The sequence below is a fragment of the Neovison vison genome, chromosome 8 (assembly GCF_020171115.1).
Source record: "Neovison vison isolate M4711 chromosome 8, ASM_NN_V1, whole genome shotgun sequence".
Lineage (NCBI taxonomy): Eukaryota > Metazoa > Chordata > Mammalia > Carnivora > Mustelidae > Neogale > Neogale vison.
The window spans coordinates 130,506,948-130,579,036 of NC_058098.1; the positions used below are offsets into that span (position 1 = coordinate 130,506,948).

The 72,089-nt window shown below is 40.7% G+C and overlaps 2 protein-coding genes and 1 non-coding gene across 9 annotated transcripts; all 3 read left to right on the forward strand.

Moving 5' to 3' along the window:
- Positions 1 to 2,569: 2,569 nt before the first annotated feature.
- On the forward strand, positions 2,570 to 24,393 carry NT5C1B (5'-nucleotidase, cytosolic IB). Of its 7 annotated transcripts, XM_044262033.1 has the most exons (11): positions 2,570 to 2,602; positions 4,396 to 4,485; positions 4,794 to 4,976; positions 5,579 to 5,716; positions 7,159 to 7,164; positions 7,562 to 8,029; positions 8,366 to 8,533; positions 9,681 to 9,810; positions 12,603 to 12,725; positions 13,153 to 13,337; positions 24,061 to 24,393. In XM_044262033.1, exons 1-11 carry the CDS (start codon positions 2,570 to 2,572, stop codon positions 24,391 to 24,393), a joined length of 1,857 nt encoding a protein of 618 aa, XP_044117968.1. The 7 variants fall into 7 exon arrangements, with proteins under 7 accessions (XP_044117968.1, XP_044117966.1, XP_044117967.1 ...); XM_044262031.1 differs by lacking the exon at positions 7,159 to 7,164 and having other exon boundaries at positions 4,794 to 5,027; XM_044262032.1 differs by lacking the exon at positions 7,159 to 7,164.
- LOC122916640 lies at positions 9,182 to 9,283 on the forward strand. The gene has a single exon (XR_006386266.1). It is a non-coding gene; the product is annotated as a U6 spliceosomal RNA (small nuclear RNA).
- A 3,094-nt stretch (positions 24,394 to 27,487) lies between the features above and the next one.
- Positions 27,488 to 32,311, forward strand: RDH14 (retinol dehydrogenase 14). The gene is made up of 2 exons (XM_044262039.1): positions 27,488 to 27,928; positions 31,242 to 32,311. The coding sequence occupies exons 1-2, from the start codon at positions 27,536 to 27,538 to the stop codon at positions 31,857 to 31,859; spliced, it is 1,011 nt and encodes a 336-aa protein (XP_044117974.1). The 5' UTR covers positions 27,488 to 27,535; the 3' UTR covers positions 31,860 to 32,311.
- Positions 32,312 to 72,089: the final 39,778 nt, after the last annotated feature.

The window sequence follows — 72,089 nt, forward strand, 5'->3', positions numbered from 1 at the left end:
TAGAGCTCTTTTCTTAAAACAAAAATTTTATCCACAACTAAAACTGACAGTGAAAATTTCATTATAAAAACCAATTTTGGGTGATCTGGGAAGGGTGCACGACAATGTCAGAACTTTGCACTGTCTTGGCTTTATTACTGAGGTTGAACTCATAGAGTTCAAATCCAAAACAAACAGAAGATATGTTTCTGTGACGGCTAATTTTATGTAACAACTGGACTGGGCTAAGGGATGCTCAGATAGCTGGTTAAACATTATTTGGAGTGTATATGTAAGGATGTCTCTGGAAGAGATTAGCATCTGAATCAGTAAACTGAATAAAGAAGATCCACAAACATCATCCAATCCAGTGAGAGTTCAAACAGAGCAAAAAAGGTGGAGAAAGAGTGAATTCTCCCTCTCATATTGAGATTAAACACCCATCTTCTCCTCCGGCCCTCTGAGGTCACAGCTCCTGATACTCAAACCTTTTACCCTGAGGCTTAAACCAGTGGTTCCTCAGGATTTCAGGCCTTTGAACTTGGATTGGGAGTTCACCATTGGCTCTCCTAGTTTTCAGGGCCTTCAGATTCAGACTGACTCATATCACTGGTCTTTCCGGTTATCCAGCTGGCTAATGGCATACTGCATGACTTTTCAGCCTTCACAACCACATGAATCAGTTTCTATAATAAATGACTTCTTATATGTCTGTATATCTCCTATTAGCTCTGTTTCTCTAGAGAACTCTAACACAGCTGCCTACATGCTATGTGTAGTTTTCAGTGCTCAACAACAAAGTTAATCAGAAGATAATAAAGGAAAACAAATCAGGAAATCTAAAAAAAATACAAATTATTATTTAATATCAACCTCAGCACTCATAGCAAAATGATACATTTAAATTTCAGTACATAAAATAATTCAAAATACTAATGAGGCTCATATTCTATCCTAGACTGTGTATCATGGGAAAAGACCAATAATCAAGGAACTTATTGAATATATGGACTTTGATTTACATGGAAAAGTCATGGAGAGGACCAAAAGCAAAAGCCAATATTGGCGGTAGGCTAGAAGGACTAGTCAAAAACCAAAAACTCTTTCATTCCCTCATATCTGCAAAATCTTTTTCCTGTGTTTTATAGAACACAAATCTCAGAGCTCTCCTCTTCCTAACTGCTATTTTAACTATCCCTCCTAGCCTGCCCTCCTTGCTCTTGTCTCCAACAGTAGGTCTAGAGAGTTTAGGATATGGGAAGAATCACCAAACTAACATTTGATTGATTATACATGTTTAGGAATAGTAAGTATTTTTAAACTTCTGTTCCTACAAACAGATTGCATTGGGGATTAGAGATTTCTATTTGAACTCTCTAGTATAGCTACAGCAGAATTATGAATAAAACAGTGAAGCAAATATTCATTAATCACTTATAAATACCAGGCACAGTCTTAAGTACTTCATACTAGCTCAACTATCACAACTACAATTTGATGTTGATACCATCATTTTCTCCACATTGTAAATATGGAAATTGAGGTTTAGGAAGATTAAACACACTTGTTCAAGATTGCAGTGAGATACTGGCAAGGGATAGGATACAGGGGGAGAGTGGAGAAAGAATTCAAACCCAGGTCCTCTAAACTTGAGGCTGCATGTTTCACTTTCTGGAAGACCCTTTGGAGAACTTTGTTTAAAGCTGTCAAGAACTTTTGATTTCCAAACAAAGTTATGAACTCCAATTAAGAGAGGTAGAAATCTGCCTTAGTTCATGATGGTCTGACCAACTCAGGCTCGTATGTGAGTCTCTTATCTAAAGCTTGGGTGAAGATAAAATCAGAGCCATAAAATGCATTGCATTAGTAGACCCTGTAAACCAGGGTTGGGGGCTGGATTTTACATATCTTCTGTGTGCATACAAGAGGGACAAATGTGTGTTTAAAAGTTCAAGCATGGGGCAAATGGCAAGAAAGACAGTACAGCTATCATTCTACTACACTGTGTCTGGACATAGGGAAAATGCTTTGAAATGTGACATAGAAATGGCCTTGGCACTGTGAAAGAAATACCCAACACAAAAGCTAAAAACAAGTCTAAACTTCATGTCTAGAACGAAATCTCAGCTGTCAAAAATAGTCTGCAGATTGCAGGAAGTTCTCCAAAATCTATTGGGATGAACAATAATAAATGATTGGGTCCACAAATGAGTTTACCATTCATTTTGGCACTGCCAGAAAATGTACAGCCACAGTGGGGTTTATATGATGAGTAATATAGTAATGTTTAAAAAGAAAGAAGCAGTAATACTCATATTGCTTCATATTAAACATTTTAAAATTATTTAGACATCATTTCCTAAAAACTTTAAGAATGGTTATGAGAGGATGTACTCAACTATGAAGAAATACTATTGCTTTTTTTTATAGTCACATATTCAGAGTCAGTTTGTTACTATGGAATCACATATGATGTCATAAATTTGACATTCTAAATGCAAACCTAGGCAGAGTAACCGAAACATCAGGAAATGGAGCTGGGGAGAGGAAAACCTGCATAACAACGAAAGAAATTCAGGACTTAAAAGAAATGAGTCAAACATCCCTGAAACAGAAAAAGAAGGTGAGTGAATTGAATGTCCTAGAATCTTGCCAACGAGCTAAAGAAATGTAGACGTCAACAAATGTAGATATCATTACCTCTGGGAATGTTCTGTAACAATTAAATCACTTCAGATAATGACTATATCTGGAGTAAAGGGAAGGAAAATAAAGAATATAAAGAATGGAAAAAAGTGAGATTAAAGCATTCAGAATCAGTCTATCTAATAATATAGCATTTATTAAGCATGTGCTCATATGTTAGTGGCAAGAGGAGAAAACACTGGTGCTATCTTTGAAGAATGCACAGCCTAGTAGGGAAGAGAATACATAAACAAAGTACAATTCAGTGCTCAGTAAAAGTATGTACAAAAGACACAGGCAACACAAAGGAATGTTTAACTCTGGGAACTTCTCCCAGGTCATGCTGAGCTGGGTTTTGAAGAAGATTAAAGAGGAGGTTACAAGGAAATAGGGTGATATGTAGACAAATACAAGTCATTTAGCACAAGCGAACATACAGATAAATGTGTACCATGGTGGGCAAGTTGGAGGTAGACAGGATACACCATGAGACTCTTGGTCTGTAAAGCCAAGTGAATGAAGAGTGTATCTAGAAATGAAGCATAACTATATTTATGTTTTATAAATAGCACTTTAAACAGACGGAGTGGATGGATCTAGAAGTTGGGAGGATTTGAAGTTATGAAATCTAATTAAAAGTCTATAATATTAGGAATGCAGGCCCATAACGTTCTGAGATCTGGAACAAGACAATGATAATAAGGACAGAGAAAAGGGATTATTTTTAAATATCTTTTGCAGTTATAAGTGACAGGATTTTATGGTGATGATGTGGGGAGTGGCTGGAAGGATTTTAGGATCTAGTTCTAGGACCACATAGCTCTGCCATTCTCTGCAGTCATAGACTCAATCATCCAACTTACACTAATGCAAAGAGTATTACGCACAGACTGGTCCTGACCACATTGGTCTAAGCTAGAAGCTGAACTCTTAAAACAGAGAAATAACACTAATCTTGATCACAATATACCTACCAAATTAGCATGAAGCAATACAAATAATGCTCCAATACGATGGTATTTCCTACAATTGGAAAGGAACATATTTGAATAGTGTCCATGACACAAATCATCTCTCTGGGCTCTCCCACATAGTCTTCCCTATCAGTTTGTTCACAAGAGACCTCCTTTCACTCTAGCTGGTATGAATAATTAGAGAATATGTAGAGAAGGCAGAACTGTCAAGAGATCTGCATCGGATTAAGAACCTTGATTTTAAAAATCAAGCTACTATTGGTGAGGCTTAGATTTACAGAAGATTGGAGTTAGGGTTTATTAAGAAAACAAACAAGTTTCAATTCAACATGGCCGAAGGAAAAGTTCCCTAAGTAGCAACATTCAGAGTATTAGAGAAAATAAAAGTTATTCTGTGGGGGAAATTTCACATTTAAATCAAAGTCCTGCTGAGCTCTGGAAAATTCTCTTGTAGCATTTTGCCTGCTATCTTTTTTTTTAAGTGATAAATGCCTCATGCCTCAAATCTACAAACCAAAATATTTCTATATTAAAAAATGTTTATATAGTTCTTTGATATGTGTTATTTTTATTAACATCTGTTAGAACAGAAAGAAAATGTCTAAAATTTATATATATATATGATATGTATATCATATATATTAATTATATTGGAAAAGAGGCAAATTCTAATTTTTATTCATCCTTTTATTCCCAAACTCAAGGTTTCTAATGCTCCTGAGATTAATTAATAAACATTCTTTGTTTCCATATTAAGAATGAGACTGGATCGAGGAACTCAAAAGACAGCTTAGACACAGAGAAAAGAAAAGATTCTGAGAAATCAGGAGTTCGTCTGAGCACTCAGGTGAGCTGACCTCTTTAGAGTTGGTTAGAGAATTAAAGAGAAGAAAAGCACAGTAGAAAATTTAAGGGGGCAGGAATGTTCTGGGAGGGAAGACTGAGCTGCCAAGATTTCTATTAAGGGATACCTAATGTCCTCATGGAGAGGTTAAGGACAAACTAGGAGAAGCTAGTCCCTGCCTTCCCCACCAGTAGACATCACCATCGCCATCTTCTCTGTTCAGCCTATGGGAGGAGACTGGTCTTTGTTCAGATCAGGGAGGGAAGGGGAGTCTGGCCATCGCATTGACCATTTTCTGCACAATCTTTCAGATGAGGCGTGCAGTCAATCCGAATCACTTGCTGAGATGTTGCCCCATGCGAGGTCACTCGTCGTGTAGACGCTGCCTTTGTGCAGCTGAGGGAACAGTACCTCTTGGCCCCTGCCGCACAATACGTATTTATATTCACATGTGCCTGTTGTGGGAGCAGGGCCGGCAGATCACCATGATCAGGGTGAGCAGAGATCAAACTACTGATTTTGGAGGGGAGCCACAGGCAATCTGGGTGAGGGGAAGGATATGGGGAATAGAAATTTCCACTTGCCTCTCCATAGTGTCTTCCAGTTTGACTCCTCCCAAAGGAAATGCTAGAGTATTCTACTTCCCCTTGGGCAGCTGATTGAGAGCCCTGATTCAGCCTCGTTTAGATGTTAGCTGCCCTCATCTTTGTAGTCAAAAATGATAAATATGTCTTCTTAGCTTCAGCTAAAAGGCTTAGACTTAAGGGAAGAAGTGGGGAAAAGGTCAGAAAAATGGTCAACGCTACCATGGTCCATATATGAGTCACAGATGAAAAAAATATGAGACATCAGGTTTGTTTCTTAGTTTTGGATTCTCCTCCAGGTGGATCTCCACTTTTTTCTCATCATGAAATTTAGGATTGGGCCAGAGCTAGAATAGTACATAAGGGTCAACACTGAATTAAGGTCATATAGGACAGGGACCTTCTCATTGGGCTCTGCTATGTTTAGCTTGAAATGGTGGTTCTGTAAGCACATGTGCAGCAGGAGTGGGTAGTGGAGTATTACACCCCTGGGTCTCTTCTTTCCTCCAAAGGGATCACAGGAATTATCATTGCCAAAGACTGATTCCCGGGGGTACGTTGTGCGAAATCAGTGGTCCCGAACTTCACGGAGTCCATCCACCAGAGCTCCATCAGTAGAAGAACCCAGAAGCAAGAACACCAGTCTTAAGGTAGAGATGGGAGATGAAATGAAGAAGAATGTGATATAATAATGATGATGATAATGATAATGATAATAATAATAGCTTTCTTTGTGCCAGGACCTATTCTATGTGCTTCACATGTTTTAGCTAACTCAGTGATCATTAAAACAAACAAATAAACCCATAAGTCCCATTCTACAGTTGAGAAAATTGAAACACAGAGTAACTTGCCTAAGATCTCACATTAATAACACTAATTGAGGTAGATTAAAACCCAGGGTCACTAAGTCTATAAGCTGTGCACTAGCTTAATGATTAAGCCCTCTGACTTCTCCGTCTTTCCTTCATTCATTCAATGATTATTTGCTGAGTAATCAAGACTTACAAGGTGGGATGGGCCAATGTTTACAGCAGCAATGTCCACAATAGCCCAACTGTGGAAAGAGCCCAGATGTCCATTGACAGATGAATGGATAAAAAAGATGTGGCATTTATATACAACGGAATACTACTCAGCCATCAAAAAAATCTTGCTATTTGCAACGATGTGGATGGAACTGGAGGGTATTATGCTAAGCAAAATAAGTAAATCAGAAAGATATAATTATCATATGATCTCACTCATGTGGAATTTAAGAAACAAAATGAAGAATCATAGGAGAAGGGAGAGAAAAAATAAAACAAGATGAGATATGAGAGGGAGGAAAAACCACAGGAGACTCTTAATTATAGGAAACAAACTGAGGGTTCTGGAGGCAGGGAGGAGGCTGGGAGGATGGGGTCACTGGATGATGGAGATTAAGGAGGGCACATGATGTAATGAGCACTGGGTGTTATAAGCAACTGATGAATCACTGAACTCTACCTCTGAAACTAATAATATACTACATGTTAATTGGATTTAAACTGAAAAAAAAAATGAAGAAGGGGTGGAAAAAATCAACGAAGTAGATAAATTGTGAAAAGTATTGGATTGTGTGGTGCTTTGGTCCCTTAACTAGGCCTGGCCCCAGGAGGAGAAAATGCTATTTCTGAGATTAAGTTTTTGGATGCAGAGAGAGAGTGACACAGACCTCACCACTGGGAGAACATGTGTCTCTGTGAAAAATGGCTCAATAGTCTAACCAGGAATATGCCTTCTGAGACACGTGAAACAATCATAAAAAGTGAAATAATATATAGATGCCTAATAATTTATTGCGCACTTTAGTAAAGGTTTTTTTTTTTTGTAGAATCCTTCCTTTTTATTTAGGAATATGATTCCTAAATAAAAGGGTTCCATTGGCAAACAGAGTTCTAAAGGCAATGGGAAGATACTCGGCTTTCCAGTCTACCAACCTTCCCAGCAATCACTGCATTAATTATAGGGCAAATGTATAAAGAGATGCCTCCAGGTGTTTTGTAGAATCTGCTGGTAAGAACATCTGGTCTTAGTTGCTCATAGAGTTAACTGGAGGTCACAGATGAAGGTAGAGGTGAGCAAGAACATCCTACCTGGAGGTCTCTGACTGAGCAAGTTTAAGGGAAGCAAGCAACAGAACTTTGCAAACTACAGACCAGATGCCTAAGGGCAGGGAAGAAGACCTGTGCCCTATCCACTCCAGAAAAAAAGAAAAAAAAAAAAGTGTTAGTTGCTGATGGGGAAGGTGGGGGAAAATAAAAGCAGTCTATCTCTGTGTCTGTATAAGAGACATACCCAATAACTGAAACATCTGAGTCCCTTTAAGCCCTACTGAAAGGAGCTAGGATGAACCAGGATCCTACTAACGGCTAAGAATGGAACAGAGGGAAGGGGGGACGCTTCTTGACTCCTGCTGGGCAGAGATGGGGACAGGTGAACATCTAACTCAGACTCCTACTTTATTGCTCCAGCTCCCCAGTAGCTCCACAACCTCCCGGACTTCATCCACCTCCCCCAGCCAGCAAGAGTCCCTGAAGCAGCTGTCAGAGGAGCCCTCGCCGCCCACACCACCTTTGCCTTCCACTCCACCTATGCCTCTGGACTCGCATCCTCCCACCCCGCCGGAGCCCTTTAGCTCCTCCAGGCGCAGCACCAAGATGCACGAGAATCCTGAAGCCTGGGCACATGGCATCGTGCGAGAAATCCGGGACTCCCGGGACGCGATGCCGCAGAGAGATTACCCACGCACACCCCCCACCGAATGGAAGGCCTATACCCAGCGCAGATCAACCTACTCTTCCCAGCTAGATCAGGACTGTCTGTCAGAACTGCCCCGGCAGCATCACCAACGTGAGGAAGAGGAGGACGAGGACGAAGCCTACTGGGCCTCGGTGAAAACTCTGTATGAGAAGATCCCCAGCTGCTCCCGCCCCCGACCGGTGAGCAAGTCCCACAGACCTGGTGCTGGAAATCTGCCTCCCCATCCCCCCCATCCCCCCACCCCCACCCCCAAACCCATTCTAGCCTGCAAACCTGAGTCTCTCTTAGCCTCCCTTCTCTCTAACGTGCAGGCAAGTCCTCCGCTGGCCCTGCATCTCCCCTACTCCTGCAGCCTCAGTTGGGAGGGAATCCTAACTCTTGACTGTCTCCAGCATCCCAGTGCTCCATGTGGGGCCTAGCTGTTTTCTTCCCACCCTGTTCTGGCATCAGCCCCTCTTCTGATCCCTTCGGATCAGTGTGACTGACTCTCCTCCCATTGGCGGCCCTTTCTGCAGCCCAAACCCAAGAATGCCATCACCATCGCTGTGTCATCCAGGGCGCTTTTCAACATGGTGGACGGGAGAAAAATCTACGAGGAGGAGGGTCTAGAAAAGTACATGGAATATCAACTCAACAACGAAAATGTCATCCTGACCCCAGGACCCGCCTTCCGCTTTGTTAAGGTACCCTGAAAAACTGTGTTTGGAATGTCAGGACCCTGGATGGAGAGGGAAGGACCCAGGCAGACCCTTGGGATCTCACCCAGTGTCCTTTATAATTCCTGGCACCCTGTTGTAATTCTTGCCCTTTTCACGTTGACCCCAGGTCAGTTTATGCTTCCCACAGAGGCTCCAAGACTGGTGAGGAAGGGCCTCCAGTTCTAGATTTGGGTTGAGAAGGCCTTCAATAGAGTTCTAATCATGACACCTGTTAGAAACACCTTTGTTCCCTTCCTAGGAGTGGTACCAGAATAAGCTTACAATCCCAGTAGTAGAAACAAAATGCCTCATTAAAATGAAATGAAATTCACTTTAGCTGTTTTTTTTTTCCCCAAACATAACATATTAAGAAAAATCAAGATGATCTTGGTTGGCACTTGGTTGGGAGGGGGGATTTTAATAGAAAAAGTAAGGTTCTCTGAACTTACGCTGAAATGTATAGCACTTATAACGCTGATCCTCTACATAACTTAGGGAAATGTTATACAATAACATCATAACTAGGTAGAAAAAATGACATCTACAAGCTGTGAATAGAAAGTACTTATGGGGCATGATAGAAGCATCAGGGGAAACCACTAACTAAAGATTCAAGGTTAAAAAATAGACAAAGTACGTTGGTAGCACATATCATAAAATTGGAACAATACAGAGATGATTGGTATGGCTCCTGTGCAAGGATAGCATGCTATTAATAAAGCATTCTATATTCTATATTTTCACAATAAATGATAATCTCAAGATGATCAAGAAAAGAAAAGCAGATTTTAGAAATCAAAGAAAGAAAAAAAATTGGCAAAGCTTGGAAAAGTTAGCTTGATCCTTCTCTCTACCTACCCCAGAGAGAGAATTCTAGAAAATCAAATGTTGTTAACAATTTTTTCAACAAACATTAGCTATCTATTCAGCAAATATTAATGAGGTTCTGTATATGAGTCTGAAAATAGAGAAACGAATGGCATAACCGTGCCTTAAAGGAGCCATAATCTCTCAGTGAAGAGTCTCCAGAGTTTGAATTTGACACCAGTGATATCCTTTCTCTCCAGACCCCAGACTCCAATAGCCACCTTGCCTGGCCCTCTTTACATGCACTCATGTTTGTAACCTGCAGGCACTGCAGCATGTCAATGCTAGACTCCGTGAGCTGTATCCTAGTGAACAGGACTTATTTGATATTGTACTGATGACTAATAACCATGCCCAAGTGGGAGTGCGGCTTATAAACAGCGTCAATCACTATGGTAAGTAAAATAAATACCATGTGGAAGAACAGCTTGCTGCTCTGGGAGAGAGAAGCCATGTTATTTTGCTAACTGTGGCCTCACTAATGCAGTGTCTTTGATACTGACACCCCCTTCTGCGTGAGGAATGTTTATTTGCCTATGTCAGAGAAAGAGAGGCCATGTTCATTTTTAATTTTAGCACAGAGTTGGGCCCAAAGCCCTGGACTTAACTTGTCAAGTGTGAATTTCAAAGTCTTAATCCCAGCTCCTGCAATATATTTCTCTGCTTTATGTTCTTCACTTCTGAACTTGACTTCAAGGAGCTATCAACCCAGAGGCATTCTCTGTGTGATCAAACTTCTTGCTCACCACAGATCTGTGTTTAAGGTTTGTGGGTTTTCACCTTCCCTTTCCACTCTTACAATCTGATTCTCCCTGACTGCTCTCCCCACACATCAAATCCATACCCATGTCAGCAAAATTATCTTTGTTCCTTTACGTGGAAATTTTGACTGACTCTAGTCCCCTCCTAGCATTTCCATCAGTGTGTTGGATTCTTGAAGAAAAAATCCCCAGTTTCCTGGTATGGAATTATATGACTTGTTATTTGGGAATCTATAGACTATTTTATAAGTGACCTATCCAGGTTTATGGGTACATCAAGTCAAAATAAGATTGAACTTTGGCATATTTAAATTCAAGGTTTAAAGTAGGCATGTTTATGAATAATTAAGACATAAGGCTGATGTCTGAGGGGTCCCTGGGTGGCTCAGTCAGTTAGGCTGAGGTCATGGCTCAGGTCATGATCCCAGGGTCCTGGGGTCCCTGCTAAACAGGGAGCCTGCTTCTCCATCTCCCTCTTCCACTCTCCCTGCTTGTGCTTTCTCACTCTCTCTCTGTTTCAAATAAATAATTAAAATCTTTTAAAATTAAAAAAAAGGGCTGATGTCTGAGATACATTTTAAAAAATACTTGGCTTTCAAAAATGCAGCTTTCATATTGTTATGACATGGAAAGGAACACAGATAAAATGTTTAGCATAGATGAGTATCATAATCACTCAGTAAATAGCAACTATTACTTTTTACAACACACAATCTTACACAGTTTAGTAGGTGACTTAGGTCTATCTATCCCTCACCAAACTGAGCCCAACAAGGCTAGTAGCATAAAGAAGCATAGTTATCTACCCATCAATTCTGCTAATAAGTTGACTGAGCTCCATCTTCTCATGCAGCCTTATTCATGAAACACCAACAGCCTTTCTCACCTGGAAAAGGTAGTTAGTTGTTTCCCTTCTCTAGGTGTTGAAGGCAATTTGTATCTCCCTCTTCTCTGGCTGTTACATTATCATTCTCTGTTTTACATGCCCAGCTGCTCAGTGAACTATGATCTCCTTAAGATGGGGGAAGATGTTTTAATTGTTTCTGAAGTCCCCAATGCCACCAAATAATTTCTGCTCATATATTAATATTAATTTATATTACTTAAGGGTTTGCAGAATATACTTTTGCCACTTATGCCCAATGTTAACTTAAGTGAAAAACTGAGAGTATTTCATTAACATCATAGCAAACCCTTCCGTCTCAATTGTCAACGGACCATATCCACTCTGTGGGTCCATACAGATGAAAAACAACTGACTAGACTCAACATTCTATATCATGTGAAGCTACCCAGTTTATTATGGCTCTAAAAAACTTTGAATGGGTATATACTATCTTATAGGCATAATGTTATACTTTATTTAACTGTTCTCAAATCATTAAACAGCGTTCTGCTTTTATAAATTATCCTGAACTGGGAGACCTTTACACATAAATCTTTATCAGAGTTTCAGATTATTCCCTTAGAATAAAACTAACAGGTCAAAGGGTAAAAGCCAATTACATTTCTTAATACATATCACCAAATTACTTTCTAGGTAGTTTGTACCAATTTATATTTTCTTCTAAAGTGAAAATGGGTACCTATTTTATAAAACTTTAACCAATATCTAGCATTTGTTTTTTAATTGTTGTTGATTTGAAAGACATTTAATGGTATTTTAATATTTAGTCTCCTAAATAATTACATTTAAAATGTCAAGTCAAGGGACACATGGGTGGCTGGGTCAGTTAAGCAGCCGGCTCTTGGTTTTGGCTCAGGTCATGATCTCGGAGTCCTGGGATCAAGCCCTGATTCAAACTAGGAGTCTGCCTCAGGAGTCTCTCTCTCCCTTTCCCTCCACCAACCTGATTCGTGTCTGCTTTCTCCCTCTTTTGAATAAATAAATCTTTAAAAATAAATAATAAGTACAATTTCAAATCAAGGAAAATAAAAATTTCAGACCTATTGATGTTTTTAGAAAACAGTTTAAATCCTAGCACTGCTTGTCATTACCATTATATTGTTCCTGAAGAAATACAGAGATGGTACTTAAAATAGAGGCACACATGAACTATCTCTTTCAATAAGTAAATAGCCTATGGTTGAAGAAAAAGAACTCTGTCTAGTTTACACAAGAGTCAATGTGAGTCAGTAGGCGTAGACAAGTTGTTATGTCTCAATTTCCTTTTCTGTAATGATGATAATAATTTCCATCATACAATTGTTGTGAGACCAAATTGGCATGGTCTACATGGACATACTTTATTAAAAAACAGCTTTTTTATATATAATATAGCAATTTTTCAATATTAGCGTTACAAAGCTAATTCTAAAACCTCATTAAGCACTCAATTATTTCTAAGACAACTCTGATTTACATTTACATTTAAGCATATTGTCTTGAATCTCTGACATAAAAAATCTTTCTTGCCCAATAATAGGCTTATTAATTGACCGCTTCTGTCTGACTGGTGGAAAAAGCCCCATTGGCTATTTGAAGGCATATCTTACCAACTTGTATCTTTCTGCAGATTCTGAAAAAGTACAAGAAGCAATACAAGAAGGTATTCATTTGGTTTTATCTCTCAACTTAATAAAGAGGTTTGCACTAGTGTGACTTTCATTGGGCTTCATATATGATTATGTGGCTTATGTCCTTGTTAAATTTTCTGCTAAGGTGTTTCCACATGTAGCAGCCCCTAAATCTGTCTTTTAGAGCTTTGACTTTATTGGAGGTGGACATTCTCAGCGATTGTCCTACACTCTATTTTACACTTCCTCATCTATTATAGAAATGGAGGCAATGTGTAAACAACTATTTTGAGATGTGTGGTTATAAATAGCAATAGAGTCACCAGGTTAGCTAGAAAAAAAAAATATATATATATATCAAGGTCTGGGAGGATCTTTTTTTATTTTTTTAATCATTAAAATGGTGGAAGAAACTGATGCCCCTGAGAAGAGTATTAATAAATCTCCATGGTCTGCCAGGCATTGCCTCTGCAACAATGTTTGATGGAGCCAAAGACATGGCTTACTGTGACACACAGCTCCGTGTGGCCTTTGATGGGGACGCCGTACTCTTCTCTGATGAATCTGAACATATTGCCAAGGAGCACGGGCTGGACAAATTCTTTCAACATGAAACACTATTTGAGAATAAGCCTCTTGCTCAGGTAGGTCCAGTGAGTTCAATTTAATTTTTATCTACTTATTTTCCAACATATATATATATATATTAATTATTTTAGACAAGCCAATCTTCATTTCTTATCCTTTATAGTTTGCTCCCTTTCTTATCCTTCATACTTTTCTTCATGAACTCTTCATTTTGAAACATCTACTGCCCACTTGGGATTTTTGTTTGTTTGTTTGTTTTGTTTTGTTTCAGCATTCTTTTATCTATCCTTTTTGGAAGTGTTTCTATGGTCTTCTCATGATAATGAGTTCACCTCAAAATTACAAGTAATAGAGGTAATATGGCTTACCAGTAAGCTATTTCTACATAAGTTCTCAGAATACTAAAGTGATTTCCAATAGGTCAGTAAACATTTGAGGACCTCTTTGCCCATAAACCTCAAACTCACTAATGGCATTACTTAATTGAGAAAATCTGCACAAATGAGAGATCAAATTGAATCACAATAATGAGCCTCAAACAAGTGCAAGCTATGAACACCTAATCAAAATGAAACCGAATATTTAAGTTTTTTGGAATCAATCCATGAACTGAAGTGTTAAAGTCACAGTGTTAAAATGAACAAAACCTACAACTTCTGAACCAAAGGAAATCCGAAACCTCAAAATATTCTCCAAACTGAATTTGAACTGACAGATGAGTTTCAATCTAAGAATTTTAGCAAAGAATTCATCTTTTTTTTCTCAGCTCTTCTTGAATGTAAGACAAACTTAAATGTTGTTATTTTTGTTACACTTATAGAAGTATAAATAGACTAAATGAAAGTCAAAAAGTTTCACTAACTCACCTCATATCACAGCAAGTGATATTTAAACTGTGTGTGTATGTGTGTGTGTGTGTGTGTGCGCATGAGAATGCACACACATATAACTTCATAGTCCCTCCCTAATAGCTTCTTCAGAAGCCTTGATCTTAGATTATGAAGTTGTTCAATGTTAACAAATTGAAAGGAAAATCCTTTGTTGTATTTTACTTAAGTCCGCTTTGCTGAAATTCAGAGCCCACTGTGTAGTAGCCTCTAACTACTACTGAAATTTGGAAGATTTCCAGAAAAAGAACACTTTAAAAAAAAAGAACTTTCAAAAGCATACTTAAAGATGATCTTAAAATACCATTTTCTCATTACAGGTAAAGAATTGAAATTTCTTTTAGACTTGCCATTAATTATTTCCCTTTTCCATGTTAAAGAACTTGTTCTTCCCGTTAAACAATTGAAATTGTGAAGCCCAACACTAGTTATTGCTGGAATACCCAACACATTTCTTTTAAACATAGTTGTTTTCATTATGCAGTCCTTCTGGCAGTGGATAAAGATGCTGCTTTTTACACAGACAGGGTACCTTTTCTATAAACAGGCTTTGCCACACAGACAGGGTAGCTTTTCTATAAACAGGCTTTGCCAATGTGTTCCACTCATGAGAAAGAAGTTATAGGGTATGATTATTACCCAAGCTTTCAAGTATGTTGGTCATGGGACTTACGGCTTGGTCATGACATTGTCTCAAATGGAGGAGACAGCTGAAGAGGATTAACTCGGCCACTCTTGTAACTTTATCAAAAGCCTCCAGTTTGGCACCATAACAAGTAGTGGACATTTCCTGATTTGATCCCTACCTTGTCTCACCATTCTCAGACAGTTGTTCTCCAACTGCGTGTGTGTTTGTGTGTGTGCACATGTGTGTATTTTAATCAGAACTGTTGAAGTATAATTTATATACAGTAAAATTCATAATTTTTAGTAGATGCTTCTAAGAGTTTTGACAATTGCATACAGTTATGAAACTATGACGAAACTCAAAATACTCATTATATTCACAAAATTCCCTCATGCCTCTTTGTAGCCATCCTATCCTGCTATATCTAGGATCTATCTACTACTAATCTGATTTCTGCCCCTCTAGTTTTGCCTTTTCCAGATGTCACTTAAATGGAACCACACAGGATACAATCTTTTGAATCTGACTTCTTTTATTAGCATTATGTTCTTGAGATACATCCATGTCAGTCCATGTATTAGTAGTGTCTGTTCCTTTTTATTGTTGAATCTCTTCTATGGATGTACCACATTTTCTTTAGCCATTTACCTGTTGAAGGATATTTAAGTTGTTTCCAAATTTTTGACTTTTATAAATAAAGCCATTTTAACATTTGTATACAGGATTCTGTGTAAACTTAAGATCTGATTTCTCTTGGATAAATACCTAGGAGTAGGATTACTAGGTCACATAGTATATGTGTCACTAGGTAATATATTTAACTTTATAAGATACTGCCAAAGTATTTTCCAAAGTGACAAGACCACTTTGAATTCTCAATAGTGCTATATGTGAGATTTTGTTGCTCTATATTTTGCACTGGTAAGTTGTTTTTTGTTTGCTTCTTCTAAGCTATTCTAGTGATTATATAATGGTATCTCTTTGTGGTTTAATTTGCATATCTCTAATGACAAATGATATTGAATAAGTTATTAGGTGTTTATCTACCATCATTTGTACTTTTTGGCAAATATATCTGTTCAAATCTCTTGCTCACTTGTATTGGGCTTGTTTATTATTGAAGTTTGAGAGTTAACATATTCTGGATAGAAGTATTTTATCAGATGTGTTTTGCAAATATTTTCTCTCAGGCCCAAGACAAGCATATCGTTTTATTCTTTTTATATTTCAGTGTATGTTGATGAATAGAAACTTATAATTCTGTTGAAGTTCAACTTGTCAGTTAATGCCTTTATTACTTGTGTTTTTAATGTCATATCCAAAAACTGACAAAGTTACATAAATTTCCTATGTTTTTGTACATTTTGTAATTTTAGTTTTTCTTAAGGATTATGACCTATTTTGAATTAACTTTTATATTTATGCAAAGTATTGATTAAGTTCACTTTTAATGCTTATGGGTATCCTAATTGTTCCAGGATTATTTGTCAAAAAGACTGGCTTTCTATTCCTTTAACATAGGTGTCTATGCTTTTACCAATATCACACTGTATTGATTAGTGCAGTTTTATAGTAAGTCCTGAGATCAGGTAGTGTGAGTTCTTCAAATCTGTTATAATTCAAAATTATTTTGGATTTTCTGATTCTTTTGCGTTTTTTTTTGTTTTTTTTTTTAAAGATTTTATTTATTTATTTGACAGAGAGAAATCACAAGTAGATGGAGAGGCAGGCAGAGAGAGAGAGAGGGAAGCAGGCTCTCTGCTGAGCAGAGAGCCCGATGTGGGACTCGATCCCAGGACCCTGAGATCATGACCTGAGCCGAAGGCAGCGGCTTAACCCACTGAGCCACCCAGGCGCCCCTCTTTTGCGTTTTTATACAGATTTAACAATGACCTTGTGCATTCCTGGAAAAAAAAATCCACTGGAATTTTGATTTTGATTGTGTTGAATTTTTAGCTTAATCTTGGGTGGGACATCTTAATAGCAAGTCTTTCAATCCATGAACATGGTATATCTCTCCATTTATTTAGGTTTTCTTTGATTTTTTCCCATCAGTGTTTCAAATATTTTTGTGTCCAGATATCACTTTGTTAGATTTCTACCTAAGTTTTTCATAATTTTTGGTGCTATTGTGAGTGATATATTAAATTTTTTATTTCTAATCTGTTTGTTGGAATATACAGAAATACAACTAGTTTTTGCATATCAACTTTGTATCTTACAACTTTGATAAATTGACTAGTTAGTAAAGATTTTGTAGATTATTTGAGATTTTCTCCATAGACAACTATGAATAAAAACACTTATTTCTATATTTCCATTCTATATGTGTTTTAATCATCTTTCTTGCCTTATTACAGTACAGTATTCAACAAGAGTGATAAGAGGGCACATCCTTGCCTTGTCCCTGATCTTCAAGGCAGATCATTCACTCTTTGACTCCTAAGTACATAGAGAAAATATATTTTGTATGATTTCAGTCCTCTAAATTTGTTGAGGAGTGTTTTATGCACAGAATATGGCCTATCATGGTGAATGTTTTATGTGTAGTTGAGGAGAACGTTGATTCTGTGCTGTTGAGTAGTCAAAATGTCAATTAGCTTAAGTTGACAGTGTATTAGTCAGGTAATATTGCCCAAGTTTTCCATATTGTCAATGATTTTCTATTTATTTCTATCCACTATTGAAGAGGCAGTGTCGAAGTCTTCAAGAATATTTTGAGGATTAATCTATTTTTCCTTTTAATTATATGCATTTTGATTCATGCATTTTTTAATCTCTTTCACTTACTGCCCAAATATTTAGGATTGTTCGATCTTCTTGGTGAAATAATCCCTTTTCATCATTATGTAATGTCTCTCTCTGTCTGATAGTCATATAACCACCCTGATTTTTTGCTTTTTTCATTTTTGTTTTTGTTTTGTTTTTAAACTAGTGTTTTTATTGTATATATTTTCTATAATTTTATTTTAACTGTCTATGTTTTTACATGTAGATTGCTTATCTATTTAAATTGGCTTTCTTGTAGAATGATTATACACACACACACACACACACACACACACACCTGTCTATCTATCTCGTGTTGCTTTTTTTGGTACGGTCTGACAATCCCTGTGTTTTAATTGCTATTTTCAGACCATTTACATTTAATGTGATCATTACTCTGGTTGGACTGAAACCTATCATCTTCCTCCTTTTTCCTATATGTTTCATCTGTTGTTTGTTTTCTCTTTTCTTACTTTTTTGCTTTTGGATTTATTATAGGTATTATATATTTCCAGGATTCCATTTTATCTCCATTATTGACCTATAACCCATTTTAAATTTTTCAGTGATTACCCTAGGATTGACAACATACAACTTTAAGTAATCACAGTCTATTTGCAAACAATATAATGCCACATCATGTATAATGTAAAAATCTTAAAACAGTATATTCTCAACACATTCCTCCCATATTTTGTGCTATTGTCATACATTTTATTTTCAGTTATACTATCAACTCACAGTACCTTGCTATTATTTTTTATTTGACTAAACAATTATATTTAGAATCAAGATGGATAAGAGAAAAAATGTCTTTATTATTCATCTTTATTTTAATCATTTCCCGGGAATCTTCATTTCTTTGCGTGAATCCAACTTTCTCCCTGGTATCATAATCAATTTGCCATAAAACCATTTTTAACTTCATGTAGAACTGATATGCTATTACCAATAGCTCTACTTTTCTTTGTCTGAAAAACTCCTTATTCTCCTTCATTTTTGAAAAATATTTTATTTGACTACATATATTTTTTTGCATTTACCATATTTTTCTTTCAGGACTTTGAAAATACCCATCCATTATTTTCTGACTTCCATAACAGTCTCTAATACCACTTCAGTGGTGGAGGTTTTGTTTTGTTTTGTTTTGTTTTCCCTTTCCCCATAGCAGTGGATCTTTACCTATGCCCTAAGGGTGACAGTGTTTGAAGCCCCTCCTTTGGCAGTGTAAAACTTTTGTTACTTAGGAAACATGGAGCAAGATGGAGTTTTAGTCTTTTCTCACAGTGGTAGCTGCTCCTGTCTGGCACCCTGCACTACCAAGGACTGAATTCTCTCACTTTCCATCCTGCCTATAGTCTTTCTCATAAACAATTAGGAAAGTCCATGAAAAAACAAAAACAAAAACAAACAAACAAAAAAAAACCCTGTAAGAGAGTGTTTTGGGTCTGTAACTTTCAGGGCTTCTTTGTTCTCTTATTAGTCCACATTTGACCTTTATCAATTTTTTTTTATTATTTCAATTTTTCATACTTGATTATATGGTGTCTGGTATATAGTCTTCCATTGATTTGCCAAAGCAAAGATGTGTCAATTCTTGAATTCCATATGTCCTTGAAGAGAACCTTGGATTTTCTATTTTTTTTTCTTTAACTTTCATGTTAGTCTATTGTCCTGTTACCTCAGTTCCCTAATGGGGTCAATAAATGTTAAGATTTTTCTTTTTAGATTATTTGGGTTTTTCTTGTTATGATAGGAGTATCATCAGTCTTTCCAACTTTCTCCATCCTAGGCAGGTTCTAAATGTTTAAAGTCATACAGCTTATCAAAAAGGTATTTTTTAGTAACTTTACCTATTTCTATATTTTTATTGACAAATTATATACTGTCCTTCTGCACAAATGTTTAAATTATAAAAATACCCAAAAATAGAAATAAGAAGGGATGATATGGATACCTGGTTTCAATATGGTGACATATATGGACTGGTTTCTATTTATTCCCTTTGGAAACTATTCAAAAGCAGCAAGGAGAACTATATGCCCCTGTGTTTCAAAGTCAAATTAATCACAAGTTGGATGACTCATGCCAACAGTCACTATATCCCCTTTGCAGCTTTTTCCAAAAAATAAAAAAATAAATTAAAAAATAAAATAAAAATAATAGTAGTTTTTTCACATATATATAGATATAGATATAGATCTTTCACTGTTAGAAAGTGAATTTTATTTGTTTTTTTTCCCCTGATATATGCTGCCTCAGAGAAACAGTGGTCTAAACAATGTTTAAATCTAAACAGAAAAATGAATAAGCCATGTTTATTAAGAAACAGTTTTTTTCTGGACAGCAGAGAAGAAGGTATCTTTTAAATTATGAAATCAAATCAGCCTTAAAATATTATCCTTAACCTTTGCCATAAACCCTCTAATTGTTCCAAGGAAAACCAACCTGCTTCAGTGATGAGTAATAAAAACAGAACCAGCACAGAATATAAGCAAAGATACTAAGAAAAAGGGTAAGAAGGGAAAAATCTAATAAGAGATGTAAATCTCTCACTAGAAACAGTAGCCAAAGTATAGGTAAAAATTGTTACTAAACATTTACTATAACTTTTAAAAACTTAACAAAGCAAGTCAGGGTCATACAGTAGAAATGTTAGAATCAGGGAAGAGAAGGTAAAAATTGAATGGTAAAACTCTGGAAATGAGGAGAATTGAAAAATAGGATTTTAGAAAGAAAAATAATAGAAAATTTATCACAGTTAAAGAAAATCCAACATATGCATAACTGGAATCCCTGAAGAAAAAAAAAAGACATTATGTTCTGAGGGGAGAAAAGGGTTGTGTGTGGTAAATACAAAGTTGCAAATGTTGCAAAGTTGCAAAAGAAATTGAACAAAATGATCATTATCAAGACGTGCCCTAGTAAAATCTTTTGACATCAAAGATGAAGAAGTAATTCTTTGGGGAGCATTTACCTATGGGTGGAGAAGATAATCAAGTTGTCCTCAGTCTTTTCCATAGCAGTACTCAATAGCAAAAGACACTGGAGCACTACTTATAAAAAAAAAAAATCTAAGAAAATGGAAAGAAAATCTAAATCACAGATTCTATTATCCAGCTAAAAGTTCATTTAGGTAAAAAGAAAACAGAACAACAGTTGAAAATGTCATGGTTTGTTATTTCCATAATATTTTCATGAGAAAACTAGAAGACAACATTTTGGCCAATATGTAGATGGCCAGAAACACAAAGGGACAAATGAATGCAAAATATATTTAATCAGAGAACTAAAACTAAAACAATTGTAGGGAATAGGATGGCAGAAAAGAAAGTACACATTGTTTGTCCTAACAATGGGGAACTTATATAACTAATGAAAACTGGAAAAATGTGGAGGAAAAAGGCCTAAGGAAGAGTATGTTAATATCTTCAGTTATAATAAGTATCAAAGGATAAGATGTAAAGCTGATAAACAGATGAAAATCTTTAATAATGAAAATATAAACACTGAGAAAAAGGAAACATGTAAATTGCTTGGTTGTCCTCAGTCTTTTACCAAACAAGTAAATTCTATGGTTGCAAAAGAAATCGAAAATAAGAGAGAGATGAAGTACTGTAATTTCATTATTTATCACTGTAAAAAATAATAGATCCTGGATTAAAAAAGAGAACTAACAGTACTATAAAAAGTTATAGTCACAAAGGTAACCAATAGAAATAAATAATACAAACCTTCTTAAATCTTAGATGAAGCACACATACACATGCACAAAGGAAAAAACAAATACCCAATGAACAATCCTTTAAAATCTTTAAACAAGGAAAATGCAATAAAAATCAGAAGAAGCATTATGACATATACTTGTAATACCGATAAATATAAATGGCCTAAAACTCTACTCTGTTATAAAAATCAAGACTTCCATTTACTATAGCACCAAGAACCATAAGATACTTGGGAATAAACCTAACCAAAGAGGTAAAGGATCTGTACTCGAGGAACTACAGAACACTCATGAAAGAAATTGAAGAAGACACAAATAGATGGAAGACCATTCCATGCTCTTGGATCGGAAGAATAAACATTGTTAAAATGTCTATACTGCCTAGAGCAATCTATACTTTCAGTGCCATTCCGATCAAAATTCCACCGGCATTCTTCAAAGAGCTGGAGCAACTAATCCTAAAATTTGTATGGAATCAGAAGAGACCCCGAATTGCTAAGGAAATGTTGAAAAACAAAAATAAAGCTGGGGGCATCACGTTACCTGATTTCAAGCTTTATTACAAAGCTGTGATCACCAAGACAGCATGGTACTGGCATAAAAACAGACACATAGACCAGTGGAACAGAGTAGAGAGCCCCGATATGGACCCTCAACTCTATGGTCAATTAATTTTCGACAAAACAGGAAAAAATATACAGTGGAAAAAAGACAGTCTCTTCAATAAATGGTGCTGGGAAAACTGGACAGCTGTATGTAGAAGAATGAAACTCGACCATTCTCTTACACCGTACACAAAGATCAACTCAAAATGGATAAAAGACCTCAACGTGACACAGGAATCCATCAGAATCCTAGAGGAGAACATTTAGGCAGTAATCTCTTCGATATCAGCCACAGCAACTTCTTTCAAGATTTGTCTCCAAAGGCAAAGGGAACAAAAGCAAAAATAAACTTTTGGGACTTCATCAAAATCAAAAGCTTCTGCACAGCAAAGGAAACAGTCAAAAAAGCAAAGAGGAAACCCACGGAATGGGAGAAGATATTTGCAAATGACAGTACAGACAAAAGGTTGATATCCAGGATCTATAATGAACTCCTCAAACTCAACGCACACGAAACAGGCAAACATATCAAAAAATGGGCAGAAGATATGAACAGATACTTCTCCAATCAAGACATACAAATGCCTATCAGACACATGAAAAAATGTTCATCATCATTAGCCCTCAGGGAGAGTCAAATTAAAACCACATTGAGATATCACCTTACACCAGTTAGAATGGCCAAAATTAACAAAACAGGAAACAACATGTGTTAGAGAGGATGTGGAGAAAGGGGAACCCTCTTCCACTGTTGGTGGGAATGCAAGTTGGTGCAGCCTCTTTGGAGAACAGTGGGGAGATTCCTCAGGAAATTAAAAATAGAGCTTCCCTATGACCCTGCAATTGCACTCCTACCCCAAGGATACAGATGTCGTGAAAAGAAGGGCCATCTGTACCCCAATGTTTATAGCAGCAATGGCCACGGTCGCCAAACTATGGAAAGAACCAAGATGCCCTTCAATGGACGAATGGATAAGGAAGATGTGGTCCATAAACACTATGGAGTATTATGCCTCCATTAAAAAGGATGAATACCCAACTTTTGTAGCAAAATGGACGGGACTGGAAGAGATTATGCTGAGTGAAATAAGTCAAGCAGAGAGAGTCAATTATCATATGGTTTCACTTATTTGTGGAGCATAACAAATAGTATGGAGGACAAGGGGTGTTAGAGAGGAGAAGGGAGTTGGGGTAAATTGGAAGGGGAGGTGAACCACGAGAGACTATGGACTCTGAAAAACAATCTGAGGGGTTTGAAGTGGCGGGGGGGGTGGGAGGTTGGGGTACCAGGTGGTGGGTATTATAGAGGGCACGGCTTGCATGGAGCACTGGGTGTGGTGAAAAAATAATGAATACTGTTTTTCTGAAAATAAATAAATTGGAAAATAAAATAAAATAAAATGCGCAAAAAAAAAAAAAAATCAAGACTTCCAGATTGGAAAACATAGCAGAATCCAAATCTTTCTCTATTCCAGAGAAACAGCTAAAACTGAGTGTTCAGAAAGGCTGAAGATATGCACAGGCAATTGTAAATATAAGACAAGGCTAGATTCGGGGTGCCTGGGTGGCGCAGTGGGTTAAAGCCTCTGCCTTCGGCTTGGGTCATGATCCCAGAGTCCTGGGATCAAGCCCCGCATTGGGCTCTCTGCTCGACAGGGAGCCTGCTTCCTCCTCTCTCTTTCTCTCTCTCTAACTGCCTTTCTACCTACTTGTGATCTCTATCTGTCAAATAAAATCTTAAAAAAAAAAAAAGACAAGAGGGCACTGAACTAGATAAAGGAGTATAACTTCATAATATTAAAGTGTGCAATTCACAAAAAGAAAACTAAAATAGTTCTTTTGGGGATTAACCAAATCTCATTTAAATAGAGTATCCCATTTTTGCCATGGATAATTTATGTCTGTTGCCCTTATACTTTTTATAGAAACTTTCACTATTAAAACATCAATGTTTAGATAATAAATTATATGGTCATCCTACATTTATTTTAGTAATGCAAGGATAGCTCTTTATAAAGACATATACTTACATAAAATGCAAGGAGTTTCAGGATTGTTCCATTGGCAGTACTATAACCTTTTATAAGCTCTTATAAGCCTCTGCTTTTTTAGCATTCACTTTAGCTCACTGGATCACAGCTGTGACATATGTTCCTTTTACAGGGTCCCTTAAAAGGCTTTCTGGAAGATTTAGGCAGACTGCAAAAGAAGTTTTATGCCAAAGACGAACGGTTACTTTGCCCTATCAGGACCTACCTGGTTACAGCCAGGAGTGCAGCCAGTTCAGGCGCCCGAGTGCTGAAAACCCTTCGCCGCTGGGGTCTAGAGATAGACGAAGCTCTTTTCCTTGCTGGAGCCCCCAAGGGTCCTATTTTGGTGAAGATAAGGCCGCACATTTTCTTTGATGACCACATGTTCCACATTGAAGGGGCACAGAAGTTTGGCACCATCACAGCTCATGTACCTTATGGCATTAATCAAAAAATGAACAATTAGGGATGGGGAGGAGAAATAAAGCAGTAAGTCCGGTATTACAGAAGCCACTTCTTGTGGATCTCTAGGGTAATTAGACAGGAACTTCAGAAGACTGGACCAGAACTTAGTTCATTTGGAAAGATTTCCTCTGTTTTTGTTGTTGTTGTTTTGTTTTGTTTTTGTTTAACATTTTGAACCCTTCAAGCTTCTTCTTTGAGCTCTCAGTACTGTTGAACACCAGTGCCCCTACCCTTGTGTGTAAGTCATACTGATGACTCTTTAGGATAAGTTTAGAATTAGAATGTTTGAATGCTGAAAGGGCTAAAGCCCAGTAAGTTTTACAAAGCATTGCTCATTTTTGGATGTTAGTAAATAGAATGAATTTTTACCCTTTCATCATTGTAGAATATTGGTCCTCAAAGAAGGAAAGAGTAGGGTTAAACACACTCTTGAAAATTAGAGTTTTTTATTCTGTTGCCTCTGTGACCAGCTTTTTAATCAATGCAAAATTAAAAGGTCACTCCACCTGCATAAGTATACCAATTCTGTCACTGTTCATTGAAATAAAAATAAATCAGCAGATTATTCATATAGGGCACTTTCCATTTAAGATGAGCTCCGGACAGAAGCTCCTGGGAGAGCTTCAAAGAAGCTTATCTCTTGGGTGTGTTGCCTCTGGACCACAAGGCTTCATATTTGAAGTCTCTGGCTCTGGGCCTGGCAGGTAGGTCCAATGTTTACGTGGAATTAAAAGCCTTGGCTACCACTTCAAAATGTAACATGAAGTGTAGTATCCTAGCCTTTTACTGTTACCATTCTTTTGTTATTTTTGTTTTGTTTTCAAGAACATTGACTGGTTTTTAACCATACTCTATTACATAATAGGCACAGTGATCTGGTTATTTCCATGCCACCTCATTTTCATACAAACCAAAGGTTTGTAACAGTGTAGTATTAATACCCTTGTTTTTTTAAATCAATGAAGAACTTAACATTCACAAAGAAAAAGTAGCTCATCCAATAATGAGCAGCTAATAAATAGTAGAACTAAGATTCAAAATCAGGTCTTACTTCAAAAGCTATATTCTATTTTCTCTGTGTTGTATAGCCTTCCACATCAAGTCCTTATTAATTCCATGGCCATAGGACCTTTCCTGAACAGATTAGTCATTCCATTAAGTTCTATGCTTAGAATACATAGCAGTTACATAGCAGATCTGGGGATTTCCCTCCTCCTCCCCTTTTCATGCCCTCTCTTGTTCCTTCTACCCCCACCTCTCTCTCCAGTGCACTCATATATACATATTCCATCCCAGCTCTAGTTAAAGAAAACTGCTGCTGATATATAGCTTTTGCTCTGCTTAATCTGATGTAAGCTAGTCCAAAATATATCAGTCATGACACTCACTGAGTACCTACTGTTTTCTATGCATTCTCCAGTGTGAAGACCACAAAAGAAATTCAGACATAGTCCCATTCTCTTGGAAATTTTAAAACCTTGAACAATCCTGTAGAATAAGTCAAGCATGTAGACTGAAACAGTTGACACTAGAGGGCTGTTTGTCCTCAGTGCCAAGTGAGGGTCCCCCAGGAAAGTGAGGCAGACATCTGCATGGGCTGGAAGTGGTCAGACAACAGAATTGAGGTGAACTTTGAAGGATGGAAAAAATAGATAGATGGACAAAGAGGAACAGATGTGCTCTGGGATCAGTGAGTTTGAGAGACAGCGTCAAATTACAGAAAGGGTGGGGAAAAAAGCCCATCCCTGGTGATTTCTGCTTGTGCCTTGTGGAATCCCCAGGGACAGTGCTCCTTCCCTCCTGTGAGCTTCATCTCTAGCAGTTCTTCTGGCATCCTAACGCTCTTCTATTTGTTATGTGACTGTTCACTGCATGTTACATCCTTCCCAAATGCACAGGAGTGGAGGAGAGTTTAATCAAAATTATCTAGGGAGTCCATCTCAAACTATACAGGTTGTGTATCTCATCTCTTGTCCTGAAGATTCTAGAATGGGGACTGTGGCGGGGGAGGTCTCTGTGTCTGTGCCAGACGGTAAGGACTTTGAGGGCAGAAATGGTGTCCTATTTCTCTGTGATTGTCACAGGGCACGGGGCCTCACACATACAGGACAGGGGAGTAGATGGAATGAATGAGGACTTGAGAAGAGCTTGGTCTAAAGCTATGAAGTTTGCAGCTTGAAGATGGGTCCCTGTGGCAATAAGCCCTGACATTTTTCGATCACTTTGTAGTGTAGAAAGCATCTCCTACATTTGATCGTCTCCAGGAGGAGATGCGGAAGCACCTGTGAATGGGCCTACTCAGAAGTCTGCGTCTAGAGAAAGTCCAGGCTTCCCCACTGTATCTCAACCCTTATGCAAGACCACTGGCTGATGACTTTGCCATAAAGATCAATGCCGTCATGGTTTTCAGTTCTCGGACTGTGGTCCACAAACCAGCGGCGACCGAATCATCTGGGAACGTTCTAGAAATCCAAAGTCTCAGGTCCCATCTGGAACCTATTGAATCCTAAACTCTGGTACTGGGGTCCTTCGGTTTCGGTGTGTGTGTGGCGGGGAGGGTGGGGGGTGGGGAGGGTGTTGGGTTTTTACGAGCTCTGCAGGGGATTCTGATATTACGCTAACGTCTGAGAACCACTAGCCCATTCTGTTTCCAAATGGTTCACGTTGCTAAGCTCTTTGCCTTAATTATAATAAAAAAAGAGCTCTTCCTCAGACTCCAGAGGGTAGGAACCCCTCATTCTCCTGAGGGTGAGAAAACGGCACTGAGGGGTAACAAGTCCCAGGAATCCTTAACGGAAAACACACTAAGCAAGCCCTGATATGTGGGATTTGTAAATTCAAAATATTCATACGGCATTCCCACCGGGTCGACCGCCACCACTCCGGGGCCTGCGCTCACCCTCCACGTTCAGGCTGGGAGCCGGCTCCACCGAGTCACCACAACTCAGGGCGCTGCACAGCCTACCCAATCCGGTGCCCTCGGAAGGAAAACTACAAATCCCAGCATGCCTCACGCCACCCCGTCTGGCGGCAACAGGCCCCGCCCCAGAGTTCCTGGCGAGCAGGTGGCAGCCTCAGCCCCCGGCGAGCTGCGATCCCGGAAGTCCCGCGCGGGGGCCGGTGGGCCTTTGGCCCAGGCGGCTATGGCCGTGGCTACTGTAGCTGCACTCCTGGCCGCCCTGGGTGGGGCCCTGTGGCTGGCGGCCCGACGGTTCGTGGGGCCCACTGTCCAGCGCCTGCACGGAGGCGGAAACTCGAGCCTCATGCACGGGAAGACCGTGCTGATCACGGGGGCGAACAGCGGCCTGGGCCGCGCCACGGCCGCCGAGCTGCTGCGCCTGGGGGCGAGGGTGATCATGGGCTGCCGCGACCGTGCGCGCGCCGAGGAGGCCGCGGGTCAGCTCCGCCGCGAGCTCCGCGAGGCCGGGGGCCCGGAGCCCGGCTCTGACGCCGGCGAGGCCGGGGAGCTCGTCGTCAAGGAGTTGGACCTCGCCTCGCTGCGCTCGGTGCGCGCCTTCTGTCAGGAGATGCTCCAGGTGTGGGTCTCCCAGAGCCTCTGCAGATCGGGGCGCGAGCGGGACTCGGCGGACGCGGGAGGCGGGGCCGGAGGCTAGCGGGGTGGGTTGGGGGTGGTACCGCCCGGACTCCCGGGGGTGTGACCTTGGGAAAGACCGAGTCTAAGAGTGGAAACTGTCAAATGGTGTGAGAGGGTTTGGGAGTGCAGACTGGGGAAATTGGGCGGGGGCAACCTGTCAGGTCTTCAGATTTTTGTTTTCTGTGTCTGAAGTCAGTGCACCAAGCCATCTTTCAGAGCCTGAGAGCCAGGGACCTTGAAGCAATTTTTTTCCCCCTCCCTGCTGGGGTAGGAAGTTTAGCTCTCTGCCACCAGTGCACTCATTAGTACCAGCAGCTTAAACAGTCTCTGGCCTGATTTCTAAGTAGATTGGACCTCGGAATCCCAGTAGCCATGTGCTCTACACGGGAAGAGAAATAAATATAATACTTAGTATTTATTGAAGGTTTCCTACATGCCGGGAGCTGTTCTCAGAATTTCAGATACTTAAAATTTTTTTCTTTTAATGAAATTAAAGTGCCTTTTGGCTATTATTGTCATCGAATCCTCAGTAACTCTGGTAGGCAAATTATCCCCATTTTACAATGTTAGGCAACAAAGGCATAGGTAGGCCAAATAATTGGCCCAGGATCTATATCCAGAGCCCTTGCTTTTAACTTACGTACTTCTGCTGCCTGCCTGTGAGGTGTAGGAATCTTTGTTTAGATGATAAATATTCCACTGAAGTGGGTGTCCCTTGTTGAAATAGGTAGGACAGTTTCCCACAGAGATGACTTGTAAAAGGGCATATAGAAGAATGAAATTTAAAATTAGCCAGTGTGGGAAAGATGCCAATATGAAGTGGAGCCTCTTGGGTTTACAGCAGAGGTTCCCAAACTTTCTAATGCTGACATGATGCCAGGAGGCCAAAGAAACTATCTGTTTATTAAGTAATTAAGTCCAAACAACCTAATAAGTATTGATGTCCTAACAATTTAGTAGCTGTTTGAGAAAATAATACACATAATTGAAAGAAAAAAGATATTTCATTCTTAAGTAACCATAATTACTAATGGGAAATGTGCACCTGTCATTCACTGCATAAACTTTGCAGTCTTTGGAATCAGGTTGGAAATGTCCATCCCCATTTCTTGTTCTAAACTGATATTTAACATTGTACTTGCATTTTACTAAAAACTCAGGTTTACGAAGATGGGACACCATTGAAAGAAATTTAGCACAATTTAATGTTGATGGTGTGAACCATTTGCAGCTAGTAGTTTTTGAGTTGTTGAGCAAACTTTTCCTGGAAAATTTAAAATCCATAGCACCCTGTGGAGATCCTTGTAAGGCTCTGGGAAGGCTTGATGCACAGTCTGGGAACTGTTGCAGATCTAGAGAAGTTTTCTGTTTGTTTGTTTATCTTAATGGCTAGTATTTCATTATCAGGTAAAACAGGCTAAGAAATAAGAATGCTAGTGTATAAAAGATGCTGAAGCATTAAAAATGGGTCTTCTTATTGTTCATTAAAAATGTAGATTGGTCTGGGTATGCTTCTCATTTCTGAGACTTAAGGCATTTTATTACTTTGGCCACTTGAGACAGAACCAATTAAAAGTTAAGGAGATAAACTTTACTAAGTTTCTTCCTGGCTCTAAAGCCCAATGACTATAACCAGATTTTTTTTTTTTAATGGAAGTATAAATTTCCCACAGGTTGGTATTCCTGGTATTTATGTCATTTATCTCCTAGAATTTAAAAAAAAAAATAGTGAATGATAAAGTCTTAAAATAACACAAGGCCAGCAAAGAATGATGGCTCAGAAATGATTAATACAGGAAACTCTTCCAAAGGATTAGGGAAAAAAGAACACTCCTTTCTTTCCCCCATGGGTGAACTTTTGCCTTCTTTTTGAAGTTGACTGTTGGAAAAGCCAAAGGTGCTTAGACAGACAGAATGATAAATAGTTAATCCTCTGACAGGTAGGCTGTGATAACAGTTGTGAAATTTAACACATTTTTCTTTTTACTTACACTTGGCAAAAGGGCCAGTGAAATTTGAAATTTGACCTCAAGTTAATTTAATCGTAGGTCATCATTGTGTCTTTACACCTGGAACATGTTGTACATTTCTTTTTCTCTGCCCATCAAAAGAGAAGAGAGGAGCCAAGAAAGAGCTAGGGAAAACCAACTTACGTGAATTAAGGAATGAAAAGACTTTTTGAGGACAATCTAAATTTTAGCATTTTACCTGGAGAGATGCAGGAGGGTATAGACAAAGTATAAGATTCTGACTATATAGATCCTCTAAGCTGGGGCCCTTTAGAGTTCGAAAGAGGTAGATGTTATGTAGGGAGAAAAAGAACTGAATCTTTTTTTTTTTTTTTTTAATTTTATTTGTCAGAGAGAGAGAACACAAGTAGGGGGAGCAGCAGACAGACGGAGAAGCAGCTCCCCTCTGAGCAAGGAGCCTGATGTGGGACTCGATCCCAGGACTCTGGGATCATGACCTGAGCTGAAGGCAGCCCCTTAACTGACTGAGCCACCCAGGCGTCCCAAAGAACTGAATTTTAAATTTATAGTAGAGGTTAAAGGTGTTTCTTGGTCCTAACTCCTCCCTAAATGTCCTTTGCTGTTACTGTAAGACTTAGTATTTATGTATGATTCATACTTGTTTCTGATATTTTTATATTACCTATTTAGTATTTTTCTTAACATTTCTTTGATTTAGTCATGGTGTTTTCTCTAGTTTTAATTTACATCCCTGGCCCTTTGTATTATATGTCCCAATTTTAAGGGAGCCACTTGGAGGTGCTCCATCCCCATTTGCCCTTAGAAAAGTACAGAATGAAATAGTCCTAGTTTGCCCCTGGTGATGATAATAACAGCTCTGGGAATAAACAGCGCTGACCTGCCTTCTGCCATATTTCCACTTCTAGCTGACATTGACTCTCTAGCTTTCCCAATTAGAAAAGCAAAATAGCTTACTAATTCCAAACGGGAGCATTGGTATCAGAAGATTTCATCTTCCAGTTTTTGTTTGCCACCCAAGAGTCCTGTGATACTGCACAGATCACCTAACATTGGGTGCTTAGTTTGCTCACAGAGTTGGTGAGGGTAGATAAGAGGGCATGTGAAAAGCACCATGCCTGGTCCACATTAAACATACAAGTCTTTCCTACGCCCCCATTGTTGAAAACCCACAGAGGCACTTTATAGAATTTTAGTAGTGGCAAGAACTAAAATTTCATTTTAGGCCTGTGTTCATAATCGCCCCATTCTCTTTGACATTTAAAGGAAGAACCTAGACTGGACGTCTTAATCAACAACGCAGGAATCTTCCAGTGCCCTTATATGAAGACCGAAGATGGGTTTGAGATGCAGTTTGGCGTGAACCATCTGGGGCACTTTCTACTCACCAATCTTCTCCTTGGACTCCTCAAAAGTTCAGCTCCCAGCAGGATTGTGGTAGTTTCTTCCAAACTTTATAAATATGGAGACATCAACTTTGAAGACTTGAACAGTGAACAGAGCTATAATAAAAGCTTTTGTTACAGTCGGAGCAAACTGGCTAACATTCTTTTTACCAGAGAACTAGCCCGCCGCTTAGAAGGCACAAACGTGACTGTCAACGTGTTACACCCTGGTATTGTGCGGACTAATCTTGGCAGGCACATCCACATTCCACTGTTGGTCAAACCACTTTTCAATTTGGTGTCATGGGCTTTTTTCAAAAGCCCAGTAGAAGGTGCCCAGACTTCAGTTTATTTAGCCTCTTCACCTGAGGTAGAAGGTGTGTCAGGAAAGTACTTTGGAGATTGTAAAGAGGAAGAACTATTGCCCAAAGCTATGGATGAGTCTGTGGCGAGAAAGCTCTGGGATATCAGTGAAGTAATGGTTGGCCTTTTAAAATAGGAACAAGGAGTGGAAGAGAGCTATTTATAAAACTGGCTGCCAGTTATATCTGTAATCAGAAATGAGGTGGCTTGACTACTTGCTACTTGAAAACTTTTGGTTTTACGCTAGTACTGCTGAGAGGTACATAATGGATATTTTGAAGTTACTAAAAAGTTATTTTTTGGAGAACATAAGATTTCAGAAAAGATGTCTTAAATATACAATAAGCATAATGAATAGTAAAATGAGCAGTATAATATACTTTAGAAATTATAATTGAGCAAGCATGGATTACGAATATTAAAGAATCCACTGACTTAAACACCTTGCGAACTTTTTCAAATACCTTTTGAATTTCGTGGCCAAAGTGCTAAATATTTTTATTGCCGTGCCGGTTTGTGTGTGAAAATAACATGCCTGTTGTGTGCACAATTCTTATGTGGAATAAATTTAATGGTGCAAATCCTTAATTGTGTTTTTTGGGTTATTTTTTTTTTACTAGTTTCACTGAAATGAGTCCTTTATCATCTTACTAACCTCCACTGACCTTGGTGTGCCCAGTGTCTTTCTTCCCGCATATCTTGCATGCTGCCTTAAGAAGTAAGATTTCTAAAACCCAAATCTGTGTCACGGTGTCATGTGCCTGTTTAAAAATATGCAGCGGTTTCCAATTGCCCGTACAGGGTTACTAGCTACAGAATGTGTTCTTCAAAAGAAGTCTCAAATACCGAATCTGGGTGGGTAAAGCAGGTCATAACAATATTGCAGGGGTAGAGTCTCCCAACAAATAAGTTCCTTTTGCCAGTTCCTGGAAAGATTTTGCAGAATATGATAATTTATAAACCATTTCATTTAAGTTTAAACTCCTTAATATGAGACTGCCCATGAGCTGGCCATAGGCTCACCTTGTCCTCTTTGTGCAGTCCAATAGAACTTTAGTCAATGACAGAAATAATTGTGTCCACACTGTCCTATAAGGTCCACTTTACACATTTGTGATTATGGAGTGCTTGAGATACAATAACTGGATTTCTAATCTTATTTTATGTTAATTTAAATTTAAATAGGCACATGTGCCTAGGGACTACTGTCTTAGGCAGCACATCTCTGTTCGCTTAATTGTATAACAACTTCCTCAGTATAGACCATACTCACTGTCTCTTGGCCTTTCCTTATATTATTCTTTTAATTCCTGTAGGAAGAACCAGTCCTTTCTCAACTTTGTTTTAATTGATCATAGCCGCTTTGCTAATTATTTGTTCAAAAATCCAGTTGAATAATTAGAATTCTTCAAGGAAAGATTTTATTCTAGTCTTACTATTTTTCCTTCCTCAAGTATCAAGTGTCATACCTGACACACAGTAAACATGGAATAATGATGTTTGAATGAATAACTAAGTAATGAATCAGTGGTGTACACATACAAAAGGCCGAATAGGGATATTTTAGGTATCTGTTAAAGCATCAAAAATAATTAGTAATTCTTTGTCTTAACCATCTGTTACTGGAAAAAGGAGTTATTAAGAATAGACTGTACTACACTGAATTCAATGATCCTTTTGGTCAGGAGTAATCCTCGATTGGTTATTGTTTTTAAGACTTTCTATTATTTGTTTACCTGTATCAGTTCTTTCTGAGAATGGCAGGATCTTGGCAGATCACACAGAAGATCTGTTTGCTATTAGAGCATTGGGTTGTGAATATGAGAAACACTTAAATGTTCCTACTGTTACAGGTGTATCTTTGCAGGTGTAGTGGGTATATCTGCGTCATGTTCTTTGAAACATATTTTTAAAAAAGAATCCTTCAAAGAGACTTGCTGAACTTAGAAATATGGGCAGGAAATACACCAGAATGCAACTTGGAAAAATGGAAGCTAATAAATCTGTCCTACACCTCGACTTCATTAAAAAGAATGCTTTTTTTTTTTTTTCCTTTCTTTTTCTTTTTTATTCAGTTAATACCATCTTTTCTGGCTGCATTTTGATACCTGATGCTTTTCAGGGGAGTTGGGTCTTTTTTAAGAGTCAAGCCTTTCAGAGTTCTTGTTTGTGGCACCATAATAAAATAGGATATATTAATTTATCATGATGGAAAACTAGAAACTCATCTGGAAACACCCAGTATTTAGGTAAACTGAGCCGCCATTTGGAAGATGTCCTTCTCACCCTGTGTTAGATGGAATCGAGGACTAAGCTATAGCATGACTCTTTGGTTTGGGAGATGATTAAACCCTTCTGTTCTGCTGACTTTTGTTATATTGATATTTATCCTAAGCCTTAGCAATATATTCTTAGAAGGATGCAGCATAATGGACTCATCCAGCCGGAAACCCTTTTTCACGTTAGTTTCTGGCTTCATCTTTTGAAATGTTGACTTCTACTTCAAGCGACTTGTTCTGAAAATAAGTGCGATTATAACTCTTCTGTCTCAACTCAGAGTAGCTGTTTCTTAATAGGAGGTTCCCAGTAGCATTTATCTGGGATAGGGATCTCAGGGTGTAAACACACCACCACTTCGGGTTTGATTAACAGCTCACCACTCAGTTTTCCTGACCAGACCACACGGGTAAGACACTTCACCACCCCACCCCCCACCCACCCCTCAGCTTCTGTTTTCTTGACTTTGTCATTGAGATAATCCTTTAAAGGATTGCTCAGTGAATGAATGAGTGAGATATATAAGGCATTTAGCAACGGAGCTGGCATACAATGGGCAGTCATCCGTTTCCCCTTCCCCAATGCACCTGATCATTACTGTTAATAGTAATTAGTAATAGTAATGCTTACAGGAGTACCTATGATGGAAACAAGACTAAACCAAGGATCAGCAAAGTGTTTTATAAAAGGCCAGACTAAATATTTAACATTACTAGACCATATACAATCTGTTACACGTTCTTTTTTCTTTCCTTTTTTTCTTTTACAATTCTTTAAAAATGTAAAAACCATTCTTAGGTCATGCAGGCTATACCATTATACTGATGCATTATACTTAATGGACTGGTTTTTTTTTTTTTCTTTTGCCTTTCAGACACTGCATGGTAGCAGTTCTTGCATATACTGTAATTCTAGTTTTGTTGTTGTTGTTGTTTTTGTTTTTAATACGGCTCCCGTTGTTTCTTTATATCATTTCTAATCTTGTATGATTGTTCGTTTGCAGACCCAGGAAGTCTAGAGTACGTATTTCTTAAATCTCTCTCCAGCTATCGATTCTGGTGTGAGGAAATCGTACTTATCCGCCTTCAACTCTCTCCCCTCACCAAACCTGCTGGGCCTGGCCCAAGATCTGAGAGAACCTCTATTTGAATATTTAATTGATTCCAAATGTGCTAAGGAACACTGAAGAGAGAACATATTACTAATCACCCTTCAGGAGCTTGGCGCCCACAGACAGCTTCAGATGTTTCAGGAAGCTTATCTGGACAATAGGGAGTTAAATTAGTTACAGGTTAACATGGAGGAAGATAGTTAGGTGAAATGCTCCTTTTTATGCAGACGGTAAGGAAGAATTTTTGCGAAATTAGATGTTTAACTAAAGTACAGAGAAACACATTTAACTAACGATTGTCGAATAGATTTACTGTAATAATTCCATTCTTTTTGGAAAACATACTGACTGATGCCCGTAGCCTGTAAATGCTCTAAGCTGGCAGCTCCCCTCCAGCACACCCCAGGCACTGTTGTTCCCACCTGCTGTATCATATAATGAGGAAGAGAGCTGTGTAGCTTTCAGTTATTCATTTAACATATATTTATTGAATGTCTGTTATGTGCAAGACATTATTGCAGGCTTTGGGGACACAGGAGGCAACAAGTAAAACACCAGTGTGTGTGTTAGTTGTGCTTGTTATTAATCATAACAGAAGTTATTCATCATAATACAAACCAATGAAAAATGAGTACAGAGAGAAAGAATTTTTATGAAAAGTAAGCTGAGTGCTTTCTAAAAACTAAATGAAGGCAAATCACTAGAAACACTATTGAATAAAATTTCGTAACAACCGTCAAATACTAAAAATAGATACTATAAAAATCTAAAAGCACTTTCTTTAGTGCTTTGCAAGTGACTTTAAACTTTGAGTCCAGTTTAAAGACACAAAAGTTGGAAGTCATGGACTATATTGTTTAAGTGAGTAAAATGCAAGAAGATGGAATTCCAAGTGAACTCATACTCAGAAAAACAACAAAGGAAAGCCCTTAGCCTTGTATCAGAAGATAGGCAAATGAATGAATGTGCCGTATGTTTCAAGTTCAGATAATAAATCCCGGGTGCATTTGATTCATCTTTATGATTTCCTTCTTTAATCAACTTGTTCATGTTACCAGCCAATTCCAAATAAGAGGCTAGTGCTGTATAAAATAGAGCTATCACGGACATCAGGAAAGTTTCAGTTTGGAGGAATTGGTAATAAACGTGTTCTGCATAATGAGTCATATTTTCCCAAAGACTCCTCATCTACATTTGAGATATACTTATTATTTGTGCCCCCAATATACTTGATTCTTAGATTTTTTTTCATCCTGATGGGTTTTTACAGCCTAGGATTTATTTTCATCTTCAACCCCGTGTTTGTTTCTCTGCTTCATTTAAAGCTCCTACTAATTTGTTAAATAGGTAAGTTCCTAAATATTTAAGAGATTTTTTTCAGTATGTCATTTTACCTTTAGAAGTTGCCATGTAACATATGCTGTATGCTAGCCTGTTCTATCCTAAGGTGCAAGCTTTAGGTCTGTTCAAAAATAACAAAAAAGAAGATGCTAACTTCCTCTATAGATTTTGACTTAAAAAAAAAAAAAATACTTGTACCTTTTTTTATTCTTTGGAGGACATATATCCCCTAGTCTAGGTAGTTATCCAGTTATCCAGTTATGTAGGATTTAAAACCTAATCCTAATGGCACCTTTTAAATCCTAATGGTACCTTTTCTACTATGAGAGCAGTGAGCTGAATGAGTAAATAGGAGTTTAAGTTGTAAATATATTCAGAAGATCTTTATCTGTACAGACCTACATACAGTGTTAGGCATTTTAGGACTATCTTGAAGTTGTGCACATGGTTTGAGGAAATGCTGAGCACAGAGAAATACATAATCATTATTAGTTTGTGAAAAAAGCAAAGCGAGTTTCTGCCACCAACCCATGAAAGCACAGGAAATGGCTTCATGTAGTAGGTGTTGGAGTCTAAGCATTCTGTTGACAGAAGCGGGTTCTACCCAGGGGTTTTGTGTTCATGTAATCAAAGACTTCAGAGCTGCAGCCTCACAAGCTCAAGTACACCCACCTCAGAGTTTATCTTTAGCTCATCTGGAAGAGTTTATTTTAAACATTGAACATTGTTTGCTGCTGTTGAAATGAAAGTGAGAGAGTTACAAGCTTTCTTCCACTGCCATCTGGCAGATTTACTGATGGATCGGGGGCTTTAATCCATGTAGCCCCGTGTGTGGGAGCTATTGTCTTTGTGTTGATCATGCAGCTGGCTTGGCTGAACTTTAAAAAGCTCACACAAAGCTATCAAGAGCCATCCTATAGATAAATGAAGTTGGGGGTGTTGCAAAAGTCAGCGGAGTTTTTTGCAGGAGGGTGGAGAAGGCTGGGATGTATACTTTTCATTCTTCTCTGAACACACATTTTAAAATCTGTAGTTCTCTTTGTGACCCGGAAAAGAGGAAGATACCCATATTGGAATATTTTGAAAGAAATAATTGAAGCTACAAAAAAGTGACAATAGCTAAATTAGAAAAGTATGCAGCAGAGTAGAATGGAAAGGAACAGTAGACTGGGGGGGGGGATCTATATCTCATTAGAGCAAATGTGGGATTGCAAGAAGTCAGAGGAGTAAACTTTAATTTTCAGTGGGGACTTTCCTGTTTTTTGTTTTGTTTTACACCATGTGTCATATGGGACATTCAAAGATATACACATCATGTACCTAATCCTTAGTTGTAGCCTTTCCGAGAATGGAATGATGTAGGATCTCACTCAGTACATTACACTGAGTATAATCATGACTCACTCTAGTGCCTAATTCTTATCATAGCCACAAATGCATACATATGCATTAAAAGATTGCATGTGAGTGACAGGCTATGTGCAAAACAGGATACCTTCAATACACCTTGTATTAAGTTTATAGGAACACAGGAAGACACATAGAACCAGAAATATCTTGGGCATATTTGACTGACATTCAGTTTTCTCTCCTAAAAATGAACACAAAAAACGACACGATACACATTCTGCATGAAAACCAGTCTCCAACACATAGGTGTCCTAGTGCAAGATTTTGAAGTGAGAATTTAAAAGAGGCTTCCTTCCTACTGTTTTTGGCTATTCTCTGGTAGTCCTGGAAATAGAGTTGCTTCTTTTTATTCATTTTAGCTCTTCTTGTTTTGTTTTGTGTTTTGAGGACAAGAGCCAATTGAGGTAGACCCTGTAGCTCTGTGTCCACTCGCTTCTCCCTGAGTCTTGGGAGGGGTTGGCAGTGGCAGCAGCATCCCTGTTCTGTTTTCCTGATCCCAGAATCAGAGAGATGTCTCCTAACTAAGTATTTCTGTCGGCATCCTCTGGGTTCCCACCTTCCTGAGCATGGCAGAAGGAGCAGCTTCTTCTTATAGGTCAGCTCTGTACAATTTCAGGATTCATTCCTCTTACTGTAACCTAACCCACTCTTTCAGCTCTTCCCATGATTTTGTAGGCACCTACTTTCCTACTTTACTAGAGTCTATCCTTTTCTCCTTAAAATATCTGAGAGGATTCTGTTTCCTCTTTAAAAACAACAGCAACAAAGCAGATTAACAGGGTGACTGACCAGAGAGAAGAAACACAAAGTTCTGAATAAAAACCACCTTACCAATGAGCAAGCAATGGCGTAGACAGTAGACAGAAAACACAAAGAAATTTGGGTGTGCCAGCTTGAAAGGGAGGGGGTTGATGAAGGAGAGGCAGCCATCATGGCATTTCTTTGGGGAAATCACTGACATGCAATGCTTGGGCCCAGGCTTAGCAGCTTCACATACTTGAACTTATCAGAATGTCAGCTGACCATGTGAAACAACCAAAGGAACTGGGAATCTACAAACAGAATTTGGATAGCACATAGTATCCCAGTGAAGGATACTATGGGGAACCAAATCATAACCAGATATATGATTCATTATTATAGGGTCAGAAGAGAAGAGGTTAATCCTGTTAGAGGTTGAATGTTAGGTGGCATGAGTGGTGATACCTGTATTAGGCGAATTCATAAGCAGGAGTTTTCTGTTCTGGATAGCCATGACCCTTGTAGTGGGCCTTGTAAGGATGTGTTCTGTTATTGCTGACCATGCCATCTTCAGAGTGATAGTTTCTTTTTTCTTTTTTTAAATATGTGTTTATCACCTAAATATTGCTAGTCTGCCTCAGGAAACATTTCACCTCTATTATACCCCACAGAGATGTAAAAGGGGCCAAGTGAATTAGCCACACTCAAAGACGCAGGTACGGGTAGAGGAATATATTATTCATAGTTGGAAAGGCTAACATGTGAGAGAGTATCTGCGAATCTTTCTTAATATGAGATTTCTGGTGAACAGATTAATTTATCACAGCTGTTTTCCATTTAGGAAAAATGTAATAAATACTGGGCTTCCTTCAGCAGGCAATTTGATTAAGATTGTAGAATGACGTGTGATGGATAATCCTGTATAAGTGTTTTGGGCAGTGTGAACGGATTAGAAAGACATTCATAACTGAAACCCTGGTTACCCTAAGAATATTTGTTTCTATTTATCTGTTGCAAATCAAATCAGAGAAGTAAAGGTAAGAGGGGATTCAAAGGCTTGATGTGAGTTTTTAAGAACCGGACTATAGTGCTTTGAAGGCAAGGGCATGTTTGAACATTTTCTGCTTCCTGTTAACATCTGGAATGGGGCTATAATATATCAATTACTCACAAGATATAAGATTGATTATTTAATTAGTTATTTAATGACCAAAAACTAAGGTGTCCACCATCCTCTTGATGGCCAGGGGAGATGGAACCGATTTAGCTGGCCTGACAGATGGTCTGTTCCTACACCTGGAAAATAAACTCAACCTTCACAGAGAGTAGAGGACTCTTTTAGCTTGTGACAGAAATGCTGGGTTACCCTGTACACTCTTACTCAAAACATGGAATGATATATATGAAAGAGCCTTGAGTAAGTGTGCCACCATTTTTGACAGCTATAGTTCATAGTAATTGGGACTTCATAGGAGGGAAACTAGAATGTCAACAAAGAAAGCTCACAGCTAAAAAAAAGTTAACCTTGCCACAAATTCCCCTGGAAACATCTATATATGTCATTCAAATTATTGACTAGTGCCTTCCAGTTCTTTCTGCAGAATTCCTGCGGATTCTAGTAAGTAGGCTGCCTTTGGTTGACGAGAGAGGATTTGCCAAAACCAACACAATTAATTCTGCCACAACCAGTACGTATTTACTCTGGCTCATAATTAATTTTCAAATAAGTATATGTGTATGAAAAAAATTAAGAGGGCTTATTTTCTTTTTAAAATAATGCCACCATTCTTGCAAATCCCTAAGATCATCAATTCACAGGACAAATTAGGAAATGTGATTAAACTCACTAGAGAAAGTTCTTTCTAGAATAATTATTATTTATGTGCGCTATTTCACATATTTTATCTCTAATCCTTGTAATAACACTGCGAGGTAGTCTCAGTCCTAATTTGCAGATAAGGGAACAAAGTGTGAGAAGTCTAAGTGACTTGCTTGGAAACTGATAGGCCCAGAATTAGAACCAAATTTTTTCAGATTTTTAGAAGGTCTGGCTCCTTTCTACTGGTGTACATGTCTTTTAGTGAACTAAAATAAAGTCTATAGAAAAAACTAAAATTTTCTTTAAAACAAAACAATAGTAAATATTTCATTTTCATATTTATAATTGTTTTTCTCAGTCTGACCCATTAATATATTCATTTTCTAGAGTAGATAATATTTTAAATAAGGTTATTTCTGCTGGATAGGTCAAGAATGTGTTAATTTTTTTCATTGACTACTATATTTAGTTTCTCTGTCAACACAAGTTAATTGAAAAGGTTTCTGCATAATATCCCTAAGTGTAAATTATTTATCAGGGTGGTTAAAAAAAAACAGCGCCGCATCCAGAGCTTTGGTTTCCTGCCAAAGGGATATATATCATTTTTCATGGGTTTGCAGAAATTGCACAAACAATGAAATGTCTGAGTTAAATCATAATACAATGATCAAAAGAGCTGTATTACTATACTTTATAGTAAATGCATCCATTTCTTTTGAAATAAAGCAGTGTTAACTCTCCAACATCTGCTGAAAATTCAGATTATACATATCTTATTAGTGAAAATGCTCTAAAGAGTTCAAATACTTAGAATAGTTTTCCCACTTCACAATTGATAACACATTTGACATATCAATATTAGTCCATGTAAAATTTTCTGAATAAAGTAAGAGGTGGCAGGGAAAATACTTTTTGTGTTGTGTTTAAAAAAAAATATTTGAGGGAACTTTGGCTTCTGGACATGACAAGCTAGGGTACTTAGACCAATACTTATTTTAGGACAACTGACAATTCTGGATAAAAATAGAACAAATATGTGAACAAGATGGTGAGAAATTTTTAGATCAAAATCAGGCAAACATGAAGTAAGAACCCTAGAAGTTAAGAGAGAAGGCAAAATTACCTTTGCCCAGAGGATATTTATCTCCTTAGCAGAAACAATAATGAATGTGAAGTTTTATTTTGACTTCCCAGAACCTGGAGAGGATAGAAGTGAAAGGCTCTACATAATCTAGGATTGCAGGATACAAGTGAAAGCCTGCACAAAATCTGGGATTTGATATACATCCAAATTCACATCAAGCTGGGATTCTGAAGGACTCCACACTCATGGTAAGTAGGAAGAAGAATTAACATTGAGTCATATTCCCGCTGTCCTGAGGAGCAAGGAAGTTCTCTTCACACTGAGAAGAAGACGGAGCATATAAAAGAAGAGAAAACCCATTCCTGGAAGGAAGGCTAAGCCCTAGTGCCCAGGCAAAAGTGAAAACATGGGTTTCACCAGAGCAGTGCAAAAGAAGTTCAAACTATCAATTTGGTCTAAAGTCATTTAGGACTGGCAGTACCCTACATGACCAGCAGAGAGAAACCCAAATCCTTTTCTGAGGAAGAGATGTTCATCAAAGGGCTTGGACAACCGACAACCTCCATAATTAATGTTTTTCCAAGTCAGTGAGTAGCTAAGGTATATGCACAGGTACCATGAGTAAGAATTGGCAACACTGATCCAAGAATTTCAGAGACAGAAATTATCAGACACAGATGATGTAATAACTATGCTTACTATGCTCAGAAAAATAAAAACAAACTTGAAAATTTCATTAGAGAGAAACTATGAAAGTGACAACTTTTGGAACTACAGAATACTTCCAGAAATGAATTTATTTATATATTTTGTAGCCAGTTGTAACAAACATAATTTATAACAAAACTCAAACAAATGAAAAATTCAGAAGGTGGATTTGACTGCTGATTGAACACAGCAGAGGAAAGAAGTAATAAAGAGACCGATCAGAAGAAACAATGCAGAAAGCTGCAAAGGGAGCATAAGGATGGACATTTTACGGGAAAGAAAATGAATGTGGTTGATAGAAAATAATAAATTTTTATGGTCACCTGGGTGGCTCGGGCGATTAAGCATCAGACTCTGTTTCTGCTCAGGTCAGGTTCTCAAATTAGGCTCTGTTCTGAGTGTGGAGCCCACTTGAGATTCTCTCTCCCCTCTCTCTCTGCCCCTCCCTCTACTTGCACACAAAGGTGTGCACTCACTCTCTCTCTCTCAAAAAAAAATATGTGTGTGTGTGTGTGTGTGTGTGTGTGTGTGTGTGTGTGTATTTGGGTACCTGGGTGGCTCAGTCATTAAGTGTCTGCCTTCGGCTCAGGTCATGATCCCAGGGTCTTGGGATCGAGCCCCACATCAAGCCCTGCATCGGGCTCCCTGCTCAGTGGGAGGCTACTTCTCCCTCTCCTGCTCCCCTGCTTATGTTCCCGCTCTTTCTGTCTCTCTCTGTCAAATAAATAAATAAAGCCTTTAAAAAGTAAAATATTTTTATTGGAGGTATAGAAAGAACACAAAGAGAGAATAGGGACAGAGGCGATATTTGAAGAGATAGTGACAGAGAATTTTCCAGAACTGATGAAAAACAATAACCCATAATTTAACAAGCCTTATTCTAAAAGGAGTATTAAAAAGGCATACACTGAAAACTTAGGTCCACACAACAAACCGCACAACAGGTATTTCGAGCAGGCTTACTCCTGAGCAAACTTCCAAAACTGGGAAGCAACCAAGGTGTACTTCAGTGGGTAAATGGTTAAGTAAACTGTGTATATCCAAGCAACACAGTGTTACTCAGCACGAAAAAGAACTGAGATCTGAAGCCACGAGGAGATACAGGGGGACCATCAGTGTATATTGTTAAGTGGAAGAACTCAATCTGAAAAACCCACATTTGAAATATACACATATGTGAAAGGTAGTAATGGACTGAATGAAACTAACTGCCAATCTAGAATTCCGCACTCAATCAAAGTATAGATCCAGAATGGGTGTAAAATAAAAACGTGAACAAACATAAACATACCAAAATGGAGAGGACGGCCACAGCTGAACCTCACCAGAGGACATTCTAAACAATTCACTCAGGCATAAGGAAAGTAATTCCAGATGGAAGTCCTGAGGAGATAAGACCAAAGAAAATATTAAGTATAAAATGGATAATTATTTAGAAAATAAGAGCTCTATGAACATTTATTGTATGAAGATAATAATGTGAAAGATAGTCTTAATATACCTGAGAAGATTTAGGTAGAAACTGGGAAGAGCTGAGCTGAGTTAAAGTGTTCTAAAGGTTTTCCGTTATCCAGGAGTAAGATGAAAAAGTCAAAATTGGTATTAAAGAATGCTTGGCTCACTAGAATGTCATCACTGAAATAATTTTTAAAAGGTATAATTTCCAAATTAATACAGCAGCAAACACACACAGAGATACACAAAACAGAATAAAAATCATCTTTCTAGGAGCACCTGGCTGACTCAGTTAGAAGAGTGTGTAGCTCTGGATCTCAGGGTCGTGAGTTTGAGCTTCACATTGTGTGTAGAGATTACTTAAATGAATAAAAAGTTAAAAAATAATCTTTTTAAAAGAAAAGTAGAAATATTTAAAAAAGAGTAGAAAATGTGAGACAAATATAGGACACAAAATAAGATGGTAGATTTAACCTAAAATGTATAGTTACAATAAACGTAAGTGGTTAAATACTCCTGTATCAAAACCAAAGATTTTTATAATTCTTTTTAAAGTGCAGTTATGCATTGTTTCAAGAGATACATCCTAAATGTAAGTATGAAAATATTGAAAACAAAAGTAGGGGAAAAGATGCATCAAAAAAAAAAGGGTTATTATATGAAAACTGACATAATTCTATTCTAAAACCTAAGCCAAAAAACATTATTATAGGTAAAGAAGGTCACTTCATAATGATAAAATTTTAATTCACCAGGGAGATATGATGGTTTTTTGTTTTCAAACATCGCATGAACTTAATTGTATGAAAATTTAAAAATTATAGAGCCTCAAAATATACAAAGCAAAAAACAAAAAAAGCATATTTACTGTCACAGTGTTCTTTTTAAACACATATCAGTCAGTAGTTGATACAGAAAGCTGACCAAATGTCAGTGAGTCTGTAGGAGATTTGAACAGTATTTGATTAACAAAGTTAATTTAATGGGTGACTAAAGAACACTGCACTCAACAGCTGAAGAATACATGAACTTTCAAGCATATTCAGAAGAATTTCAAAGTGCTTTTTTTTATCGGGGTATAAAGCAAGTTTCAATTTATCTCATAAATTTGAGATCATATAGAATATATTCCTCAGAAAAGGGAAACCTCCTACATTGCATTGTACGAATTGCATTGGTGGGAATGCAAGCTGGTGCAGCCACTCTGGAAAACAGGATGGCGGTTCCTCAAAAAGTTGAAAATAGAGCTACCCTTCAACCCAGCAATCGCATTACTGGGTATTTATCCTAAAGATACAAATGTAGTGATCTGAAGGGGCACGTGCACCCAAATGTTTATAGCAGCAATGTCCACAATAGCCAAACTATGAAAAGAACCTAGATGTCTATCAACAGATGAATGGATAAAGAAGATGTGAGATATATATATATATATATATATATATATATATATATATACACACACACACACACACACACACACACACACACACATACACACTATGGAATACTATGCAGCCATCAAAATAAATTTTGCCTTTAGTAATGACATGGATGAAACTAGAGGGTATTATGCTGAGCGAAATAAGTCAATCAGAGAAAGACAATTATCATATGATCTCCTTGATATGAGGACATTGAGAGGCAAAGTGGGGGGTTTGAGTGTTAGGAAAGGAATAAATGAAACAAGATGGGATCAGGAGGGAACCATAAGAGACTCTTAATCTCACAAAACAAGCTGAGGGTTATGGGGGTGAGTAGGGGGGTGGGTGGGTTATGGACATTGGGGAAGGTATGTGCTGTGGTGAGTGCTGTGAAGTGTGTAAACCTGGAGATTCACAGACCTGTACCCCTGGGGCTAGTAATACATTATATGTTAATAAAAAAATTTAAAAAATTTAAAAAAGAATATATTCCTCAACTACAATGCAGTTAAGACAAACATAAGGAGTTAAATTAATAATCAGAAATTCCCTTTAATTTCAAAATTAAGAAATATATGTCTAAATTATCAATGGATCAAATGAGAAATCAGTATAGAAATTTTTAAATATTTAAAAAAGTTATAATGAAATAATAGCCTTTAATGAATATATTAAAAATAGAGAATACTCAGGAATTAATCAGCTAGGCATTCATTTCTAGAGGCTAAAGAAAGTACAGCAAATATTAGCTCAAGAAAAGTGAAAAATTATAGATAAGAGCAGATATTAATGAAAAAGAAAATAAATTTACAACAGAGAAAATTGACAATGTTGGTTCTTTGAAAATATTTATAAAATTGGCCTGCCTTTTGAAAAGAAGGCACAAATTTAAAAAAAAAAAATTGTCACTTAACAGCCCCTCAAGCTCTTACTTCTTTAAGATCTTTCCTGTTTTGGGGGTGTCTAGGTAGCTCAGAGGGTTAAACCTCTGCCTTCGACTGAGGTCATGATCTCAGGGTCCTGGGATCGAGCCCCGCATCGAGTTCTCTGCTCAGCAAGGAGCCTGCTTCCCTCACTCTCTCTGCCTGCCTCTCTGCCTACTTGAGATCTCTCTCTCTGTCCAAAAAAAAAAATTCACTAATGGTGTCTGTTCTGCCTGTTATCTAGTCCCAAAACCCACATAACCTTTATATTTATTTATTTATTTTATGCCATTCAGCTTCTAGTTACCAAAATTTCTTCTGCTTCTCCATTGTTGTGAAACAAAGTACTCTAGATATTAGTTACTTAAAATAATAGCAACTGTGCATTTTGCTCCTGTGTCAGCAATTTGAAACTGGGCTCTGTGTGGGGGGCTCATGTCGTTTCCTCTTGGCCTTAGCTGGGACCCAAACTGGTTTTGGGGTATGCAGTACATGGAGGTGCAGGGGGCCTACGGGTGGGTTCTAAGTTTCTGTAGTCTCTTTCTTCAACTTCTTAATCGTTTTACACTTGAATTTATGTGTTGTATGTGAAGTCTGATGGGACAATGAAACATGTGACGAAAAGGTTGCACATAGGTTAGCTCTGCCACCTCCCAGCATCCCGAGGAGGGGTCCTAGCTGCCCGACTGCTGCCTCCAGAAGGCACCCACCTGAACCGTGGCTATTCTTCCAGCCTTCCCAGGTACCTTTGGGGGTCTGCCCTCACTTGACTTCTGTGCCTGTGCCAAAGGATGCATGGTAGGGAGGGCGAGAATTATGATCTGGGTGTCTGGGGTGCTGAGAATGTTCTGTCTCTTGAGTGGTTGGGCAGAGACACTTTAAACTATTTGCGTATGTGTTATGCTTTTTTTGGTATGTATGTTATTTTTTAAATAAAAACTAAAATAGGAAAGTGATTGAATTCAGAGCTAAGGTTAGTTTTCAGATCCTTACACGATAACTTTAATATTACTAAAACTATTGCTAAGTCACATTTGTATCCTAGAAATGCATCCTTTTCCTGAAGTAATTGTAAATGAAATAAAACCTCATTATTTAGACGTAATTAATTGAGATGGAAATAGCAGGTTTGAAGATGAAATGAGGTGCCTTCACATTCTCTGAGGACAAAGCTTATCAAGCAAATGAACATGCAGTGCAGTGCTTAACTCGGTCAAGAGAAATTGTTCTCAAACATATAAATAACAGGCATATCTAAAGATCATCATATTTCATTTAAAGTTTTTCTTCTATGGACATGTGTGTATTGGAAAAGGAATTTCTAGTTTATAAATAATGGTCCATACTAGCCCTTCTCACAAATATGAATCATTTTTTCTATGATAATCTACTACCTGCCTAGAGTAGCCTTAATTATGGTATTCTGAAAATTAAAACTCAGATTGTTTTTATTTATAGATACACCAGAATGATCGCAAGTGTTACAGACTCTATCTCTAAAATTTATAATCCACCTGTATTAACATTCCCTAATTGCTGACTACCCCAAAATACCATTTTATATGTCTTTTTCACATCACAAGAAAGTTTCCCTGGGAAGCAGATTCTGAAGTAGAGATGTGCATGTAAGTGGTTTATCATAGAGCACTTATTTCCTATAAAGAGATAAGGAAAACAAGGTTGAGAACTGGAAGAAGTTTGAGAACTTACTTGGATATGGACTGCATTTGATCAATAATCTTAAAAAAAAGGGCTCAAAATCTTTTTTGGAAGAGAAGCAATAAGTTAACGTAAATCTCAGAATACTAAAACACCTGAGATTAAATTGTCAAGTAGTGCATATTCATTCTTCGTTGATGTTTGTTGAATGAATGAACAAAACCAGTGCTGAAAGCAAACAACTTATAACCTCAATCAAATGTTCATTGGGTTTAAGCTCATTACCTCTGTATTCAGTTATAGATTTACATATAACATATATAGATGATATATATGAGTATATATTTATAAATAGGGAGATATATATAGGATATACATATATATTTATATATATGGATATAAATAAAATACTAAAAATATTACTTTTAATATTGCATCAAAATAGGTCCAGTTAGGGACTTTGTCATTGATAATGATCTAGAATCAACTATTTCTTATAATACATCTATATTGGTTGTTCAGCCTAAAAATAGCTGGCTTTCCTACACTCCAAGAAACATATCATGTATGGAAATAGCTACATGATTTTAACTTTGTCTTTTTCTTTTTAAAAATATTTTATTTATTTATTTGAGAGAGAGAAAGAGAGTGAGACAGAGCATGAGAGCAGAGAAGGTCAGAAGGAGAAGCAGACTCCCCATGGAGTCTCCCCATGGAGTCAGGAGCCCGATGCGGGACTGGATCCCAGGACTCCGGAACCATGATCTGAGCTGAAGGCAATTGCCTAACCAACTGAGCCACCCAGACGCCCCTGTCTTTTGACCTTCAAAAGACACTGGGAGGCCAGTGTCATCAGCCCCTTCTAGAGATGAAGAAATCGAGGCTCAGTGGTCACAGAGACAGCTAATGAGCAGCAGGGTGGGCAGCCTCAGGTTTCCCTTACCTGCCACCGTGCTTCTGCCTCACCCGCAGTTAGGCCTTTCCCTCAGCAGACCCACAAATCTCTGTCAGTGTGAGCCAATAAATCTTGAGGTGACTTACCTCTTTCTGGGTTAGTTTTACTTTTTTAGAAAGGCTCTGCCTGAAAGACCCGATGGAATGATTATGATGTCCTGGTAGATGTTCAGAAACCATAAATTAAACTGGGAAAGGGAGGTAGCTCCATCCTTCGATGCATGAATCCCAGTTACCCGGGGGGGGGGTGGGGGGGGTGAGGGGGGAGGTCTTGTCTGGGAGGAAAAGGCTCCGGCCTCCTCTGTGTAGCGGGAAACCTTTTGCAACTGATCACCATCATCTTAAAGGGCTTCCAGAACTGCATAATACCCCCAGAATTAAATAAATTACACGTGTGGTTATGAGCAAGTTAAGTACTTATTTATCCACATCATTAGTCATCGAAATTCTTGTAGGGAGTAACAGCCAGCCCCACAGGTCAGCCACTTCATGTTTCCTTAACACTTCCACTGTTTTTTAAACACCCGCTCCTTGATTTATGGCTGTACTGTGGCCTCAGCCTGGGCCTAATAACACAGCACGTACCACCCCTGATCAGAGTGACACACACATTCCCTCGCACCCATGTAAGTCATCCCATATGTGGGCCCTCGCCTTTTATTCTGCTCTCTGGAAGTTCATGCAAACAGGTGACCGGCGTTGCAAGCCAAGGACCTTCACTTCAGCATGAAGACTTTCAGTAAACGATGCTTACTCCTTGGCTAACGTCAGCCACTCAGTATTCTTGAAGCTTTTTTGGCTGCTGCCTCTTTTCCTCCAAAGGGGCCACTCATTTCTGCTGGGAAAGCTTCCCCTTGTTTTCACCCTCCACGGGCAAGGGATTGTTTTTCACTTCCTTCATAAACTCACTAGCCGTGTGATGAACCCCAGATCACATGCCACCTCGACAGGAAGTCTTTCCCACCCCCATGTCCTCTTGGGCCCCAACTCACTACTGTAAGTCACATCTGTCTCTGGGTCAGACCCACATACAAGCATCTCTGGGCCTGGCATGTGTTAGGCATCCAGAAAAATTCTATTTCTGAGTATCTATTATATGCCAGCTACTATGCTGGGTCCTGGCAATGCATGGATGAATAAGACAGATTTTTGCCCAGGAAGATACCCACAGTCTAGGAGGCAGAAATAAACACAGGCTTACAACGGAGCTGAATGATTGAATTCTGTGATAAAGAGCTCACAGGACAGCTAACAGCACCCAGAGGGAAAGCTTTGGTTAAATACATGATTTTGTGTCGGTCTGGAAAGCATGGGTTCCTCGGAGAAGAAGGGACAGAAGAGAATCACAGCATGGGGAGAAGCACAGGCTGAGGCACAGGGACTTGCCCATGGCGTGGCAGGAGGGTAGACACTAAGGAAGATGCGGGAGAGATCCATGAGGCAAGGGTCACGAATGCATGAAGGGCAACTGAGGGATGGAAAGGCGACTTAGGCTTTCACCGTGGGATGTATTTGGAGTCTTTTTAGCAGACGGATGGCACAGCTAGCTCTGTGTTTCCGATAAGTTGTGATCACAAGGGCAAGGTCATTGAAGTGGGAGACATGGAGCAGACAGACCAGTTACGGGGTTGAAGCTCTTTGTCCGAGCCGGAGCGAGTCAAAAGTGATAGCTACTTTGGAAGGAGAATTGACAGCTTGGGGAGATTTATTGGGTGTTGGAAGAGAGCAGAAGCGTGGAGATGAGGAAGACTTCAGTTGCATTAAAATAGTTAATGTGATGCTTGAGCATTCGAATACAAGCATCCTGATGGCACTGCCCTTCCCTGAAACGGGCCGCAGGAACTCTATGACCCCAGGTAGAATCCTGTCTCTGGTAGACTTTAGTGAAGTCAGGAGGATCTTCTCTAAACCCACCAGAGGAGGAAAGACCAGGAGGGCAGCCACTGCCCATGAACGAAGGGTCTGTTTGCCCTGGGGAAGTACAACGTTTTCCACTTGCTCACTCATTCTTTCATTCCATTGTTCCTCAAATGTTTACACAGCAGCTTCCCTGTGACTTCAGTGAACTTGGAGGAAACAGGCAGATAAATGGATGTTTGGGCTGAATTGGGTGTCCCCGCCACCCTCCCCCCCCCCGCCCACAAACTCATATGTTGAAGTCATAACCCCTAGTACTTTAGAATGTGACTGTATTTGGAGACAGGGCCCTTAATGAGGTCATTAAAGTAAAATGAGACTAAATGGGTGTTTCCTAATCTAATATGATTGATGTCCCCACGAAAAGTGGAGGTCAGGACACAGACATCACAGACAGAGGGATGGCCACGAGGACTCATTGAGATGGCACCCATCTGCAAGCCAAGGAGAGAGGCCTCTGAAGAAACCAAGTCCCTAACACCTTGATCTTAGACTTTCAGCCTCTAGAACTGTGAGAAAATAAGTTTCTGGGTGCATTAAGCATCTGCATCCATCTCAGGTCCTGATCCCAGGGTCCTGGGATCAAGTCGTCCATTGGGCTTCCTGCTCAGGGGGAAGCTTTCTCCCTCTCACACTCCCCCTGCTTGTGTTTCCTTTCTCACTGTCTCGCTCTCTGTTAAATAAATAAATAAAAATCTTTACCAAAAAAGGAAAAGAAAAGAAGTTTCTGTCGTACAAGCCCCCCAGTCTGTGGTATTTTATTATGGCAGATCTAGCAGTCTTACATGATGGATAATTGTAATTTGTAGTAATAAGAATGTGATAAAGTCTAAACCTGTACCATGGGGCATGAGGGAATCATGATCAGTTCCTCCTGGGCCAGCTAGGGAATGAATAAATTCTCTGATGAGGTTTTGAAGGCTGAGTAGAAGTTTGCCAAGCTAAAACTGAAGGATGATATCCCAGACACGAGGAATTCTGTCTTTCTGGCTCCTCGGTCTCTGTCTTTGCGCTAGTCTTCTGGTCCATCGTGAAGGTTTTGTTTGCCCCTACTTGTCCTCAGCCAGTCATTACTAACAGAGAGAACCCAAAGCCCAATCTTTCTCAGGGGCCCAGACTCTGCTCTGCCTGCCTCTGCTTGGCTTCTTCCTCAGGCAAGCTGCCTACTCGTTGGTAGGATGGCTGCTGAGAGCCTCCAGCCCGCATGATCCTGCCAGCCTGAGTTCCTCCAAGCTGCCCCTCGACCTAGAGCACACTGATTTAATTTCACAGATTGGCCCTGCTTGAAACATATGCCCACCATAGCCAGGGAAGTGGTGCTCCCCAGTGAGCCAGACTAGCCTGGGTAAAAATACGAGGCCTGTGGTCAATGTCATCTGAACCATGGGGAATGGCTTTTACACAGGAAGGAGGAGCTGCGTTACTGCACCGAGAAGGAATACCCTGTAGGCAAAAGCAGTAGCTGCTCCTGGCAGTATTATTGTCACTCCTATTCAGAGAAGGGAAAGCAGATTTGGAGAGGTTAAGCAGCTTACATGCACCATGTATTCATTCATTACATTGTCAACCACAGTTTCTGGTTATATGCTAAGCACTGTGCTAGGAAGAATCGGTGAATGAACAAAACGAAGACACTACTGTAATGAAGCTTGAATTGTGGTTGAGAAGGACATCAATAAAGAATCAAATTCTATGGATAATATAAATACATAAATAATATACTAAGAAGGTGCTAGGAAAAACTTGGGGAGGTTAAGGGGTACCTGCAGAAATGATAGTAATTATAAAGTTCTGAAGTTCACAGGGCATGTCTCTTTGAGAGGGTGACATTTACATGATCCCAGGGTCATCGGATGGAGCCCTGGAGTCCGGCTTCCTGCTCCGTGGGGAGTCTGCTTTTCTCTTTGCCCTTCCCTCTGCTTGTGCTCTCTCTCTCTCTTTCAAATAATAGATAAAATATCCATAAAAATTATCCTCTTTTTCCTTAGGCCTCGGTCTCTACCCTCAGTGAGTTGAGGTCCCCCAGGGCTGGGCTGGCACATGCAAAGGGTTTGGCCCCAGGGCTAGGGAGGTGGCCAGGGGGCAGATGAAGGGTGACAATGGGGGACCCCACTCAATGACAGCTGGTCATTAGGGTCACCTCAAACCTAGAGGGCCTGAGGTGAGTGTCCTCCTGCCTTTTGATGCCCTGTCACCTTGGTCTTCGGAAGCTGCCTGGTGTGTGGGTAAAAACAGTGGTTCTAGAACCAGAGAGCTTGATTTCAGTCTCAGCTCTGCTGCCACTAACTGTGTGCTGGAGCTGAGTCCCCCCAACGCTCTGAACTTACTCGTGGGCATGCAAAATGAGTATAAGTGGGATATAAGTAAAATACTCAATGTGGGGCATATCACACAGGAAGCACTCTGAATATTAGCTCTATCTATAAGCCCTTAGATTTAAAAGCCCTGAACTGAAGCCCTGCTCTGTCGCTTCTCCGTTTTACAGACCTGAGCAAGTAATCCTCCTCTAAGTCATCTAGCACTGGGTTAACGATCCCTAACTATCCTCAAGCATTACTTTGGAGACTGTGTGACATCAGAGAGGTACAAGTTTCTTTTTTTTTTTTTTTAAAGATTTTATTTATGTATTTGACAGAGAGAGATCACAAGCAGGCAGAGAGGCAGGCAGAGAGAGAGGAGGAAGCAGGCTCCCCGCTGAGCAGAGAGCCCTATGCGGCGCTCAATCCCAGGACCCTGGGATCATGACCTGAGCCGAAGGTAGCGGCTTAACCCACTGAGCCACCCAGGTGCCCCAAGGTACAAGTTTCTTGCCCATCGTCAATGGGATTCTTCTTGTTACAAAGCAAATAATCTCATTATTTTCAGAAGGTTTTGACCTGGATAAACTGATGAAGGAAAAAAATGTGCTTCAGAGACTTGGCATGGTTGGTGTTGCAGTCAAGAACTGAGCTACTTATAGGCTGGGGCCCCCAACCTAAAAATTGTTTCCTAGGGGCAACAGGCAGTGGGACCGCCATCTTGGTTTTACTATGAAATGAGTTCCATGTGTTACCTGAGTCCAGTAACCACCACCCTCAATCATATTCCCTATGTGCTACTATTGCAGTACCCAAATTTTAGGGTACACTTATGCATTGCCTGCAGTCCAGGGGCAGGAATACAAGACAGCAAATGGGCAGGAGGAACAGAGAGAAAGTGAACATCCATCCATACATAAGAGCACTCCATGGGTGCCGAGTCCCACCTAGTGCCTGTGGAATTCCTTTCAGAACCTAGTTACACAAGCATGGAAGGAAACAAAGTCACGATAATAATGGAAGTGGCAAAGATTTTTTGAGTGATTATTAAGCCAACCATTTTGCTAAAGGTGTAAAGACATTATTTTCACATTGTTTCTATGAGGTTGGTCTTGCTATTCTCACTGTGCAGATGAGGAAACAATGCCAAGAGTTTATGTGGCTTACTCAAGATCACACACCAGTAAAGGCAGAGCGCAGAGGGCCTACCTGTGTGCTTCCAAGCTCCAAAGCACTCCACTGATGGGGGGGTGGTGGATGGTTCTAGACTGTACCAAACACAAAGAACACTGAAAATAGCAGAGGTAGGTTTTCAGAGGAAGGACAGGTCTTTGTGGATGAGATCTGTCTGGAAAGCCTTTCTGGAGTCTGTCAGAAATGAGCTTGGTCAGAGTGTTAGGAAAAGATCATAAGAGAGCAACAGAAAGAAACTAAAACCTGAAATCATCACTATTAATTCCTTGCTTAGGATGAAAGGGTGAGAGCCCTCTTGGGCTTTTGACATAGCCTGTTTGAGGAAGTTACCCTTGACGTTGGAACTACAAGGACTGCTCCCATAGGTCAGGTCTGTGGTCTAGTGGGCTCAAAAACCTAATTGAGAAATAAGCCAGAGACAGGAATAGGCATTTTCAGGAAAGGCACCATGAAATGTGATGAACTTGAGAACGCCGCTAATAATCCAAATAAGAAGATACAAGTCCATTTCCACTTGATGAGCAAAAATTAAATGGTCTTGTTAGTCAGACATTACCAAAGCTCATGGTCATGTTTTATACAAACACTCATGCACTGCTGGGGAAAATGTAAAGTGACTTCTCTACTTTGGAAAGAGAATTGGCAATAATAAGTCATGAAATTAAAAATGAGCATCCTCTTTGGCTCTATAATTCCACTTCCAGATGTTTATTCTAAAGGGATTCTCAGAGATGTGCACTAAGAAAACATGTGCAAGAAGATTCCTTGCAGCAGTGTTCTTAACAGCAAAAAATTGGAAAACACCCCAACGTCCATCTATAAATAAATACAGTGCACTATGTATGTAAATTCTATTCATCTGTTAAAGAGAATGACCCAGAACTATATATATATATATATATATATATATATACGTATATATATATATATTCACATCTCAAAAACATGTGTTGCCTTCCACTTCTGGTTAAGACGCAGTAGCTGCAACCACGCACTGCCGTAGCTGGGAAGAAGAAACGTAGATAAAAAGGCAGCAGAGAGCTACTGAAGCAGCCAGGACTTTCTAGGCTGAGCTGCATGCACAGTTTTTTAAATGCTGTTTCGATACCGCGTGTTTGCCAATTCTCAATGCTGGCGGGGGGTTGCGGGAAGTCTGGCGGAGGGTACCTGCTAAGAGGCAAACTTAATGGCCTGGGCAGATAGACACTGGCGTTTAGAACTACTGGAGCCAGGACCACCTGGGGCCCCAATTCTGGAGACAGTAGAGACTCAAGGAAGTGACAAAAGTACTCTCTGGGCACCTGACCATACAGGAACCGACATGGCATTGTCATAAGAACAGAATGAAATGATTGTACCCATTCCAGTGCTTTCTTAATAGTGACTTTCCCCCAAATAGGCAAGGGGGTGTAGCAAATGTGCTAAGAATATAAAAATGGCATGTGTCTAGAGGATACATCGCTGGGTAAATCATAAATGAAATTTTAATCCTATTTCTAGTCTTTTTTCCCTATTCCCTTCTCTGAACTTCCACATTATTTTGTATATTGTATGGTATGGTAGAAAGTCAGATGAATTTAAACAGAGTATATGAAGGGCTCCTGGGTGCCTCAGTCGCTTAAGCGTCTGCCTTCAGCTCAGGTTGTGATCTCAGGATCCTGGGATGGAGCCCCACATCAGGCTCCCTGCTCAGTGGGGAGTCTGCTTCTCCCTCTGCCTGGCATCTCTCCCCACCACCCTGCCCATGCTCTCTCTCTCTCTCTTAAATACAAAAATAAAATCTTAAAAAAATACTAAAATAAACATACTACATGAAATAATCAAAATTCAAAATAACTCTAATCTACAAAATTTAGAAAAACTGAGAATGGCATAATGAGCCCTAGTCCTGACTTAGTTGTAACCTAGGCTCAACAATTGCCCATGATAACGTGATAGCTGTTGACACACCCAAGTCCCTCCCCTGGCCATTCTGGTGTTGACCCAAAAAGGTGGGGGGTGGGAACTCTAGCTGCTCATTTCTTTCGTGCTCTGTGTTCTCATCGTTTAATTTTTTTTTTCTATCTTTTACATCAATGTCATCCAAGGGTGCATTAAGCAGTGGGGATCGTGCTTTTGCTGGGAAACATTCCTGAGAATAAGAACCTTAGAAAATAGATTGAGATATGATAAAATACCACGAAGATGACTAGTATGCGAGAGGATGCCTCCAGCTGTTGATTCAGAGTTGATTTAGGAAAACACTAGAACTAACCCCAAGAAAATAAAAAAACAACACTCAACAAACATCTTTAAGTGTCCTGAAAGTCTTTATTTATATATTATGTATTTAATATATTAAAAATAAATTCAAAGCAAAAAAAAAAAAATTTCAGTTTTACGATTATTGTAAATTTGTAAATCTCAAAAGTACATCCTTCCTTCCTTATGCCTACAAGGAAATGAGTTTGAGATTATTCAAATTTGTAATTATGGGAAGTCTCTAGTAATAAATCACTCGCATAGAAGGGAGTCACCCTGTACCGACCTCTCGGTCGCTTCTTGTAACCCAGGCCCTAGCTCTGTGCTGGTGTTCTGTCTTCCCGCCGGCGGTAGTTCCCCCTGTGGGGAGTTTTCCAGAGCCCCTTTTCCTGCTCAGTCTTCGGAGAACCACAGAGCCAGCGGAGCTCCCATACCTCCCAGAATCCTCACCCCGGGCCTGGGGGACAAGCCCAAGATTGCAGGGCTTCCGATGAGGCAAATAAAACTGACTGGCTAAACCTTGAGAAGTTCAAGTGTAGGAACTCGATAAGGCGGTGAAAGCTCAGTGCGAAGAACGGCTGTGCTCCAAGTCTTGATAATTTCAATATGTTTCTCGAACTTCACAGATAAGTCCGGCCTCTAGCCAGGCTCTTACAGTGACCTTGAGGAAAGGCAGCGCTACCCTTGAATGTGCCTCCCCTGGAAGAGTCCGCCCCTGGAGCATGTGAAAGTGTCTAGGATGGGAGGCAGCAGGGGGTCATATGGCTGACCATGGGGGAAGGCGTTTTGGGGGGAGGGACCCAGCTTTGCCCCTAGAGCATGTTTAATCAGTTCTTTTGGCCTCCATTTCCTCATATGCAAAATAAAAACTGCATGTAATTATTTCTAAAGCTCCACGTTTCTTTAGGAGCATATGCCAATGAAAAGGAACTACCTACTGCCTGCTTCCCCCCCCACCCTCATGAAAGGGAATGTAAACTTTTGGGGGACAAATTATGTATGCTTTAGCTATAATAAATGATGTTGAAGTTCTTAAAAATGATACTGGGTATTATGTAAGACTGGTGAACGTAAATTGTAAGGCACAAGCCCACGCTGTCTTCCTTCTCCCAACGCTGCTCCTGCCGCCTTGGGTTGGAAAATACTCAGAGACCTTCCCTGGGCTTCCCGTTTTATGATTTGAACTTGATGGAGTCCAGAGAAAAGGAAGAAAATGTCTCCCTCTTCTCAGGACCATCCCTCTGTCTGCACGTGCTCAGCTGTTAAAATGAGAATAACAATCATTACCATAAGGAAATACTTATCTCCAAGGGATATGGGGAAAGTTCATGAGATAATGGGTCCTGTAGCTAGCAGCCAAGAGGAGATGGGGAGCGGCAGTCCATACACCCCAGCCCCCGGCCCTGAGGTGGAGTAACTCTTTCAGGATCAGAAGGGATTGTTTTGGTCAGAGGTAGAAGTTGGGAGCATCAGGAATATGGCATCCCCAGGTCAGACTTTTAAAACCCGCCAGAGCCTTGGTTCTCTATCCTTCCTCCCCCCTGCTGAAAAGTGCCGTAGCCATGGACCCCAGGACCTCCTGCCTGGAGAGCCTCTCTCCCAGTCCTTCGGTACCTGACATCTGTTTGGGGTCACTGACAATACTCTGGAAGACACAGTACATGGACATGACGGCCCCCTCCGCCCCCAACAAAACTGCTTCTGAGTTTGCTTTAAAAGAGCCGACTTTTTTTTTTTCAAAATGAGAATTGCATCTCAGAGCCCTCCCATCGTTTCCAGGCATCCAGGCCAGTGTTGGGAAAGGCCCGTTTTATTTTTAGGTGTGGATATTGCCTCTGGATGCTTTTGGCCTGTGGCCACACAGATGTCCTCGAGGCCTCACCACTGCTGCGCTCCGTCAGCTCACGCCTGCGTCACTGCATCAGCTACTACGCCGTGCCCTCCTCATGCCCTGTCGGCCCCAGGCGGGTTCAGGAGTGACCTGCAGGCCCTCCTGGTTCCCAGCATCAGACCGTGGCGACTGGGCTGTTCCCTTGGGCATGACCTGCTCTGGAGCTCTCAGAGGCCTTATTTTGCTCTTTCGTCATAATGACCTTTTGAGGGAGGTAAGCAGATCTATTATCGCCCCATTTTAAAAATGAGGTGCAGACAGCATTTTGCCCCATCCAAGAGCATCGTGAATGCCAAGCCCGGAACTCCAGTTGAGGTTTCATGAATCTAAGTCCAGGGCTGTTTATCTGCCTTATGTCCTTTCTTTCTTTTTCAGTGATTTCCAGCCTTTATGCTGCATCAGAGTCATCTGGGGGCGGGGGGAGGAAAAAAAAAGAACGAGCACTCCACACCATCCGGGGAGACTCTGACTCAGTAGACCTGGGGACTGGGGAATTCCATGTTCAAAACCGTGATGCTGCATTGTATCCTAAGTTGATAACCACTGTCCGTCTGGTCAAGGAGAGACCGAGCTGTCCATTCTGACTGTCTCCCATCTCATCTGTGGCCACTGTGGACCTGCTGGGCTGGTAAATCCAGTGTTTTATCCCCCCCTCTGCTGCTTTGTTCCTATGGGACCTGCTGCCTGGGTGCCTCCCCCAATCCTCTCTGCCTTCTGGAGCCTTCCCCTCCCAGTATTCTGGTCAACTATCCCCCTTCCACTGAACCTGCCACAAGTGTGTGAGGCTGTGGGATGAGCTCTGCGTGGAAGCTTTCCACAGGATCACAGCCTGAAGCACGTACCATTTACTGCCCATGTCACGTTTGTTAGATTTCGCTGGTCACTACAGAGGGACTCTGAGGGGCACTGAGGGGGAGGGTGGTGTGGCACCAGGTGCATAATGTTCAAGGTCTCGAGCTTTGGCCCTAAACCCTGGCTCTGCCAACCCCTGACCATAGGCCACGGCATCTTTCTTGTTGTTTTTGGTATTGTTTGTCTTTGAGCTTCAGCTATCTTTCTTATAAAAAAGAGATAATGGTGCTCAGCTATCTCAAGATTGTGTCTCAAAAGCACCTAGTACCCTAGGGGCGCCTGGGTGGCTCATGGGTTAAAGCCTCTGCCTTTGGCTCAGGTCATGATCTCAGGGTCCTGGGATCGAGCCCCACGTTGGGCTCTCTACTCAGTGGGGAGCCTGCTTCCTCCTCTCTCTCTGTCTACTTGTGGTCTCTGTCTGTCAAATAAATAAATAAAAATCTTTAAAAAACAAAAACCTAGTACCCTTGCTGGCATCTAATAGGCTCTCAGTATTTTATAAGCCTCACTCCAAGACCTGAGTCTAGGCCTGCTATCCAATATTGTCCTCACGATACTGCATGAATGCGAGAATTGGATTTTCAGATGCAATCATTTAAAATGTGACTTCTCGTCATCTCCTAAATTCAGGAGAATCCCAACTCTGCAAACACCTGTGAGTATTGAATATAAGGATAAAAAAATGAATTGAAATAGAAATTCTGTAAGGCATAAGCTCAGAGGAAAAGGGAGGGAATTTGTCCATCTGGTAAGAGAGCTGGAGAAGACTTCTTTGAAGATGTGATATTTGGGTGTTGAGGTCTGAGGATATAATTAATAACTTCTCTCTTCACTCTCAAGGTTCAGAACTGATAAAGCATGAGAGATGGAGTCATATAAAGAAGCTAAAAACATTGGCGTTCCCGCTGCTACCTCTGGATGGGAGAACATGGCCCCGCACTCCACGCCTTTGTGTCTGAAGCTTGGGAGGCCCCGTGTGAGGGTCTGCAGGCAGCATGTGCTTAGGCTGTCTACTCACAGGGGCATCCCTAGCTCGGGCCAGTCCTGCCACAGTGCATAGACAGGCACAGAGAGTGGGGTCTAGTGACTGCTTCTAGAAGGCAGCACAGAACCCTAGCCAAAGGCAGTTAGTAGGGACCAGGCAGGAATCCACTGGTCTGCAGACAGTGGGAGCCCTCCAAATAGGGAAGAAGAAATGCTAGAGCCAGTGTGCAGAGGTCTTGAGCCCTGTCAACTCTTTCCTGTGAAAGATAGAGAGAATGGCAGAAATGTTCCTCTACTTTTGCATTCTGGGAGAGGCTGGTGAAACTCTCCACCTTGCCTTTCCTTCTCTGTGGAAATGTGAGGGGCAAATAAGCATTTCTCCCTAAAAATGGTCGTGAATGTAGTAGACAGACAGTCCAGAAAAGAATTTCAGACAGAAGATATTGTACATATAAAGGCCTGATGTGAGAAAATGTGGAATGTGTGTGCAGAAGGGGATGCTCCGTGACGCCTGAAGCCCGGGGTGCTTCTAAGGAGGTGGGGGAGAATAAGGCAAGAAAGATATTGCCAGATTTGGAGAGCCTTGAATTCCAGGCTTAGGACTTTGACTTTGATCATTAGGCAGTGCAAATCCATGCCTCTTATTAGAAACATAACTCCAAGCATCTGCCTCCACCAGAGTAGGGAGCAGGGCTGGGTTCTGGCAGAAAGAGCTGGTTTTCGCCACCCCCTCTGCTATACCTGCTTATGAACACTGCTAGGTGCACTCCCCTCGGATCCAGGATGAGATCACATTGCACGTTTACCTGGAATACAATATAGGAATTCTGCAACCCCAGATCCTTGAGGTAAACACAGAAACAACAGAACTGCAAACAGCGTCTGAGTGGCTCAGTTGGTTAAGCATCCGACTCTTGATTTTGGCTCAGGACATCATGAGATGGAGCCTTACAGAGGGCTCCACATGCGGCAGGGAGCCCACTTCTGATTCTCTCTCTCTCTCCCTCTCCTTCTGCTCCTCCCCTGCTCTCTCTCTCTCTCTTTCTACAAAAGAAAAAAAAAAAATACAAGAAGCAGATGACTGAGAAGGAGTCCACTGTGGGAAGGTAAGATAGAGGCCAAGGAGCAGCCTTTGAAATATCTGCTCTCTCTCTCTCTCTTTCTACAAAAGAAAAAAAAAAAAAATACAAGAAGCAGATGACTGAGAAGGAGTCCACTGTGGGAAGGTAAGATAGAGGCCAAGGAGCAGCCTATGAAATATCTGGGCCCATAGCTCCTCACCCCATATCCACTCTAAGGAGCAAGGCTGAGCATGAGCACAGTGGGGGTCACGGCTAACATGCAACTGTGAGTTTCAGACTCATTATGTCAAGTCAGATATAACATTAGGGAAAAACAAAGGTTGGCCCATAAATAGAGGAATTTTACTCAGCTCTGGAGAGAATCATGCCAATAATCCAATTTAAGGGATGCAATAAACCAGTAGATGACAATTCTTCCAGTTTCTCTCCCCCATAATGAGAGCGTCAACTCTTTTCATTCATTCAGCACCTGGCGATTGACAAAGCCCTTTCCTGTGACCTTATCTCACGAATCCTCACAAACAGCCCCATGAACTAAGCAGAGCCCAGTCCCATGACCAGGTCTAAAATCAGGCCAGCTACCCCTCAGGCTCTCTCATAAGCTTGTGGTTTTGTTGATGGGGGCTTTCTTTGAGGAAGATGATGTAGGGATTGGTCTTTCGCTCATTAGTCTGTCTTCTGTATAGAGGTCTGCGATCGAGAATATTTCTACGATCCTTCATTCTACGTACTACCACCCATATACACAATTTCCAGAGGGACTGTGTTAACCTAATCCGAAGAGGACAAGTAGAAAGGGAAACAGAATTGTATGCAGAGCAAGAGTGGAGTATCAAAATCAGGCTCAACTAGGCAGATTTGGGGTTTTCTATACTACCAAATTTATTTTCCCCCTTTCTTGGTCTTGAAAACAGGCACAAAATCTTTAAAAGGGTGTGTAGCACTACAAATCAGTAGCCGTTGGCTGAGAAGATATTTAGTGTTTTCAAGAACTGTAACTTGAGCACCAAAGATGGCGCACGCACCGTAATCCCCACCTCCCCGTTTGCCTCATGCCAGACACACACTTACTCCCTCACCCAGTCAACACTTATCTCCTACACTCCTGCTGTGTGCCCAGAATGCCCTCAGAATTATGTTTGCGTTACTTGCCTGGACCGTGCAGACATTTGAGTCAGTGACTGCCGTCCTACAGAAAACCGAGACAGGTTAATGGTGACAAACGTCCCTTCCTTCCTCTTAGTGTAACTATCATAACCTGAAATTTGAATCATTCTGAGGCTAGGATATTGTAACTAATGTCCTACCAGAGTCTCCGGAGACTGGCTTTTCTGAAGACTTGCTGTTTTTCTTTCCGTATCCCCATGACCAGTGGCAATGGTAGGAGCCCCTGTCCCCAGAGCTCCACCAGATGACCAAAGCCAGGAAAATCTCAAGGACGTGCCCAAGGCCCCAAAGGCAGCAGAGTCTAGGCCAGCCTGGACGACTGGTGACCTTGATTCGAAGCCGGGGCTAGATCTCCTGTCCTTGAGGGGCTCTGGTTTCACAGCCTGCCTGAGAGAACAAAAGAGATTTCAGTTGTCACATGGAACTAGCCAGAGCTGCTCTCTTTTCTGACTTGGCTGGCTTTCCCTGTGTGCTGTTTCACATCACATACATTCTCCCCCCTTCCCCGAGGATGATTGGTTGAAATTAAATATCCTGAAATTACACTGAAAGGGGAAGAAAAGCTAATACAAAATTTTAATCAAAACACAAGCTTAACAGTTCCCAGGCTTTGAAATGTGAAGCAGACACTGGTTCCATGGGGACATCCGAACCTGTTCTCAGGTGTGAAGTTCCTTCAAGGAAGGGGCAGTCTCCTGACTAAGAAAATTACAAGGAAACCAGCGTGTTGCACACTGAGGATTTCCAAATGCAGCTGGACCTTTTTCGCCTTTACACAGTGTGCGTGGGCAGGCCAACCCAGAACGAAACGCTCGCAGGGACTCTGAAGGAGGACTCCTCCAGAGAGAGCGAGGTTTTCTTCCCCATCCCCAGCCTGTTTTGACCCTTAAGTCTGCATCCAGGGTCTGAAGGTTACAGGAGAAGGAAAGGACCGGACAAAGGCCTTCCAGGGGAGCTGCAATCCCCAGTAACGGGAGGGCCGCCCTGACCACAGGAGGTGGACATTGTGCGCCCTCTGGTGGAAGAGGCCCCACCAGATAACCTGAAAGATTTCTCCCTGGATTAACTCTATAAATAGACAGATGATTTATTAAACAGATTTGAGGCTCATTGGAGGCGCTGGGCCATGATGGCTTCAGGGCTCAAATAAGGGAGTGCTTAGGACCCTGCCTCTTCTGCAAGCACCTGGACTTACTTAGCGAGTCACCAGCATGATCTACATTACAAGTGCATCCGACTGTTGGCTCAGCCGCTCAGCCGGGAGATGCCAAATTCCTCATATATAAAAGGAGCTTTAGTAACTCAAGCAAAATAAGCACACTTTTCCCCCCACCGCCTTCCCAGAGACTGAGGCGGCAGGGTTTCTGGGAGGATACACAATACCTTGTTACAAACCATGTAATGTTTTAAAAAGTATCTATCTGACAGCCTTGGCTAAAGCCAGATCTTCTATCTCGATTACTTCAATATGTCACATCCATATCGCTCCGCGGCGTCCAGGCTTCCCGAGCCAAGGCCTCTCTGTCTTGTCCAACCTTCCCATCTGGAAGCAATGAGCTTAATATTCTGGCTCTCCCCCCATAAAAGCTATGTCACAAAAAAGTAGCAGCCTGTGAACTGCTTTATCCTCCCAAGACACACCGGAGCTCACTCGGTTCCCGTGCATCGAAAGAGCGTCCCCAACGCCCCGCCCTCTGCTGCGCCACATCCCCAGATGGCCTGTACGGCTCAGCACAGGACCAGGGGGACAGGAGGGAATTGGCAATCATTTACACTTTAATCCCACTTTTGACGTTTTGAAGGATGCAGCTTAAAATATAGTGGAGGCTTAGGGACTCCCTCCCGATAAATGCGTTTGGGAGAAGCAGCGGCATCCCTTAGCCAGCAGCCTACTGTTTCTGGTGATACAACAGAGACCCAGCCTTGGAGTCTATCTGGCATCCCTCTCTCTCTCGTCTTAGCTTCTCAAGCATAGCCTGACAGGTTCCCGCTGACCTCTGTGTTTGGGAGTGCACGGGGACAAGACCCTTCCCAGTTAGCTGGGCCTTATTCCTTCATTGATATACTCCCTCATCAGACTGGGGTTGGATGCCTGGCCTGTCCCTTTGGCTATGCTCTCTGCGTCAGAGCGGTCCCTGGCCTGTGAGAGAATAAGAATGTGAAGGGGACAGATCCCATATTCCGAATAGTTAGAAAAGTGGCCCCAGGAGCAAGGAATCCATGTCGGGGGAGCAGGGTGGGGGGCGTGTCATGTGAAGCAGGCCTCTACTGGATGAGAGTCATCTGAAGCCAGGCCCAGGAACATGCATTTGAGCTAAATCCCCAGGTAACTTCTGCACACATTAAAAGCAGCAGACTCACTAAGTTAGGTCAGACGAGGCAGCAGATGATGAAGTGTAAAATTCGGGGAGAAATCCTGCGACCTGAGATGAGAACTTAGGTCTTTGCTTGGAAAGGATACAATACAATGCTGCTGCTCGTCCTCCAGTCCCAGAGTTCTGAGCGATTACCGGGAACGGAAACCACCCCACAGCTAAGCTCGGAGGACTTTGGCTTCTTGATGGCTCTCCTTCGGTTGGAAGCTTCTAGGGGTAGCCTTTCTGTGCTGAGTCTTTGAGAAAGGGCCTCGGAATCCTGGAAGAGATTTGAAAGAGCAGCTCATGCAAGCTCCTTGCTTTATAGGGAGGACACCTGGCCTGGTAAGGGAGGGGGGCTGCCCGGGCTCACGCAGCCTTTCGAAACACATTTATTTGGGCTAACTTTCTGATTTGGAGACATCAACATTTGGGTCTAAGCCAAGCCCATGTTAGTGAAGGCTCATAATCTCCAACTTCTGAAAGCATTGCCCGTTCACTAATGTATACTGAGGAGTTTTCAAAAGTGCTCATGTGAGAGCCATTCTCCCGCAGGCCTCGAGTGGCCCAGCCTCCGCAGACCGCATGCATAAAACCTGTCTCCTGAAATGCTCCCTTGCTGCATTGACAGGAACCTCGTTTTGGCAAATTAGTTCGTGACCCGGGGACAGTTAAATGAAACTGTAGGCACATCAAGCAGAGGTTATTTGTGTTCTGTCTTTTTTTAGACTGAGCCTCCGATGTGTTTATTTGGAAGCTTGGCTCCTGCTTGCTCTCCCACTACTTATAGTTAATCCTGTGTTTTCTTTGAGCTACCTTGAAATCTATGTTGAATGAAAAAGACTGCCTGATTTCAAAGTACATGGTGTTATAAAAGGAATCCCAAGGTTTGTGATCTCAAATTTATTGTCAAACGTATTTACGTCTCTTCTTTCTTTCTCTTTCTTTCTTTCATTGTCCCTTCCTTCCTCCCTCCCTTCCTTCCTTCTTTCCTCTCTCCATCTTTCTTTCTTTCTTCACTCCCTCCCTCCCTTTCTCCCTCTCATTCTTCCTTCTTCTCTTCTCTTCTCTTCCCTTCCCTTCCTTTCTTTTCTTTTCCTTTCCTTTCCTTTCCTTTTCCTTTCTTTCTTTTTTTTTTTTCCTTTTCTTTTCTCTTCTGTTTGATTCAGACTAAAGGTTTTTAGTGTGAGTTATGAAAGAGCAGGGATGGAAGATTAGAAGATTCTGGGTAGAGTTTTCTGGGAAACTCTTTGTCTTACAGAATAAATGCACATAGACAGTACTCCTTAACTCCTGCCTCTTGAGGAGCCAGGAACTTTCAATGTCTGAGCCACTCTACCCTCAGTCTCTGACGCAGGGTGTGGCACAGAGGGGCACTCAGCAAGGGTCGCCTGGATTAATGGCCGGAAGCGTGTGCCTCCATTCTTCTTAGCCTTGCCTCTCTACCGGAATAGGTTTTTAAAGAGCTGATATATATATATTTTAAATTTTCTCATATGTCCATGAGACAAAGTAACTCACTCTCAAAAAAACAACAACAACAACAACAAAAACGTTCATCTTTTTAAAGTAGTTCTATATTTAGTTAAATATTCTGGAACTGACTAAAACTGTACAAATATATACATGTGTCTGATGTTTGCTTTCACTAGTTATTAGAAAGCAAGACCAGGGGAAAATAAAGCTGGCTTTTATAACAATATTTTTAATCTTAAACTTTTTTTTTTTTTTTTATCACGACTTCTCTTTTCTACTGTTTTTAGGACTCTGGACTGGAGGACTTGCAGACTCTGGAGTAACCTCAGTGAGAGGGAGGAGGTTTACCATGTCTTCACGCAGATGCTGGGAAGGGTGGTTTCTTGAGGCTTGGTATGAACCAGGCAGCAGCCTCACAGGGAAACTCAGAGCTGTCTCTTGTTTCTGAGCTCTGTGACTCTGTCGTGTCTAAAGGATCCTAAGCGGAGTATGTGGAGAGGATGGAAGGCAAGAGATGAGACACAGGCTGGCAGATCTTTAGCTCAAGATGACGGGTGAAGAAACACCAAATGCTTTTCAAGTTGGTTCACCTCAGACATATCTTGAATCTGCTGACACACTTTGGCAGATCTTACCGAGTCTTTCAATGTTTGGCTATGTCTTCGATCATATCCTTGAACATTAGGTTTCATTGTTGGATTTGGTTCCCTGTTTTCTTCCTGTAATTTGACCTCACTTCCTAGTCAGACTCTAGAACCAAAACCTGTGTCTCTCCTACCCATCAGCCAGCTCGGTGATGGGCACAGTATGGATGCTCACGGACTATTCAGTAAATCTAAGAGACCACTCCCCAGCCTCATCACACCCCTCCCCTTCTGTGAGCTTTCTCTCCAGATTTCTCCAGGCAGGAGATGCCCCAGGTACCTCGAAAAGGCTTAAATAGGCACAAAAAATCTGCAGAGCCCTGTAGCTAGCTGACCTCTGAACTGACGAGAGATTTTGAAATAATGGTTAAAACCCACAGAGCTGCCTCAAAATGCTGTCGGACCGCATTAGGCAGATTGTGAATCACAGCGTCAATATTTTGCATGTTTCATTTTATTTATCAAGCCCCTGCCTTCTGGGGCTGTGGAATTTAAGACGACTCCTGCAGGTTAAGTCGACTCATTTGGGCTCACTCGAAACAAGCTCACATTCCAGCCTAGCAGCCTCTGACTCGCGCTGGCAGAGCCCGCGGCGCGGCCTGTGCACCTTTCACACCGGAACCGTCCATCAGGCATTAATGTGACAGAGAGAGCCATCACCGGACAAGTTCATCCTGCCATTCGCATCCTGGGATAAGAACATTGAATATACACATCCTGAGATTTAATCTGTAAACAGAGCCCCAAGCACTGGGGAAAGGGGGGGTGGTTATGGGTCAACCGGCGGCTTCCTTAAAGCTCCATGGGACGATCTTGGGCCCTCATCGGAGACAGTTTCTGAACGGCTGGAGGGTCAAGTCTGACAGGATGTTGGGTCCTACCCTCTGCATGTGCCCCGATGGCTGGTGGGGAACTCCGACGCTGTTAACAAGCCTCAGAGGGTCCCCCAAAGACTCACGCCAGCACCCTGGGTGGTATTTATCTTTGGTTTCCCTCTGTCGGGGAGTCAGGGGGAAGCGCCTCTGTCTTTTTTCTGGGAAATGATGAGTCCGGTGGCAGAGCTGCCCTCTGCCGCCCCAGGATGCTAAGCAGCGCTGTCAGCAGCTATCTCTTCCGAGTGGAAGGTCCAAAAGCAAATTTGAAAAGAGTTTGGTTATCATTTCTGAAGTATTGAAGTATGTGAGAGACTTTGACACTTAGAATCACTCAGAGCAAATAATTTCCAGCTTTCTCCTTTCCCTCCTATGCCAAGAAGTGGCCTCTCTCACCTCCTCTAAGAGTCGCTGCTTCTGTCTCTTCTACCCCATTCAGCGTGGGCTCTTTGGGTGTATGGTGACAAATTTAGGATTAGGAGACATGAGAAAGGAAGAAAAATGTGTTTTCTCAAAAAGAGAAGGAGGAAGAGGAGAAGAGGAGGAGGGGAAAGAGGAGGAAAGAGAGAAAGAAAGGAACAAAACCACCAGTTGAAGTAAAGGTGAAGCTTTGCCTTAGTTGCTGGTTTTGAGCAGGTTCACATCCCTTAAGAACAGGAGACTCAGACTAGCAGTCACTCATGGCATCCCGCTGTCATGGGAATTTTATTTGGCCCCATCAGGGTTGGCCTGGAGAGTCCCTTTGAAACAGAGGCATACATTTGGCCCTGAGAAACTTACTTCTACACTTTTGCCCTCCAGTACTGGGAGAGAGACACCTGTAGGCCTGAGGGGGGGAGGGTGTTAACTCTGGGTGGCACCATGGTGACACTGTTTAGACAGAGGCAGCTCCTGGACAGATGTCATGTAGTTTTGTGGTTACACAATTACTCATCACTGCTACTTCTGTTTTTGCATCCATAGACGTGCTGATGACCCAAGCCCTTCCTGTGACGCACAATACACACACACACACACACACACACACACATTCTCCCCACCCTGGATGATCACACAGGGCTGCAGCTGAGTCGTGGCTAGCCTCCTTTGGGCAATACGTGCTGTCCCATTGGCAGATTCACACATATTTATCTGTCTGGTCTGTAGGCGTTGGATTTCATAAGCAGCTCTGATACCTGCATTGTTTTACAGCTTCCACAGTTGCTGTTTCTCTCTTTACCTCTGAGATGACATTGGGAGTCCAAGCACAGTCCACCAGAGACAAGAGTTCTGGTGTCGTGTCCCAGGCCAGTGCAGCCAGTGACCAGCATACAAGCACGCTCACTTATTTCCAGCCTGTTCTCCTTGATCGAGGCTTCTTGGCCCCTGCAACGGCTGATGCCCAGAGACCCTCTCACTGGTGGATACTCCATGGTTAATATCCTTTTCTGTTCTTCTGGGATCAAAAGAAATTCTGTTTCCTCAGAGATGCTGGAAGCTCCCTATGGAGAAAAAAATATTATCATTTCTTTCTCCTGTTCTTGCACTCATGTGCTAACAGAGCTTCTCAAAACTCAAGGGCTCTGCTCACAATCACCAAACCAAAGGAAAAGTAGCTGGGAATACAGCCCAGAAATGTGTTCCCAGAAGTTTAGACTGACTCCATGAACAGCCCCTCACACATGCACAGCCTGCCTGTGTTTATTCAGAGCACGTCCTCTTGCTCAAGCCTGATTGTCACAACAGCCCCGACAGCACCAGGAAAAATACTATCATCCTCTCATAGGACCGATGATGGGATGGGACGCTTTGTCCAGAATCTTCCAGTGGGTCATGGTGAAGCTGGGACCAGAAACTCAGGTGTTGGCTTGCTTGCCATCAGAAGCACAGTCTTCTGTGTACTAAGAATCCAAAACAAATCAAATAAGACCATTTTTAATTTCTAGTTAAAGGTAGGTCTCTGAGCTATAGATAGGAAACACAATTGACCAATTTATGACTTAAGAAAAATGGTGCTAATTGTGTAGATGATGAGTGAGGGTGAGGGAAGAATGACTGGTAGGGAGGAAAGGAGAGGATAAAGAGGGAGACAGGAAAAGGGGCCCTTTCGGGTTTGGAAAGTCTCATCCCTAGACTCTCATTCAGCCCTGGTTGGAGTGCAAGCTGATACAGTCTTCTGGGAAGACAGTTTGGCATAATCTCCTGAAGGGGAAGCTCCATGGAGCCTGTGATCCAGTCTTTGTACTTTGGGTTGCTGGAGGAAATCTTGTGTACACACCATCGGACATTTATAAGCCCAACCAGTAGAGCACAAACTGGAAAGAACTCACAGTCCACCAACAGTAGAACAGTTAACTGAACTGTGATACATCCCTACCAGTAGATTCTACACAGAAAATAAAATAAACATAAGCTACATGCAGTAGCCTAGGTAAATCTCCATACATAATGTTGAAAACAAAGAGGTCACTAAAGTCATTGAAGCATCTCGGGAAAACAAACACGATCATGACCGCAGTGAGCATCATGGTCACCACTAGCAGGTAAGAAGCTCGTGATTGGGTAGAGGAAGATTCAGGGTTCAGGATTTTGTAAATGCTGCATTGTGGGGCACCTGGGTGGCTCAGTCAGTGAAGCATCTGCTTTTGGCCCAGGTCTTGATCTCAAGGTCTTGGGATCCAGCACCTCATGGGCTCTGTGCTCAGTGGGGAGCCTGTTTCTCCCTCTCCTTCTGGTGCCCCTTCATGCTCTTGGTCTCTCTCTTTCTCTCTCTCAAATAAATAAATAAAATATTTTTTTAAAAAAAATGTTCTATTGCTTGACTGGGTGCTGTTTTCACAAAATTTTCCTTCTGTAATCACTCATTAAACCTTGGATTATGTATGTGTGTGCGTGTGTGTGTGTGTGTGTGTGCGTGTGTATGATTCACCTTTAAATGTATATCTTACTATATGAAAATGTTATAAACAAGGAAGGAAGGGAGAAAGAGAAGGAAGGAAAGTGGGAGGGGCTAAAGGCAGGAGGAAAGGAGCTGGACAGATTTTGTGGATGCAAATGTCAGATCCCATCCACCCCTCTAGCTGTTATACAAGCTTTTGGGATGTGCGTATTGTTTGGATGGTTGGATATGTCATGATTATCCCGGGTATCTTCCTCTGGAACACTCAAGAGCCATCACCGCACGTTGCCAGTGCAATGAGATTTTCAAATACCATATTCCATACAGACCTTAACCTTTCACCTCCATCTAGATAAACTCCAAGCCAGCGGCGCCTTGGATTACAAGAACCTGAGGCCGCACTCTGTTTCTGTGAGGAACTGCCAATGTTTTGCCCTCAGGCAGAAAGGAAACCCGATTTCTTTCTCTGGACCACATCTCAGAATGTCCAGATTCAGCAGTTAAAATCTCCCCCCTGCTGCAGTTTCTAATTAAGACCATATTCAGTCACCTCTCCATCTCTGTTTCTGTCTGTGTGTCCCTCTCTTTCCTTCTCTCCTTTCCTTTTCAATCGATTCATGCCCGATTGTCCTATTCTGTGATACTGTTCAGTGAGGCTGACCTTGTTTCAGATGTGAAATGTCACAACCTTTTTACTGCTTCGGTCATGTCTTTACCATCAGGACAAGGAGAGAAATACCATTACCTCCCAGAATTTAAGTCATATGGGGATTTATTTTTTTAGTGGCTCCCTGAGAACTGAAATAAATGTATACATACTTTGATATAACTTTATGGAGATACTTGGGTAGCTCAGTTAGTTAAGCGTCCGACTCTTGATTTTGGCTCAGATCATGATCTCAGGGTCCCGAGATTGAGTTCTGTGGAGGTATCCTCACTCAGCGGGGAGTCTGCTTAGTATTCTCTCTGTACCTCTGTCCCTCCCATGCCCACTTGTGCACACATGCTTGCTCTCTCTCTAAACAAAACAAAACAAAACAAGCAAACAAACAAAATCCTTTAACTTTAAGAGCAACTACTTTCTTACTAATATAATTTAGAAATGAACTGACATCAGGTGAATGTGAGAATGTGGGGACGATTCTTTGTTTCTCTGGAGCTTCCAGCATTGAGAGGTAACAGTGGACCAACTAGTACTCAACTCTCAACAGACCATATTTTTTTGTAAGTACCTCTACACTCAATACGTGCCTTGAACTCACAAACCTGAGATCAAGAGTGGCGTTTTCTACCGACTGAACCATGCAGGCACCCCCAAAAGACTGTATTAATGGAGTGAGCATCCATGTTTTGAACACACAGGTAATTAAAAATAATTTAAGGACATTCTGATTTATACACAGATAGATTTTATTAGGATTTACTCCAGCTAAAATGAAAATTATGATAATAATTCTATTCATTATTAAGCCCATACTATACATCAGTACTAGTTGCCTGATACACATGATTCAATTGAGCTGACAATGGTTCTTCAGAGATGTGTGGTGTCTTTGCAGATGAAGAAACTGGACTCCAAGCACTGAAGTAAATTGGGTTGATGGTGCAGGT

Coding starts and splice junctions, on each gene's coding strand:
- NT5C1B (XM_044262031.1), top strand. CDS start 2,570: ATGAGTCAAACATCCCTGAAACAGAAAAAGAAG. Junction 8,534..9,680: donor CCGCCTTCCGCTTTGTTAAG/GTACCCTGAAAA, acceptor TGTAACCTGCAG/GCACTGCAGCATGTCAATGC. Junction 12,726..13,152: donor ACAAGAAGCAATACAAGAAG/GTATTCATTTGG, acceptor ATGGTCTGCCAG/GCATTGCCTCTGCAACAATG.
- RDH14 (XM_044262039.1), top strand. CDS start 27,536: ATGGCCGTGGCTACTGTAGCTGCACTCCTGGCCGCCCTGGGTGGGGCC. Junction 27,929..31,241: donor TCTGTCAGGAGATGCTCCAG/GTGTGGGTCTCC, acceptor TGACATTTAAAG/GAAGAACCTAGACTGGACGT.